The 71,062-nt window shown below is 38.1% G+C and overlaps 3 protein-coding genes across 13 annotated transcripts in view; 1 reads left to right on the forward strand and 2 right to left on the reverse strand.

Moving 5' to 3' along the window:
• Positions 1-7,981: 7,981 nt before the first annotated feature.
• Positions 7,982-48,322, forward strand: PCM1 (pericentriolar material 1). Of its 11 annotated transcripts, none has more exons than XM_054291373.1 (39): positions 7,982-7,999; positions 11,891-12,009; positions 12,657-12,899; positions 14,032-14,304; positions 14,824-14,994; positions 18,628-18,805; positions 19,782-19,891; positions 20,324-20,540; positions 21,771-21,969; positions 22,261-22,437; positions 23,163-23,320; positions 23,533-23,747; positions 25,288-25,439; positions 25,521-25,650; positions 26,317-26,451; positions 26,893-27,086; positions 28,224-28,421; positions 29,295-29,517; positions 29,638-29,783; positions 30,696-30,886; positions 31,747-31,930; positions 32,585-32,943; positions 33,468-33,626; positions 34,413-34,469; positions 35,637-35,809; positions 35,888-36,016; positions 36,598-36,718; positions 37,028-37,165; positions 37,404-37,537; positions 38,591-38,725; positions 39,258-39,455; positions 41,812-41,871; positions 43,077-43,215; positions 43,909-44,054; positions 44,936-45,005; positions 45,936-46,186; positions 46,371-46,463; positions 46,587-46,710; positions 47,995-48,322. In XM_054291373.1, exons 2-39 carry the CDS (start codon positions 11,914-11,916, stop codon positions 48,018-48,020), a joined length of 6,102 nt encoding a protein of 2,033 aa, XP_054147348.1. In that variant the 5' UTR covers positions 7,982-7,999; positions 11,891-11,913; the 3' UTR covers positions 48,021-48,322. The 11 variants fall into 11 exon arrangements, with proteins under 11 accessions (XP_054147348.1, XP_054147338.1, XP_054147356.1 ...); XM_054291363.1 differs by lacking the exon at positions 7,982-7,999 and adding an exon at positions 8,142-8,273; XM_054291381.1 differs by lacking the exon at positions 7,982-7,999 and adding an exon at positions 8,142-8,273 and having other exon boundaries at positions 32,588-32,943.
• Positions 48,323-51,261: 2,939 nt separating this feature from the next.
• On the reverse strand, positions 51,262-54,718 carry LOC128950838 (general transcription factor IIE subunit 1-like). The gene is made up of 4 exons (XM_054295828.1): positions 54,271-54,718; positions 52,807-53,008; positions 52,046-52,272; positions 51,262-51,656 (listed from the first exon to the last, which is right to left on the reverse strand). The coding sequence occupies exons 1-4, from the start codon at positions 54,716-54,718 to the stop codon at positions 51,262-51,264; spliced, it is 1,272 nt and encodes a 423-aa protein (XP_054151803.1).
• A 10,689-nt stretch (positions 54,719-65,407) lies between these two features.
• The window catches only part of ASAH1 (N-acylsphingosine amidohydrolase 1), a 15,829-nt gene continuing 10,174 nt past the window's right edge, over positions 65,408-71,062 (reverse strand). The window contains exons 8-14 of the mRNA XM_054295890.1: positions 70,020-70,164; positions 68,985-69,039; positions 68,701-68,782; positions 67,972-68,103; positions 67,612-67,735; positions 66,881-66,937; positions 65,408-66,216 (exon numbers count right to left, since the gene is read on the reverse strand). Of these exons, the coding sequence (XP_054151865.1) occupies positions 66,127-66,216; positions 66,881-66,937; positions 67,612-67,735; positions 67,972-68,103; positions 68,701-68,782; positions 68,985-69,039; positions 70,020-70,164 (685 nt within the window). The 3' untranslated portion in view covers positions 65,408-66,126. The remainder of the gene's footprint in view (positions 66,217-66,880; positions 66,938-67,611; positions 67,736-67,971; positions 68,104-68,700; positions 68,783-68,984; positions 69,040-70,019; positions 70,165-71,062) is intronic.

The following is a 71,062-nucleotide window of genomic DNA, read 5'->3' on the forward strand; positions in this document are numbered from 1 at the left end:
TGGTTGCCTGGCAGTATTTCTCTTTACTCTTACATTACACCTACTAATTAAATTCATATTATGAATTTCAAATCTTTATTAATTACTCCTGAGGAAGTTACAGTAAGAATCATTCAAAAATTCAAAATCATTGAGCAAATAATTTTTACTGAGAATCTTACTATGACTAATGACTGTTTCAAAGAGGGACATACCTGTTCATAGTCTGATTCCTAACCCATAGTTACTCAGTGGGTGGGCTCTGAATTTAGAAAGTGGAAAAAAGACATGGCATTTTACAGTTGGACTTTTTAACAATAAATAAAACTAAATAAAAAAAATAAAACAATTTATTGAGGGTTATAAGGAGATTGACCATCACTTGAGGGCTTTAAACAAAGACTAGATGGCTAAAATTTATGACTATGGTTCAGTCAAACAAGAATTATATACAGTGTCAAGTCAGAGATTTGTGTTATTCAAGAAGTCTATATGCTACCTCTCATCAGAATGGTTTGGTAAAAATAAACATACTAAATACAATATTTTCAAAGAATATACAAATGGATATCATCTAAGCACAAAAGGAAGAGAGAAATGTCTTTTTAGACCTGTTGAACACATTCAAAACTGGAAACTGGCAAATGTTTGTGAGAGACTGGAGGAGATGGCTGGCTTGAAACACTTCAGGCTCCTCTGTGGGGAAAGGGGCAGATGAAGTCTTGCCCTGGCAAGGCAACACTCTGCTCCACACACCCCATCCCTGGGGCCAGCACCCCAGCCCACACAGGAGCTGCCAATCCCTGGAACACCTGAGGCCATGCTCCACACCCTGCCGCTGGGGCCCCTAAGCCAGCTCCTGAGTGTGGACGCTTCATCCCTAGAAGTGTTCAAGAGCAGGTTGGGTGTGGCTTTGAGCAGCCTGGTCTGGAGGAAGGTACTCCTGCCTATGGGAGAGAGGTTGGAAGTAGATGTTATCTTCAAGGTCCTTCCAAGCCAAATCATTTAATGATTCCATGATTGTAAAATCAGCAAACGAAAGATAATGTATTTGTAATGTGATTCTTTGTCATTCAGACTCCAAAAGAATTGCAAGCCTACAATAAGCTTTAATAATACAAGGAACCATAGATTCTTCCCTTCTGAGTTGTTACACAGATGTTAGAAGTGAGGAAAAAAGTATACCTTTATAGATCATGTGTATGATTTTTATTCAGGAAAGTTTTAAATCACCTTTAGCTGTCATTGTAGAAATATGGAAGGGTCAAAGATTGTAGAACCACAACGTGGTAACTGTATTTGTCAAAATGGACTTTTATTCTATCTGTTATAAATTAATTTGTTTATGCTCTTCTCTGCATTGTTTACATTTGTGTAATGCTAAGGGCAAAACAGAGAACATGTAATGTATTTCATTCTAGGATTGGCTGAGATTATGTATTTGAAAATGTGCACCAACACTGTACATCTACCATAATGAAATGGTCTTTCACATATGCTAAACTGTTACAATAATAAATAGAAAATTTGAAATGGAATACAATAATTAGTTTCATAACTTAGATGCTAGGCATTTTTTCCTGAGGGGTAGAAGCAAGTAAACAAACAAACAAAACAACCCCAAAACCTATCCTGACCAGCTCTTATCAAAATCATTATATCTAAGTAAACTTGGCTTTGTGGGTTTATGTCTGCAAAACCAGCACATTATGAAATAGTAATGATGTGGGTACTCCCATACCAATATTTTGTTTCTGAAGCAGAACAAATCTTAAATAAAAGATAAGTCAAACTCAGCTTTATGACTAAAAGACTCTGCAGGTTAATGTTTTTAAAGGCAGCCTTCTTTCCAAAAGTGTGCATTTTTTATAGAAAACAAAAGCTTCATGATATTTTAAACTTTTTTGGTTTTTAGCATGTTGTCTTCAAAATGTTTGACACAATCCTAATGAAAAGCAGTGGTAGAAATAGGTTGCACCAAAATACAGCAATCCATCTATAAACTTATGAAGATTTTGCCATATTTATATATTCACCAAACATATTGCACATAGTGACTAGGTCCTATTAGTGCAACATGTATATGTGTTCTCTAAAGTATGTGATCTCTAAAAGTTACATAATCACATGATCAATTTGAAATATTACATCAATAAATGCAATTCCCTAATGAGACCAAGAGATAAGCAGAAAATAACTTCTTACCTATTCAGAAGAAACAGAATAAAGGCACCTTATTTTTTGACGTATGGATAAAATTTACAAAAATAAATTCCAGTTTTAAAATAATTTACCTCATTTTTGTGCAGTGTTCTTAGAAATAGGGGCATAATTCAGTGATTTCATAATCTATTATTGCATATACATAATACAAAAGTCAGCAATATATCATTATCATGAACAATAAGACCAGTAAATTCAATACATTTAGACATTATTTCATCACACACCAAATATGGGAAAAATCCCCAGTTCTTATTAGAAATACCAAATAAGCAGCTCCTCCTATATTTTTCAATAGGCAGTAGCAAAGACAGTGTAACTAGCATAGATACATAGGAACACCTCATGGAGTTGAAGACCTAGCAAACATCTAGGTCTGTACATGTCTTTGCAGAATATAGAAAAAACAGTGTACTCAGAGAAGGCCCAGAGTAATTCTAAAAAAAAAATATCACAGCAAGTTCCATTGCAGGTGTTTGTCTTCTATTCATCATCCCTCAAAATATTAACAAATATCAATTTAACTATGTTAAATGTTCATGTGAGGAAATGTATCTGGGAAAGTGACCTGCTCAAGATCTTAGTGTGAGTGCCAAGAAAAGAACATGGCCCATAATCTTCTGCCTTATTTAGAAGAACAGCTTACATATCCTGCCTTCTCCTGCCTTCTTTACACAGGAAGCTTCCTGCTGGCCTCAGTTTTCCTTTTGCCCTCTTCAAAGCCATCCTTCTCCTATATTCTGCTTGTTGAAAAGTATGGAATGTCTTTGGAAAGCTGCACCAACTAACCCTCTTCCTTGGTATTGATCAATTTAGTTCTGTTGTCCATCTGTACCAGCCCTAATCAACAGTACAACTGGAACCACATAGCACCAAATCTCTACCACTAGAAAAAGAAAGGAACCAGGAAAGTAATTAAATTACTAATGTGACAGAAAGATTTAGATTAGAAAGCTATTTAAAATCTTTCAAAATTACTCTAGTTTAAATCCTTGCATATACATAGGCATATGTGTATATAGTCATTGGACATGCAGGGCCATCATACTTGGTTGTTTCTATACTTGCAAAACCAGTAGCACAAAGGCAAGTATGTTTTTTAAGAGCATTATTGCCATAGGATAAAATGCAGAACATCATAAAATGAATCAACTCTGTGTAGCTACAGTGGAACTCCTTATAAAAGCTTTTTTTTTTAGAAGTCAGCACAATTCATTATGAACAAAAGGCCACATAATTTTTAGGATTTTTTTTCTTTTTGTGGATTGGATGTTCACTTGTAAACTGCTTAGTGGCTGTAAAATGTCCCACAACTTCAGCAGATTTCTTCCCATTTAAAGAAATATAAACACATATGATAAAAATATTAGGTGGCTTCGAAGAATTCAGTGTAGCATTTATAGACTAACTATTTTAATGCTGGTGAGTCTTCAACATAACTGAAGCCATACAGTGTAGGGAAAGCACTTATGAATATACAGGAGTGACTGATATCAGGTACATTGCAGATTGCCAGCTGCAAAGCAAAAAGAATAGTAAAAATCAACAACCTTTTCCTCTTAGAATTTGCAAATGAAAATTCTTGGTTCTGAGCATTTCTCTGTGTGTGGTGGGGTCACTTCTTTCCTATTCTTCTTCTTTGAATCAAATCAGAGCTAAAAATTTATGTGGTATTCTTAAGCTGTATCATAATTTTATCTTTTTCCTGCTCACTTTTTAATTTACTTATTTGTTCAGTGTAGCACATATTTATGTTATGACTCCAGAAATCGAAAAAATGTGGAAGTAGCTAGGCAATATCATTGTATAAAACAACCACCCACGATATTGTGAATTAAAGGTTGTTCTTACTCACTTTTCTGAAGAACCTGCAGATACACCTGGTTAAGTCAAATATGTAATTTCAGAGCAACAGAAATATTTTGTTTCTTCTTGGATTATCTTTGGTGGCCAAGGAATGAATTGAAGATGAGAATGGAGTACAAATAGGAAAAAAAAAGATTAGACTATGTAATTAAGAGTACAATGTATCAAATATAATGTTGAATTAAACAACATAGACAGACATACGGATTAAATCCCATATTTGTATGGTACTTGTAAAATTTTATTTAATTTCTAAAGAGTGAAATAATACTCATAACCTTGCCAACTTCTGCACTATATGGACCTCTTTAAAATAGTTTTAAAAATAGATTTCAGTGGAGTTTGACTTCAAAGAGGACAATGAGAAAAATATGGTCTTAGGGATTCTAGGCAGGGCAGCATTGGTGATCCCAGTGTGTGCTGGTTGTATTAAATAAGTGCATTTAATAAAACAAACATGGTTATGTCTTGTGGGTCCATCCATCACTTTATCCCTTGGTCTGACTCCAGTCACTAATATTTTACTAGAATGTAATACCTGGAGTGCACACAACAGCAAATGTTACAGATGGGTGAGGTAATGGCAGTACCAAGAGGATTACTTTCTGCACCCTTAAGGATGTGGAAAATGTTTACAATGGGGATCCCATCCATTCTCCATCTGAGATATTTCCTGGTCTCTGACTAAGTTAGTAAATAACTACTTTCCAATTATTCCTCTTTCCTTTATTGTTTCTGATGACTGTTTTGCTTGAGTGGATCATCAAAAATTGTTTCCTTTTTGTGCTAGTTTCTTCACTAGTATTAAATTGGTGAATCTTGACAAGCCTAAAGCTTGCCTTTGTGGTCTTAAATTCCTGTCTCTCCCCTTACATCTGCTTAGATTGTTATCAGACCTTATAGGGATAAGTGGACACTTCATCTGCCTAGACAAATCAACTTGAAACTCTTTGCCTTCAAAGATCTTTCCAATCTAAAGTTATGCAAACATAACAAAGAAAGAAAAAATACATTTAGTATAGTAGCTTGGTAGTCAGGGTGTAACCATATTATGACAGGCTGGTCATTTTTGGACAGTTTAAATTTTGCAGCAAAAACCTCTTTGTCATAAAATCAGGGAAAAAGTGGACAACTACTGCTTGAGTCAAATGCTCAATTAATTACTGTTTTAATTAATTACTGTTTTACTGTATATCTGTTTTAGGGGGTTTCAAAATGTCTCTTCCCAGATGCTTCTCACATCTCCTTTGTCTCAATAAAACATTAATCCTCCACTTCTTCTTGCCCCCAGCCCTTACATGCCTGTATTTTGTTTGCTTTCTTTCACTTTAGAATGATAAGGCGAAATTAACAAGATACAGCCAAAAGTTTTGTAAGAAAAATATAATTATGTCTCTGACATGGCTTTCAATCCTAACTAAATGGGGCTATCTCAAAGATAATCCATTCAGTTTCTGTGAGGATGCACTCATTAGCATGTTGCTGGGGGAAGTGCTTATAATAGAGATCTTTGTAGGGGGGGTTTAGTTGCTGTCTGTTTAGAGGCTCATTAGCATTGATATAGGATTTCCCTCCTCTTCTCCCCCCCCCAAATATTTATTTTATTTAATTAAAAAGAAGTTCTTTAAGCCATATGAGTTTTGCCTCATAATCATTCCCAAATCCTGAGATGTTATTTTACAACAGTAGTGGAGAACCCCCTACTGGAAATCATGCATCTTGCAGTGCAGTCCATGATTCCTTCGTGCCTGTTGAACCTTTTCTAATTCTCTGTCCCAAATGAAAAATGGCTCTGAGGAGCCATTTCTAAAATAAACAAACAAAAAGAAAAGAAAACACATGAACAAGTTTGCAGCCAATTCCAGAATAGGGGCAGAAAATAAGAAGAGAAAAATCATCCTCCAAATGACAAGCAGGAATCAGAGTAATGATGCTGTAAGCTCATACTGTGCAAAAGAAAACACACAGTTATGACACATAAGGGACTACACTAGAATATTAAAACAATCCATTGTTATTGAAACATACTACAGTCAATTTCGTTTTTTTCCCCCTTAAAAAGGTATTACATGTTTTATGTAAGTTTGTTTGGTTGGGTTTTTTTTTCTGCAGGAAACAATAGGAATGAGGGAGCTGTATTTTAAGAATAAGGCATAGCAAAAAAATAAATTGTAGTGAGTGTACTAAGGGCAGAATTTTCTCTTAAGTTCTGCCCCCACCTGCCATGCTGCAGGAGATTTGTCACTGAGACAATAGAAAGCATCTTGTCAACAGCAACACTGCCAATATTGTGATGACTATCCAGACATGATACCCGAGTTCAGAAAAATAGGACATTAGTTAAAAGTATAATAAAAATTACAATAAATTAACTTCTTTATTAGCTGCAGTACTGCAGTAGAGATTGATAATATATATTCATCACACAGAGAGCTTCTTTTAAACTGTTGCAGATTGTTTTCAAAGTAATTTCATTAGTGGCTATACAGTCAAGTAGTTTGTGGTAGAAATGGGAGAAAGATTCTGCTCTAATAGGCAATCTTACACTCACCTCTTTCACTCACTCAGTATTATCCAGAACTTTGGTATGGGGGAATGTGCTGGAGATAACAAAATTACTTTTATTGAAACATCTTTATTTTGACTCTTTTTCAGTTATTTAGTTCCTTTTCTAGATTACAGACAGATTAATGGATCATTGAAAAGGATTCATGTATCTTTTTTTCTTTAGCAAAGTACATTACTGTAAGTCCTAATATGGGAGAGATGAAGACTAACTACTTTCCATGTTGTGCCAGTAGTAGGTTTCTCTAACAGGATCAATTATGAGGCCTATGTGAATGCTAAATGCTTTTGCTTTAGAAACTTGGTGTAATGGAAATACTGAAAATGCTGGGGGTTTTGACAAGGGACCATCCCCACCAAGTGAAAGTCATATCTACAATACCAGCTTCACTGAAATAGAAATCCTGAGCGTGTTATCCAAGCCCAGTCCACTGAAGGACTACCTGCTTCCCTGTGAGGGGAAGGGGAGGGCCAGGCACTGACCTCTGCCCTGGGGTGACAGGGACAGGGCCTGAAGCTGCATCAGGGCAGGTTTAGGTTGGATATTAGGAAAAGTGTTTTATCCAGAGGGTGGTTGGAACAGGCTCCCAGGGAAGTGGTCACAGCACCAAGCCTGACAGAGCTCAAGAAGCGTTTGGAAAACACTCTCGGACACAGGGTGTGACCCTTGGGGTGTCCTGTGCAGGGCAAGAGCTGGATCTTAAAGAGTCGCTTCCTACTCAGCATATTCTGTGATTCTCTTTAACTTCAGTTAAATATCAAGCACAGCACACAGGCTTTTATGCACAACTATAGTTTTTTAAATGCCAAACCCTCTATTTATATTTTTTCCCCCCAAAGTAAAGTGTAAAGTATAAAGAACCTAGATGCGTGAACTCCATCTATCTGCCACAAGTTAAGGAGCAAAACACACCATAGGTTGACAGGAACAGAGCAGTCGAAACTGCTCCAAACGAGGGCAAGACTGATCCTCGTCCACGCTTAGGATTTCGACATGATTTTACTTGTCTTCCAATCAGGCAAAAGCATTTATAGCATCGCCGTTTTCGTATTTCATTTTGTAAGAAAAACATGCTCAGCGATTCCCCGCCAGCCACACAACAGCGCTGGACGCGCCCCAGTCCTGCCATGGGGCGGGGCCGTGCCCTGAGTGGAAAACTACCGCTCCCAGGAGGCACCGCCGTGGGCCCTGGGGCGCCGCGCCCCCCGCACAATGCACCTTGGGAGTTGGAGTTTCTTCGCCCACCGCTGTTTTCCCGACCGCCCCGGCGGTTGCGCGGGGGATCCTCGGGCGCTCCGCGGTGCGGGTCGGGCGGGGCGCGCGCAGTGCGGAAGGGCATGGGCGGGCGGAGGTTACCAGGTAACGGTGAGTGTCTGTCTGTCCGTCTGTGTCTGTATCCCTCCGCCTGGAACCGCCCCCCGCGCCCCCGGCGGAGTGGCGGCCAAGATGGCGGCGGTGGCTGAGGCAGCAGCGTCGTGAGCGCCTCGGCCAGCCCGGTCCCGCCGCTTCGGGCGAAGCGAGGCCGCGCCGCTCCTCCGCCGCCCGAAGGCGAAACGTTCGGCCGGGCAGCCCGGGCCCCGCGAGTGGCGGTCGGCGGTGGAGGAGGAGCCAGGCCGGGTGACCTCCCCTCCGGCGCGGGGTGAGCCGCCTTCTCCTGCCCCTGGCGCGGCGCGCTGCCCTTTCCCCGTTCCTTTCCCCTCTGGCGGCGGCCCGCCGGGGTCGGGGCTCGGGGCAGCCAGTGGGCTCGGAGGCAGGTGCGGGGCGGCGGGGAAACCGTGCGGGAGCGGCGGGCTGTGCGGGCCGCGCCCCTCGCACAGGGCAGGGCGCGTTATCCGCTCTCCAAGGAGACGCCGCCGCGTTCGCGGCAGCGGAGGCGCCTTGAGCAGAGCCCGCCTACCCACGCAGCCCGCGGCGCCCGGGCTTTGGCGCCGGGAAGGAGCGGGATCTCTGCCCGCCGCCCCCGGGCCGGGAGCGCCTGGCCCGCCTCAGGCAGTGAGCGGCGCGGCCGGCAGAGCCGCCGGGCCGTCGCTCGCTCCGGAGCCGGCCCCGCTGGCGGCGACGAGAGCCGGCGGGCCTGCGCTCGGCGCCTGCCGTTGGCATCGCAGCGGGTCGGGACGGCGGAGCCCGCGGGCGCTGCGGAGGCCCCGGCGCTGGAAGCTGTGAGTGCCGGACACACCGCCCAGAGCCGGCGTGTGTGTGTGCGGCTCCTGTGAGCGCTGGCCGCTGCGGCAGGAGAGGATTTGCTCTGTTGACTGCTCCTGTCTGATGATACTGTGTGGTTTGCTTTTAGGGAGTTAATGCCCAGTGAGGAGTGCACGTCTTAAAAAGCTAAACTTAAAAGGAAGTATTTGGCCCCATTTTCAGGCTTTATGGTGCTCAGATGGCTTTTTGTGATTTTCTGTTTTCCGCTTAATTTTTTTTGATTGTCAGAAGTTTCCTCTCCGCAGTATTGGGTGCTCTGGAGAGCTCCTGCATTCACATGAATGCTACGGGAAAAAATTCTCAAGAGCATCTTTACTGTAGGAAAAGCCTTTTGAAGTACATACCTTTGTTTTGCTTGTGTGTTAAGTAGTGTTTCTTGTGTGCAATCTACACGTCCCGATACATGTGCAGAATGTTTTGACTCTTGTCTTACGTGTTTTACCTATAATTCTGCATGTTATCTGAGGTTATAATTTCTGTAGAAGGTATAGTTGAAAGTCGTATTTTTTTCTCAAGTCCCTGGTAAATGTTGTAAGGCAGTAGGCACATGCTCAAAAGCTTTTGTACAGATCCTATGACTTGCAAGAACCTGAAATTAGGAATTGGTTGCTGTAGGCAGACAGGTAGATAGTGGGAAGATAGCAAAGTTTTTAGAAGAGGATTTTTTTGTAGAAATAGCTGGTAAAATGAAAACAAATAAAAAAATGTATATTGGTGAAATGTACATGTGGAGGTGGAAAGAACAGCTTCATGTGAAAGAAACAAAAACCTAGCTGAACCTCTCTGTGTTTTTCAACTGAGTTAAAGAGGTAATAGACCATCAGAACTCTCTGATCTTAAACTTGCTTGATTACAGTTCATTTGGAGGTGTCAAAGGCTATATAATAGGAATATTTAGAAACTTGCTTTTTGGTAAGGGGATGGTTCTGTTGGAACACTTTAAAATCCATTTGCTGGAAATAATGAAGATAATGTAGTTTTTGAGCCGTGTTTGTCAGGGCATGTTGGTGTATGCTGGGTCTCCTTGCTTGAGAATCCTGTAATTCACAATATTCCAGAGTCCTGTAATTCACAATATTCCATCTGGGGCTGTGAAATTACTTTGGAGGTAATGGAGTCTCCTGCAGCAAAGACAGTTGAGAACAGGTTTTGTGAAAGTTTTAGAAGAAATAAATGTGAGTAGTTACTTGTATTATGTAGAGATGAATACTGCCACTTCTTAGAGTGGAAGATAGGGAAAAACTACTTTTGCTATGGTTTTAGTAGAATTATATAACGTGATGATGAGGAAACAGCTTAGAGAATTGGACTGTAAACCCAGATGGCCTCTAATCTTCCTCATAATGCTCAGTGACATAGGTCAGGATACAGTGTCTGTTGAAATGTTGGGTCTTACACATCTGCAAAGCTGAGCAGTTTGTCTGTAACTGGAGATAGTTCATTAAAATCATGGCTGCTTTTGGACTGATAGCTATGCATTTGCTTTGGATGCTTGTAAGTTTTAGCATGAGCTTCCCTGTGCACTTTTCTAGGACGTACCCTGTGGTTGCATGGCCTAGTGGGCACCTCTGTTGGGATGAAGAAGGGAGTGTGAGTCCTTGTGCAGGGACAGTAGGGCAGAGTTGCCAAGGCAGAGGCCCCTGCACCTGTTCTCTGTGTGTTGTGGTTGAGAGCTGCAGAAGAGGAATGACTCCAAACTGTTACCATGGCCTAGGCTGGCACGCTGCCCAGTGGAGATGCGGTTATGGTGTGAGGAGCATGCCTGCTAGATCCCATTTCCTTTGTGATTTAGTAATTGGCTGTGTTTGCATGGGAATACTGCCTGGTGAGTGTGCCTCTGGAGAGGGCTGTACTCTGTGAGTTTGATTGAATCCTATACCTAAGCAAGATAGATGTGCTAGGACAGCTTTTAAATGTAGTTCAAGATTTCTGTTTTCCTTTCTGGAACTGATATTAAAAAAAACAACAAACTTCTTAAATACTTTGCATTCTTTAGTTTTGGGTGATTTCTTCACCTGCACTCTGTGAAAATTAGTAGATAGTTGCAGTAAAATGTTGAGAAAGTGGTTCCTATCAACTTCTATATTTATATTTTTTCAGTGAAGCTTAGGGTCACATCCTAACATCGTGGTGGAAACGAGCTGGAAAAAGTAAATCTCTGCAAGACTGCTTTTCTTCTGCATCTGTTACAGTTCTTAGTTAAATTTTGTACATTTCTGCAGTGCAGTTGTGCCAGCAGCACTTAGCAAATATAGTTAGTTACATGTTCTTCACCTTTTGGAACAGACTAATCTAATTGTGGTCTCATAAAGGAATACTTTTCTGATCTTTCAGCTTTAACAATTTTTTTTAGTTCTAATGTCAAAACAAGAAGTGAAAATGAAAACTTCAAACATTTAAGTTACTTTATATTGCACAGAGTGACCCTGATGGAGAGCAGCTAAGCTCTATGAAACTCATGGTTTTGTTTGGTTTCAGTAGAATCTGTAATGTTTGTGGCAGGTCATTCACTGCTAAAATAGCTTAATGTGTGGTAATGAAAGTAAAAATCCTTGTACTGACATCTGTCTTCCGTGTATTTTTGCAAGTGTGTCATTCAGTACTCTGTTTTCATTATCTCAGTATTAAAATGGATGTGAAAGTTTGACATTTTGGATCTCCAGAGTCACTTACTGTATCAAATAGACATCATCCTGGGTCTGCAAGTGTAGGCTTTATGAATTACAAAGCAGTCTTTCTGAGCACTCTACAGTTTGTGTTAAAGTAAGGACAATTGAAACCCTCAGAAAACCCCCAAATCTTTCTTTCATAGACCAGAGGTTAAAAAGCCCTGAACTCACAACTACTATTCCTTTATTTTTTTAATGCCAGTTTCTGTGTTCTTCTCATTGATACATTTCTAGTAACAGAGCGTAGTAAATGGGGAGTTTAGTTTCCTAAACAGCTTTTTGTTTTTATCATATAATGAATATGTAGTTGTCTCAGATCATGAATCTTGAAAATTTTCTATATAAACTGATTTTAATACAGCACATTTCTTTCAACTCCTTATAGATTGCTTTTATTGATCACTTGTCATGGCAGCAGGAGGTGGTCCCTTTGAAGAAGGCATGAATGACCAGGGCTTGCCCAGCTGGAGCAATGAGAGCCTTGACGACCGGCTGAACAACACAGTAAAATTCTTCTTTTCTTTTTGTTGCCATTTGGTGCTGGACATTAGAATTACCAGCTAGATTCTGTTAGTGGCAGGTAATGATGCAAACCCCTAAGCCTCATCATGCATGGCTTTGCATCCAGTGCAGCTTTACCTGGAAAACCTGAGGTACATGTAAGGGAGCAATGGGTATAATTCAGAGATTGTGAGGTCTAAGGGGTATTTATGGCAAGTGTTTGGGGTAAATAAAGTAGCTAGACACAAAAGCATTGTAGGTGACAGGAAAGTGAAAACTATTTAAAATAGCTTTCACTAAGAGTTTAAAATGTTCTGAACTCCTGAAAGTGAAGTCCCCAGCAAAGAAGAAAAATACAACTTGAGCTTCATTTGAAGTTAATTTAATGCATTTAGGATGAAATGGATTTAAAATTTCCTGATAAGCTATTTTTAATTATGCAGTAGAGAAAATTTTATTTTGTAAAGTGACGTTTGCTCTAGAAAACTTAGTGCTTACTTCAATGTCGCTTGCTATTTTTACTTCTTTGTAATGTGGCTTGCTATTTTTACTTCTAAAATGGAAGTAAACTCTATCACAGAATGCAAACATTTGCTTTTTGTCTGGGTGGATAACAAGTACTATTTTTTGTCTCTCTCCTACCCCTTAAGGACTGGGGAGGTCAACAGAAGAAAGCAAACAGATCTTCAGAGAAAAACAAGAAAAAGCTTAGTGGGGAAGGTGAAACAAGACTTACTAATGACATATCTCCAGAATCTTCCCCTGGAATGGAGCGACGGAAGACCAGAACTCACGGCTTTCCTCATGCTCGATACATGACTCAGATGTCTGTTCCAGAGCAGGCTGAACTAGAAAGGCTTAAACAAAGAATAAACTTCAGTGATCTGGATCAGGTTTGTGTGAATACTGGCTCCCACTGAAATGTGACTCCAAAATGTATTCAGTTATCGCTTAATAAAGTGACAGATGAGTACAGAATCCTTTCATAAGCAATGAAGGTAAAAAAAACCAAACCTATAGGCACCATGACAACCAAATCAAAATTTTGGTTTTGAACTTCAGGAAATAAGAGAAAGTTCAGGACTGTGGCTTTCCTCTGTTTATGTGGTAGCTGTCTTCACTTTCTTGCTCTCAGCCATTATAAAATTCATGTGTCCTCAGAGCAGTATTTCTTACTCATCATACTTGTGTGCTACCTGAAAATAGCTGTTACTGTATTTTGAAAATCTGTTCTCAAACTGCCGGTTTGTGATCCTGAACATTGTTGCCCTTGTGGATTAAGCAGAGGAGTATCATTAAAAAATGCTCCTCAGTAGAGCAGAGAATTTTATGGCACAAATTCTTGAGCCAAAACTACTTTTTTGGAAATACAGCACATTCATCCTTCCCTTTTCCAAAGCTAAGGAAAAATATGAGGGATTGAGTCTTTTGGAAGAAGGCATAAATTTGTGCTAACAATTTCAGAACAGAGGCTAGTTCATCATTACTAAAGGTTGTTGCTAACTTCTTTGGTTATGATGGTTCTTTCCAGTGTGATTTATTGTGCTGATTTACAGTTTAAAGGCTGGACAAAACTTCCTGCTCAAATGTATGTTATGGCAACATGTTGCTATTCACAAGGTTTTAAAGAAAAGCTGAAGTTTTGAGGTATTATGTTCTGCACAGGAATATGCTACTCTTTTATTACTCTTCTTTTCTCAAGTGTACCTGGAGAAGTAAACTGCCTTTTGCTACAGTAAAGGTCGAGTTCACAGCAAAATGAGGAACTAAATGCTGAGAAACTACAAAATGTTTTTGGTTCTCATTGTTCTGGGAGGATGGATTTGCTTTCTGAAGATTTTATGACAAAAAATTATTGGCACTGTCTTCAGCTAACTTTTGGCCAGTTGATGACTGATTAGGTAACTTTAAAATCAGTCTAATAATACTGTAGGAATAGCAATACAAGCAGTGAAAAAAAAACAGTGTTGAGAACATATTGGATGAAAAAATAAAGCAATTTTTCTTGCTTTTGTTTGTATATAGAGAAGCATTGGAAGTGATTCGCAAGGCAGGGCAACGGCTGCTAATAACAAACGTCAACTTAACGAGAACAAGAAACCATTCAACTTCCTGTCACTACAGATTAACACTAACAAAAGCAAAGATCCTGCCTCAGGTTCCCAAAAAAAGGAAGGTGGGGTATCAGCGCAATGTAAAGAGTTGTTTGGAGCTGCTCTAAGCAAGGATTTCTTGCAAAATTGTCAAACATCTGCTCAAGAAGATGGAAGGGGAGAACAAACGATGGATAGTAGCCAGGTATTTACACAACCTATAAAGTCTGCAAAATATTGACTCTTAATCCTCAGTGCTGCTTTCTAAACTTCTTTGAAGTATAAATTCTTATTGGAAATATTTAACTTCTGCTCTTCTGAAATGTGAAGAAAACATGAAACCAGACTTAATAATCTACTGTTCTTTAGAAATCTGCTTGTTGGTAACAGAAGTAATAATAATTTTCATTTTAGAGGTTGGTTCCCTTTTATGTGGCTCCAGAAAGTGCTCTCACAGTTGACTGTTTTCCTGCATTGATGAGCTCAGTTGTGTTTTCTGTGTTGACCAGAAGCCCTATGCTTCAGCCTTGCAACTTCCCGCATGCATAAATCTGTTCTTATAAAGGCTGTTGACTTTTAACCACTTGTGGAAGAGCGCTCAGAGGAGTGAAAGTACTAACCTGTCTCCCTTTCATTACTCCTTTGCTGTTGCTATCACTGTCTTGTGCATTGAATACATTGCAGTTGTAGCTGAATGCATTCAGTAACTTCGGTGTCTTTGCAGATTGTGAGCAGACTAGTTCAGATTCGCGACTATATTGCTAAGGCCAGCTCCATGCGGGATGATCTTGTAGAGAAAAATGAGAGATCGGCCAATGTTGAGCGTTTATCGCACCTTATAGATGACCTTAAAGAGCAGGAGAAATCCTATCTGAAATTTTTGCAAAAGATGCTTGTAAGTTTGAGAACATAATATGTTTGTTTCTGCACTGTAAGCTTTTTTTAGGAGTTGACCGTTTATGTTTTGATGGTGCTACTGAGGGTGTTGATTTTGGTATGTAGTGCCTTCCATAATTCATTTTTGCTGCCCCCTTATATAGCTTTTGATTTGTGCCAATGAAATATTTCAGGCTAGAGAAAATGAGGAGGATGATGTTCGGACTATAGATTCAGCTGTGGGATCTGGTTCTGTAGGTGAGAGCACATCGCTAAACATTGATGTGCAGTCTGAGGCTTCAGATACCACGGTAAGCTGCTTTTTAGCAATTAAGGTAGAAATTAAGGCTTTATTTTGGTTTTTTCATGGGTCTTATGATAGTGTCATAATCTGCAGTTCAATTTGAAAATAGTAAATCCCCAAGCGTTCCATTAAGGTGGTGTCCATGCATGTGTGGATTTATTTTCTTAATATGAAAAAAAAGTAATGATTCTGTCACAACAGCAATCTGAAGAATCTTTTAAATCTTTATTCTTTCCTCAAAGTACGATGAAGAGTTGAACATGTACTTTGTCAGAGAACTCACTTGTTGTAGGAAGAAATACCTTTATATACAATTTTTCATCTCTAGGTCTGTTTCTTTTAGTGGGGAAAGTTTGGGTATTGGGAATGGGGGGAGTTAGAAATGTATCAGTAATGGGCCATTGTCCAAGCATCTTTCTAGTGACAAGATAGAAGTATTGACCTAACACAGAAGTTTCTCTCATTTTTTGGGAAGATGGGCACCTCCTCAGAAAATGTGTTCTGAGTTTAGTGCTGAGATAAACAGCCCAATCTTCCTTTCTATTTATAAAAGCTTTTTTTTTAACGTGGTAAATATATCTTATAGTAGATACAAGGGCATTTTAATAGCTTAAGTTTTGTGTCTTCAATTCTATTGCACTGAGGAAATGTACCAGAGAGCAGGTACTCTTTTTGCCAGTTAGCACACTGAATCTCCTATGGATAAGGAGAATTTACCTGCTTGGAAATAAAACAGTTAAAACATTAAGAAGCTTTTGTAATTATTTTTAGCTTTATAAGAACCCTTTCTATGTCTGTAAGGAAATTTAATGATAGACATGGAAGATGCACTTTTAACTTCAAAAAAATTAAATTTGGAAAATGCAGAAAAAGACAGGTATGTTTTTTAAGAAGTGTCCATGTAAGCTTGCAGTTGTCTCAATATTTGCAAAATTTGCGCTGATTTTTTTATTTGGCTCTTAATTTTGCATCTAAGCTCTCTTTACATGCAGCTTGAATGTTTTCATGCAGAGTGCATAATTCTGGTCGTATAATGTTGATTGCTGTATGGAGCTTTATTGTTGTGCAAATTCTAAGAATGACTAAAATTGTCTTCACTCTTTAGTAGATGTTATTAGACACTAGTTTTCATTATTTGACAAGATAAAGTGGGTAGGTTTGTAACTTAAAAATGTATGCTAAGTTGGAGTGCGTTTTCACATTCTAACATACTAAACTATTCAATATAGGAGGTATCTTTTAGTTTGAGTTGTCGGCCCCGCATTGAGGACAAACTAGGGAATTCAACTGCAGGAGAACAGGTTACAGACATTGATGTTACACCAAGCCCCAAAGGGAAAAGACAGAGAGCTGCTCTGAATGGCAGGGAAATCTGGCCTTGTGGGATTAATAGCCAGGATCATGGATTGCTTTCAAAGGTACACTTCAAAATGTTACTTTAGCCTCAAATAGGATTTATACAGGCTAGTCTTCCCCATCCCCCTACCTCCCTTATTAATTGCTTCAAATGTACTTGTTACTTACAGTCAGTGTTCCCACTGGATTGCTTATCTGTATCCAGCTGTCTTTTCATTAATTGGTCTTCTTGGCCTCAAATATTTTTTCTTTGAATAGAAATGTTTCACAGTTTTTTCTTCTGAATTGTTAGCATTGAAAGTTAGAATTGATGTAACTCTGTACAGCAGGTTTTATGATTTTATGTAGATCATCCTTCTAAGTTTTGTTGTTCCCTTCTTGGGAAAACATATTGTAAATGTGACTTTCAGACACTTGTCATGGTTACACTAATGGTCTGCCAATGCACATTTAAACTAATACCAAATACAGAAGACAAATTAGAAATAAATAGCCTTAACTTGTTCCACAAGTGTTTTTCTGTAGCTGTTGATACCAATATTTAGTTGGAAGGAGGAAAACTTTCAAGATGTCTTGAAAACTTTCTAAAGCGTCTTTTTTTACCCATTATGAGCTTGTTTATGTTGTTGTCCTTCCTGTGATTTAATTTTTAAAAAAGTCTTCAATCATTTTTTCCCCAAAAATAAAAGACTTAAATGTTTTGTCAAGCTTACTAGTCTAAATGTAGAACTAAGTTTGAAAAATTTGTTAAATGAAGTTTTCATGAACTCAAGCAAATCTGGTACTTTAGATAAAGCCTGGATTATTTCATAGGTGAGTGAGGCTGAGACATACACCCTTGTTCCCTTTCTTCCCCTTGTTCCTTCCTGTGCTGATTTCAGTGTGTGATCTGTTTGGACTCTACTCTGCTGTTTATATGAAAGGTGAGGGTTAAACAGCAATCATCAGTGTTAGTTGCACTGCATCTTTTACTGACACTTTGAGTTTAGAATTCTGGATGTTTTCAGCTTTCTCTGCTGGAAAGTTGAGCATTCCCTAGAACCCAGAACTAGTTCATAAGATTCCTGCTTCTAATCTGACATTTGATGCAGAATATTTGGACTGAATTTTCTACTTTAGAAACTTAATACTATATGGATAGAAGATTATGCTTTCAATTTAGTAGTGTTCTTTTTAGATGCTTGTTATTTTCCATTATTTCATGTGCAAAGTGCCATAAGGCAACTTCAGACAGGATAAGGATATTAACTAATGTCTCATTGTTAAAATACTTAATTTGAGTAAAAGTTTTGATGCAAATCTCCAGGTCCTAATTAGCATTGGATGAGGAAAATGTCTGAGTTTTAATATATTTTAACTGCTCAGCATGCTTTCATTCTTTCAGAACTATTTCAAAATATTGTTTGAAAACAATGTAGACAGGGTTCTATGCCTGTTTTTGTTATGAAATTGATTTACCCAAATCTGATGTATTCTAGTATCAATGCCATAAGTACAGCACACAGAACTAAAGACATTATAGGTTAGAAATGAGATAGTGCCCAAAACATGATTCTGAAAATTGTAGAGATTTTAGGCCAGTAAATCAATTGATACCTTGTGTTTTTTATAGCTCCATGATGCAATGCCTTACCTTGCTTACCTTCAACAGTCTTAAGGTTAATACCCTCTGTTATGATTTAAAAGACAGAGGCAGGCTTTGGTTAGCCTTTGGGTCACATTAGGGCAGCTGACTGGCTTTGTAAAGAAAAAGAAAACTTAAACCCTCTGGAGCTATAAGCACCTTTTGGTGGTACAGGTTTCTTCCTGTTGGATGTCTGAGGTTTTTTTTAAATAAAGAACTATCAGAAAGGTGGAGCTGTTTCATTTTTACTTTTTCCATTAATCAGGCTGTTAATTTATGTGCAAGTTGTTCTTCCTTTGGCACTTCGTTTACTTGTTCTCAGCAGATAAATGGTTGTAGCTATGGTAATGTTGCTCCATCTCTTGCAGGCCAGAGATCCTCAGCAGGAAGCTAAAGAAGAGTTGGAGAACTTGAAGAAACAGCATGATTTATTGAAAAGGATGCTACAACAGCAGGAGGAATTAAAGGCTCTTCAAGGAAGACAGGCAGCTCTTCTTGCTTTGCAGCATAAAGCAGAACAAGCCATTGCTGTCCTGGATGATTCTGGTATGTGGAATGATGATGCCTCTTATAGCATGTTAGCATGCTGACTGAATGATTAAAGCTGGAATTGTGAAATACACATTAAAAAGGCTTTTTTATTTCAAAGCCTCTGTTTCTGAAGAGTTGACAATGTAAAATGACGTGTTATTTAAAAACCCGGCACTGATTATTGTGGTTTACCTGTAAAATCTTAAAACCATGAGTTTTTCTCCTAAGAATTGGTCTACTCAATGATAAGATTCAAATTCAACTTATGGCAAAATAAATGTTTTTGAAATTTGAAAACAGTGAAACTTTACTATGTGTGTAATGGAGTCATAATCTCTGGGGAAAATAAGTAATATTTGTATTTGACTTTCTTACGAGCTGTTGGTTTGTATTTGGGGGGAAAATAGAATAATTTGGATCTTTCAACTGCTGCTAGCATATTTAGTGTTGTTTGAATATGAACTTTGAGGCAAAGGCAAAAAGCTTTCTTTTAAATTTAATTCTCTCTTAAAGCTTCTTGAAGAACAAGCTTCCAAGGCACCATTTGCAGCTGTAAATATTGCAACTTACACCAATGTGAAAGCTTGGTGTACTGTTAATTTATTATTTTGAGAAAGTGAAATTACCTGCACTGTTGTTACTTTAGCTATATTAAATAATTGCAGTTTTATTTCTAATAAGTTTCTGTCAGCCTTGGACTAATGGGTGTTGTCATTTTGCTCTGACCTTTTTAGCAAAACACAGAGCAAGGCTAAAGTCGTTTTGTATGGTCCCTTACAAAGCAGCTCTGAGTTGTCATGTTAGTATTTTTGTAGCATAAGTCATCTTTCAAGAGTAAAGCTGGTGGAAAGGACACAAAATTAAAAATATATGCTGTATTTTTAGAGAGTCAGTATGTTGATGTTGCTAAACCACACATTTTTATTCAAATAGCCTTTATTTTATTTCTGTGGAAAAATATTTATATTTTCCCCTTTTTCTGTATGCCCAGTTGTAACAGAAACTACAGGTAGTGTTTCAGGAGTAAGTCTTACATCAGAACTGAATGAAGAATTGAATGACTTAATTCAACGCTTTCACAACCAACTTCATGATTCTCAGGTTAGTCCTGAGATTGTACTGTATAGATTTTGCCATTATCAGTTTTTATTCTGTTTAACAGTGCAGTTCCATGTTTGTCTTGCTCATCTGTGTGTATTTGCTACTGAAGTTATCAGAACTCCCCCCAAACTTGAAAACTCAGCAAACTTGAAAATTCCTAATGGTTATTAGCTGACGGATCTATGCTTTGTGTCTCATGGGTTTCCATTAAAGTCTAGAGAAGTAGTTTCTTTATTGCAATGTAATTATTAACTCACTATATTATTGGGATGTCATTAGAGTGTTTTCAGTATATTTCCCTTTATAATAGTCTTTGTTTTGGTGTTGATTCTGGTGTTGCATATAGAAGGCCCATGGAAAGCTTTTTGTTTCTTACAGTTTATTGACCTTTTTTTTGTAGTACTCTGAATAAAATGGAATTACTCTTTTTAGACACAGTCTGTGCCTGACAATAGAAGGCAAGCAGAAAGCCTTTCACTTACCAGAGAGATTTCACAAAGCAGAAACTCTTCAATGTCTGAACACCAGTCAGATGAGAAGGCACAGCTTTTTAACAAGATGCGAATGTTGCAGGGTAAAAAGCAAAAGATGGACAAACTCCTAGGAGAACTTCATACACTTCGTGATCAACATCTAAACAACTCTTCCTGTAAGTCATTATAGACAGAACTATATTTTTTCATGAATACCATGTTTTAAATGTGCATGTTTTGTAATGTGTTTGAGATTGCAATTGGTCAGTGAAATGCTGGTGATGAAAACTGTGCTAGGGCACTATTAATATAAATGGTTTTTAATGCTGTATAAGTTTCTGTCTTAACAAAAAAACTCTACAAGTAATGATGATAGTGTCTTAGCACTTAATGATTATGACTCTGTTAGCACTTTCGTTTATAACACTGAAGTTGACTAATGTGAGGTTGTGATGCTTGTGTGTGACACTTCTGGCTTGTGAAAAAAAGAGCCCCATGAACTTGAGCTTTGTGTTTTTATCACAATATGTTTGCATTTGTGTACTCAGCACTTCATGTGTTGGTGGCTTTATGGCAATATGGCAATATCTGTCAAAAGGCTTTCATGTGCTCTCATGGCAGGGGCTTCAATCACAGACCATTCTAGAGGGCCTTACCTGTCTGACTGGAGTAGAGCTTTGGCTTTTTCTTTTAATGGCTTTGTGCTCTGCTTATTCATGCAGACCTGTGCACTTGCTGCTCTCGCTCTCTGTTTCTAACAATGCATTTGTACTGGTGACATTTGTCCTGTGGCTGAAAACCTCTGAGGGGTGATCACAGCATATTCTGGTTAGCATTGAGAAATGAGGCCTTGAAGCATGCAATTGGAGAAGGACATGCTGATTTAATAGTTATGTTACTGTAGCCCAATTTTTCTGTATGTATTTAGTGCATATAATATGAACATATTTGGATATGATTTCATGTAGCCAGAAGAAGCAAACATCCAGTTTGTTGTACAGCAAATGGACAAAAGAACTTAGCAGAGGTGAAAAATTTGCTAGGATTTTTCTTTTGATCAAATTTCTAAAATGTTAAATTTTTATAAAAAAGCAATGTAGCCCTAAGTAAAACCTTGAAAAATCTCTATGGGCAGATTCACAGCATGAAAGTTTCTACTTCTGACATTTGATAAAGCTAAAAGGGAATAACTGAAATCTTGTTTACACAAGCCACCTTATTACTCACTGCCTATTGACATTGCATGCAACGAAACTTAGGAAAAAAGTTTTTGTTTTGCCAAGGAAAGAAGTTATTAACTGCTCTTTCGTTTATTGATAATATTTTCTGTTGTTATTTTAATATAATTCAGTTAAGCAGATTCCTTATTACAAATTGTTCACATAAGCGGTATTTCTTTTCTGTAGTTTTTCCTGCTTCAGGTTCTCCTCAAAGGAGTGTTGATCAAAGAAGTACAACTTCAGCTGCTTCTGGTCCTGTAGGCATAGTAACTGTCGTCAATGGTGAACCAAATAGTCTGGCACCTGCTCCCTATCCTCCTGATTCCCTGGTTTCTCAGAATGAGAGTGAAGAGGACGAAAATCTAAATCCAACAGAAAAGCTTCAGTAAAAGTTCTTTAATTTTTTTTCAGTGTTGCTTTAGTAATTTGGAGTATTACTTTTTTAATAAGTTTTGTGTTAAGTAACTATTTCCATTCTTTCATCTACCTAATTTAGTAATACAGATTACTTAGTAAACAATTTAATACAGTTAACTGAATTCAGAGCTTCAAGTGTAAAGTTCTTGAAATCTGACACTAACTTCTAAGAACTTTAGAGTATATATATTCTTTTTAACTCTACGTTGATTAGCATAATACAGCAAAACAGATTAAATACTCTTTTTTTCCTCCTCAGGAAGCTAAATGAGGTTCGTAAGAGACTGAATGAGTTACGTGAATTAGTTCACTACTATGAGCAGACATCTGATATGATGACAGATGCTGTGAATGAAAACACTAAGGAGGAGGAAGAAACAGAAGAATCAGAAAGTGATTCTGAACATGAGCATCCACAGCCTGTTACAAATATTAGGTTGTTGTATTTTTTGTTATCCAAAGTCTTTGTAGCTGAGTTGTTGCTTCGTGAAACCTGCAATACTTTATTTGAGTCAACAGAAGTAACTTAAATCTGTGCTTATTACATCAACAAAAGTACAGATTTTTTTAAATTCAAGGTGACTGTTACACAGATGTTTAATAATTATCTAATCCTTGGTGTCTTATTTATTTAGATTAGCATGAACATCTAGAAAATCACTATAAGACTTCAAAAGTCTGAAATTCCTTTGGGTTTAAGTACTGAATTATGTGTATGGAATTTCACTAGAAGATTACAGTCTTAGACCAGAGAATTGGGGGAAAAAACCCTACAGTTTACCTGTGTGCATTGAGGATCTTCACCTGGTAGAAATGAACAGTCACTCAGCTATGCATCATATAAAGCTTTTATAATGTAGACATATACCTGTAAGACCTAATGTATTGTTGCAGATCTAGCAGGGGATAATTTAAAGCTGCTTTGATTACTTTTTTTTTAAACAATCTGTTGGAGAGATGAATATGGAAAACCTCCCAGTGTCTGGATGGATTTTATATGGGGTTGGAGTTTGTTTGTTCATTTGGGGGTTTTGTTGGGTTTTTTTAGGAGGAGTGGTCAGAACACCTATTTATAAAAAAGATAGGTAGAAAAAGACTGAAGGAAAATTGTATCTATACCAGTTTTTAAAAAGTTAACATGAGTAATTTATTTCACCCTAGAAACCCTCAAGGAATCAGTAGTTGGAGTGAAATAAATAGCAACTCAAATGTACAGTGTGGAACTAATAACAGAGATGGAAGACATCTTAATACAGACTGTGAAATAAACAACAGATCTGCTGCTAATATAAGGACTCTAAAAATGTCTTCTGCTTTAGGTATGTTCTAAAATCTTCCAATAATTTTACTTCTTAGTGCAAATAACTCTGATAGCTGCACAGCATTTGGGAGACCCTTGTTTGATAAGCAGAGTATTCAAGAGCCTTATCAGTAAGCTAATATTTTTCTAATATCCAGTAATTACAGTGGACTTCAGAAGTTCAGTAATGTGTCTTTGGTATTGTTTTGTTTCCTCCTCTCCCTATTCCAGACTGTCATAATAGGGAGAATGACAAACACCTCGATCTACCCCAAGGTGAAGATGATGAAGTGGAAGAAGATCGAGTTAGTGAAGATTCCATGTCTAGTCACAGAAGCAGCCTGGGTGATGTGGCTGGAGATGCCGAGTTTGAGCAGAAGATCAATAGACTTATAGCTGCAAAACAGAAGCTTAGACAGTTACAAAACCTTGCTGCTATGGTGCAGGTATGTTATAAATACAAACTTGTGCACAAAAATTTAGCTTTCATTGTTTCGTGTTATCTGTACCTTCTGATAGGGAAAAACTGCGGAATGGAACATTTAAAATGCTTATTTGTAGTCTAGGGAAAAAGAGATACAGTTGGATTTTTCTGATTTCAAAGGTGCCACTTCTGAGGTTCAATTCAGGGATTTTCTTGGAGGATGCCGGCCTAAGAAACAGTGGTCTTTAACTTTAGCACTGGATTACGAAATACAAACCAAGAAGTAGATCAGTATTATTTTTTTAAATATTAGACATTTTTAAGATTATACAGAACATTCAACACGTTTAGGTTTTTGAGCCCTAGATTTTATGACATTGTTCAATCAACGAGGAACATTTTTCATTAAAATCTTTGGATGTTGCAATATATTTGACTTGCAGTATTTTGGATTGGAGGCAGTGGTTTTATTTATTTTAAGAATTTTGAGGGCCAGCTGTAAGTTGGGAGTGTTTTTAATTTAGAATATCTCATGCTTATCTAGTGATGTTAGCAGCACAATGTCATGGATCTAATGTCCCTTCAGAATGCGCACATTTGATCACCATCTGCTGTAATGTCTGCATACTGAATACACAGAGGTGTATCAGAAATGAAAAGGCTTAAAATCAAGCTCAGTTGGAACCTATGTTTGACAATAGAACAGTATAAACACAATATTGTTATTTCAATATCATACTCCTGTATTATTTCTCAGCATCTAGATCAGTGTTGTTTTTTATCATCACTATAGAGATGCTAACTGTGCAGTGGTATGAATCAGAATTAGAGATGATTCAGCAGCTTCCTTGATAAGTAGCCTAATTAATGGCATATCTTCAATCATATTTTCAAGGCTTGTTATGTGTATGTAATGTCCAAGATACAGTAGGCCCGTGAGCTGTGCCATTCTTGGTCACCAGTGGTCTCTCCTGTTCAGCAGAGTCTTCATGGAGCATGATTACATTGGAAAACCAAAGCAGCAGTGGGTACAGCTTTCACATTTTCAGTTTAAGAACTGAAAATACAGAAATTATGAAAAAAATAAAAGCAGAATAGAAAACCAATAAGACTTTCTCCAAAGTATTTCAGATTTAGTTTTCAAGAGTAGTTATTGTTAATATTAAGGTTCACTGATTGAAGTAAATAGGCAGTGTTGTTCACCTCAGTCTCCTTCTGTTCCTCCTTATTCTTTCTTCATATGCTTGTATGTTTCTGTCCACTGAGTCACAGGCAAGTGTTTCATGCTTCAAGAATTGGACAAATTATTTACATTTAGAGTGGAAGTTTCAGTAGTTCAGGTTGAGTCAAATAACTTTAAATTCTCTCATTAACTCAATATATCTTCAAGTCATGATGCCATAGTGATAATGACTTCTCAGTTCTTGGTTTGTGCTGAAGATAAAGCTCTTCAGACTGATTAGTTTTGAAAAAATCAAACCAGACAAACTTGACAAACTAGATATGTTACTTTTTTTTTTTAATCATCTTGAAAATAGTCTGCCTTTCTGACATCCTTTTAGTGTGATGATCCAGAACCTCAAGGAGCAATTGCAAATGAATCTAATATTGGTGACTTGTTGGGTGAGGGGGAAGAGACAAAGCAGCAGCCAAACAATGTCCGAGCAAGTTCCAACAAGTTAAAAAAAGATGTGCGACTGAATGAGAAAGCAAGGTATGCCTTTGTCAGAGGATGGGAGAGCTGTGCTTTAGGCAACTTCTTGCCAAGTAACACGTGGGTAACTTATTTACACAGAGAGAAGTTCTATGAAGCTAAACTTCAGCAGCAGCAACGGGAGCTTAAGCAGTTACAAGAAGAAAGAAGAAAGCTGTTTGAAATCCAGGAAAAAATTCAAGTGTTACAGAAAGCTTGTCCTGACCTTCAAGTAGGTAGAATGTATTTCTTTACTGTCTTAAGGTGTTGAGCAAAGAAACAAAAAATACCTTGCTCACCCTTTTCCCCCTATGAAAATTGGAAAAAAACTTAAATTGGTAATGCTTGTATACTGTAAGCAGGTGTTCTAGAGTTCTGCTTATGTCATTCACTTTTCAATGATTCTAGTTCGGTGGTTGATTTCACTGTGATTTGTCTTCAAAAGCCTTGACAGTGTCTTCAAAGATACAGAACCTTCTGTCTTATTTTTAGCCTGAAATTTGTCTGTCCATACTGGTCAGTCACTGCTTCTTTACTTCTCTTAGTAGTCATTTGCTGATATTTTGGAGCGATGCTGTGTCTTGAGTGCATGATCAACAATTCATTGCATTTTAACTTAACTCTACAGGCTTTACTGTTTTTCATGCTCTTAACTTCCTTCTGTGAAGTGAGCAGTAAATTATCAATACTGTGCATCCTAGAGCATTATATAATAATACATCAGTTTTATTGATTGCTAGGTAACTTTTGAAATAAATGTTAAACCTTGATTCAAAAATCCTTTTCCTGGGATACTGACTTTCTAGCCTCATAAAGCCTTAACTGTGTTGAGTTTTAACTGCAGGTAAGTTTTAGAAAGCTCTTAAATTCTATTTTGCCATTTGCTTTTCTCTTTCAGTTGTCAGGTGGGCTGGGTAACTGCCCAGCAGATAGACAATCTTCACAAGCAACATCAACTCCAGCCATGACTGAGTGTAACACAGCTGGCAAGCCTTTATTTGAATGTGATGAATCATTACCAGTAGGCAATGAGGTATTCCATACTTGATATGCTGTGACTTTAAAAGGGTTTAGAAAGAAGTTACAGGTTGCTTGGACATATTTTAAGTGGCCTGGGGAGTGGAGTAGTAGCTATTTTAACAAAACATATATAACTCCTTTATTTTGTTTCTGGAAAAAAGGAGATACTGACTTGAACTGGCAAGACATTCTACCCCAAATATAGCAATTGTTACTAAATATTAATGTGATAGTTGAATTAATTTTTAATTTTTACCATGAAAATTTGATACTATATACTGTAGACGGGTCATCTTTCGAGAAAATGGTGAAAGTATTTGTTGAAACCTGATTTATCTTTGCGTCTTTCTTCACCTTTCCCCCTAAAATTGTCTTTGATATTGATCTGGATATTACTTATTCTTTCCTGAAATTATGCTGGCATTATGTTCTAATTCTTCCATTTTACTGCAAGCAGTTATGGTCTGAGATGAGAAGACATGAGATTTTAAGAGAAGAATTGCGACAGAGAAGAAAGCAACTTGAAGCTTTAATGGCTGAAGATCAGAGAAGGAGAGAGCTTGCAGAAACAATATCTACTGTTGCTGCATCTGTTAAAAGTGAAGGGTCAGAAGCTCGGTGTACTCCACAGCAGAGCAGGACTGAGAAGTAAGAGCACAAGTTATTCTGTATTCATCAATGGGTGCTTCCATTGTTCAGTAGGATGTCAGTGTTGGGGGCAGTTTCCTGTGTTCATCTGACCACTGAATCTGATGATTTAACAGAGCAGGAAATTAATTTCTTGGCTTGTGAAGTGACTGTCATTTAGCAGCTTGCCAGTTCTATGGGTTTTCCCAGCATATTAAGTCTCTTTTCTGCTACTAGTGGGGAAAAGAAACACCTAAGAAGAAGAAATTGCATGGAAAATGCCAAATGATCAGAGTAGGTTTTTTTTCATCTTTAGCCATTTTATAGCATAGTAAAGTAATACAGTTCCAATACAGATAGTAATTTCATTTGTCTGTCCCAGTATTAGAAGCAGAATGCAGTTTGCATTGGTGAGAATCACAGAATCAACTGGGTTGGAAAAGACCTTGAAGATTGAGTCCAACCTATGGCCTGAAACCATCTTGCTGATGAGACCATGGCACTGAGTGCCACATCCAGTCTTTTCCTTAAATGTCACCAGGGACTCCACCATGTCCCTGGACTGCCCATTCCAATGCCCAGTCAATCACTAATGTCCAGCCTAAACCCCCCCGACTCAGCATAAGATTGTCCTCATGTCCTGTCACTGATTGCCTTGGAGATGAGGCTGACTCCCCATCTGGCTACACCTTCCTTTCAGTCAGTTGTAGAGAGCAATATGGTCTCCCCTAAAACTCCTCCAGGCTCCCTCAGCTACTTCTCACAGGAGTTGTGTTCCAGTCTCTCCACCAGCCTTGTTGCCCTTCTCTGAAAATGGTCCAGCATCTCAAAGTCCTTCCTAAATTGCAGGACCCGGAACTGGACACAGCACTCAAGGTGTGGCTTAACCTGTGGCTGTTGCAGGGGAAGAATGACCTCACTGGTCTCGCTGGCCACACTGTTCCTGATAGAGGCAAGGTTGCCAATGGCCTTCTTGGCCATGTGGGCACACTACTGGCTCATCTTTAGAACAGTTCAATTCTTTTTGGTGCAACTTGATTAATTGCAGATAGACTTGAAATTGTCAACAGATTGTTTTAATAATTTGTCATAAAATTGAAAAGCAAATACTCATTTTCCAAACACCCCTTTTCTCCCTGACCCTGCAATGTTCCCTAGGACAATGGCTACCTGGGGAGGTTCTACCCAGTGTGCCCTAGAGGAAGAAAATGGAGATGAAGATGGTTATCTCTCTGATGGAGCTGGTCAGGCAGAAGAAGAGGAAGAAGATGCATCAAGTTTGAATGACAGTTTTTCTGTTTATCCCAATAACAACATACCAGAAAATGCCTATTTTGGTAAAGGAAACAAAGATAGGTTAGTAACCTTATTTGTTGATCTGATGCTTGTCTGAGTATTTGGAAGATGGTGGAAGAAGCATTGCATTAACTACAGGACATCCTCACAGCAAAGGAAAATTCTTTCTTATTAGTGGCAGTTTCTTCTCTGAGTCTTTGCAGCTGCAATGTATATAACTGACTTGGTGATTTCTTTTGTTTTCAGTCTTACTAAAAATCTGCCATTGAGCTCTCCAGTTGTGTGGTAGTGGCTTCTGATGCTCCCATTTTTTTTTTAATCAGCTTAAAAGATAATCACATGTGTGAAATTTTTGCTATGATCAGTCTCTTCAAAAATAGTAATTCAGAGAATTAAACTAACTCTAAATTTTTTCCTTCTAAATTGCTGGCTTCTGTAGTTGTGGGAACTATTTCTTAATTATTGTGAATAGTTTTAACTCCTGTTTACCTGATTGACTTCCTTCATAACATTTGTGTGATTAAGTGAAAATACCATGTTAAAAAGAATGTATATATCTGAATGTATTATTTCTTCTGGTTTGGATACCAAAATGATTTTAGTAGACTGTGGGCTCATCAGAGGCTGGACTTGTCAACGTATTATGTTGGTGGTTTCTGTTTTCATTGAGTACATGTTAGCAGTAATGGAAAATACTAAAAACAAGACACAGGCACATTGATAGCCATTCCTTTTTTCACAGTCGTAGTCAGGTGGGGAGCTCCTGTTTTTTGTTCAGGATAATTTTGGATTGACAGAATGGCATGTGTAATTAGGTGGCCTGTGCCATGTGAGTTTTTGATGCACAACTTATTATGTTTGTCAATATGGAAGTATCATTAGTTGTTTGAATTATCTGATTTTGTCCTCATTTTTCAAATTTTCCCACCCCAGGTGGAAAAACTGCCGTCCCCTTTCAGCAGATGGAAATTACCGTCCCGTGTCTAAGGCCAGGCAACAGCAAAACATAAATATGCGGCGTCAGGAAAATTTTCGGTGGATGTCTGAGCTCTCCTATGTGGAAGAAAAGGAGCGATGGCAAGAGCAGATCAATCAGTTGAAGAAACAGCATGAATTTAGTGTCAGCATTTGTCAGACTTTGATGCAGGATCAGCAGGTAGATATGAAGAGCTGTTATTTTGCTGTTCTTATTTGCCTTTTATTCTCTTTCTAATTCCTTCTAGCACTAACTTCTGGTTTTTGTGATTGGTCACTGTTACATATTTTCTTTCCACAGACCCTCTCTTGCCTTCTGCAGACTTTGCTCACAGGCCCCTACAGCATGATGCCCAATAATGTTGCATCTTCACAAATACATCTTATTATGCATCAGTTAAACCAGTGTTACACTCAGCTGACTTGGCAGCAGAATAATGTCCAAAGGTTTGTTGACTGTATTAGTGTTTAACTGTGGAGTTTGAAATGCTTCAGTAACAGGAACATGGTTATGTGAATAAAAGATTACAGATAGTGGTTAAATATGAGACTCTTGAACTTCTAAGTTGATAATGAGCTTTTGAAATTGTGTGTAGCATTTCTGGTTGTCATCTTTTTCCCCCATGACCTCTTTAGTACTTTTAAAAGTACTTTCCTAGTAATCTTCATTGAAGAGAACCAATAGTTGGCAAAAATCTGTTGCAGTAGTTATTTTCTAATATGCTTTTGTGTCTGTAGTCTTCACTAGACTACCTGGCAAGATTCTGGATTCTAATGGTAATATACAGCAAAAAAGCTTTTTGTCCTTTCTTAGTGTTTTCAGTTACAATTTGTGCTTCTTACATTCTGTTCAGATGATGGAATGTAAGATTCCATGTTCCAAATTATCTTTTTTCAAAAAACATGTAATAGTCATTTTAATTCATTGCATGAAAGTTGAAGCTCTTCATCTCTGTTTTGTATTTGGTAAGTGATATATATGTGCTGTCCTCTTACACAGTTTTAAAATCAGTTTTAACCTCAGTTCTGTAAATACTTTGTATACTTGATTGTTTCTGTTGAAGTTTTCAGCTTGCTTATTTCTTTAGTATGTAGTCAGGTTTTTTTGTTCTTACAAGGAGGTTTAAACTGTGCATGCATGACCACTAGTACAGAGCAGTTGATTTTAAACCAACTCAGGATTAAATGTAAGTAATTTTTGTCTTGAGGTTTTTTAATAAGCTAAATAGAGTACTTCTTTACACACATTACATGGTGTAGGTGAGATAATATGAAGCTCGAATTACTTGAGTATAAATTTACAGTTTTCCCATAATATTCTTCTTTTTCCCCAAGTTGTTATTTTTTCTTATTTTCAAGGTTGAAACAAATGTTAAGTGATCTTATGCAACAGCAAGAACAACAGTGTCAAGAGAAACCATCAAGAAAGGAGAGAGGCAGTAGTGCACCACCGCCTCCATCTCCTGTTTTCTGTCCATTCAACTACCCCCCACAACCTGTGAACCTCTTTAGTGTTCCAGGATTTACTAATTTTTCCTCCTTTGCTCCAGGTAAGTATTACTGTAGGTATGAGAAGCAACATGAATTTCAAAAATGGACATTTTCTCATTTAATTGAAATTGTAATGTGAACTTAATGAAACTCAGTCACTTTTCCTTTATATTGAAACGGTCTTAAGCAGAAGTTTACTGTTTATTGCTGAATAATTAAATATTTTTACTTCAGTATGAAGAGCAAGACTCTCTCAGTATGAAGTTAATTATACTTGAAAAGACTCACTCCATGTAAGGTTTCAAATCCAACATACAAAAAGCAGTGTTTGAAGCTTTTTACATACCTTCAGCAATCATTTCACAGTTGAAATCAAGTTCTGAGTGAACCATGTAATTGGAAGGTGGCAGTTGGTAATTATTTCTGTTTTTCTTAGAGCTTCAAGCACTCATGTTTGTTATAAGTGCTTGTAAATGGAGCATGTTAACTCATTTTTGTTCCCATCAGAGTTACACAGTAACTGTTGATTTGCATACAGCATTTCTAATCTCTTTCTCTAATCTACTTTTGCTGTTGGATTTGGAGGAAAGGAGTGTAGGTATTTTACTGTATAACTCAAAAGTAAACAAAACTGTCTTCATATATTTCAGTCTTATTAGGAAACCAGGAAACAGGCATAGTTTCTTGAAGGACCTTGATCTCCATTGATGGGATTGTAGTATCCAGTAGTGTTCAAAACCTGCACTAAAGATAAATTCTGATTGTTTACAGTGCTTTCAGGATGAAAACAGTTCTTGCTTACTTCCTCAATGTATATTTGCTCATAATTCCATGCTGCCACATAGTATGTCTCAAATTTGAATTTTACTGCACAAGTAAATGATGTAGTTATCTTTTGACTCTCTTGTTTACTTTGTAGGTATTAACTGTAATCCAGTGTTTCCATCTGGTTTTGGAGATTTTGCACATAATGTTTCTCCACGCAGCAGTGAGCAGCAGGAGCAGCAGCATCCTCTAGATCATAATACTTCTGGGAAAACTGAGTATATGGCATTCCCCAAACCCTTTGAAAGCAGTTCCTCTAATGGAGCAGAAAAACAAAGGTATTGAATGTCAAAGTGCAGCTCTCCCTTAATAATTTCTCCTCCCTTTTCTGGGGCTTAGGGAAATTCGTCATTCTTTAAGGGAATTTATTGTCATAGAATTACTATATGAGCTTGACTTTTGTAACTTCTAGTTTAATTTTTTTCATTTTTTCCAGTAGTGTTCTGCTTTTCTATATATTAATTAATGTATCATTTCGTGAAAATTTTAAAATCAAATGCAGTCTTGGAGTGGTTTTCTAACACTTTCTGTAGGTGGAGTAAGATTTTGTTTCTGTGGGATTGTTTTGATACTGAGTTGTTTGAATAACTAGAGGATGTACTTTCAGCGAATGCTATTTTTTTTGTGTTGCTGTAGATTGTACTGAATGTTGCTTTAAGAAATGTTTTGACCTGTGGTACTATTTGAGCACAGCAGTAGCTGCATTAATATATTCGTATTGAAACCAGTGATAGATAAATGGGAAGTTCCATTCTCCATTTGAAGGGTTCTCTGGAGTTACTTATTTTTCAATATTCATTTGATGTCTAAGTAACAAGGGCAGATAATATGCATTACAGTTAAACTGTTTGCTGGTAATACATGATGTTTCTATCTGAGAGATCAAGTTATGGTATGTTGAAATTGATCTGTGGGTCTTTCTTTTCTGACAGAAGGAATCATAGACAACCTGAAGAGGAAATGGAGAAAAGATCAACTTGGCTTGATGATAGCCAAGAAATGAAGAAAGATGATCAGTCTCAGCTGAATGCTGGTTTTGCAGTTTCAGTACAAAATACTGCTTCTGGTCATAAAAATCAGTGTGATATGAGCCGGAGAAGAGAGTTTGATGAAGAGTCTTTGGAGAGTTTCAGTAGCATGCCTGATCCAATAGACCCAACTACTGTGACAAAGACATTTAGATCTAGAAAAGCATCGGCACAAGCAAGCCTGGCATCCAAAGATAAAACGCCCAAATCAAAGAATAAGAGGAAGAGTTCTTCTCAGCTAAAAGGCAGAATTAAAAATGCTGGTAGGTTGTAAAGTAATCTTGGATACTGTGGCAAACTTGGCTTGGATTATAATCATTACATACCAGAGAATTTACTCTCAATAAATAGTATAGTAATGGCAATAAGTTATTGAAGTTACTTAATTTTATGTAATACAACTGCATCCAGTTTTTTAGGATTTCAGTCAATAGAAAATAAATAACCAATTGAGAGGATCGTGGATGCAGATACGTGCAGATTTAAAATAACAAGGAGAATCTTCTTCATTTTCTTCTCGTTCAAACTGGATTATTTGCTGAAAAAAATAAAAGCTTCATTAAAATTGTGAGAAGAGTGGGACAGTACTAGTTAGTATAGAAGTACTGTTGGAGTTGCTGAGGATTTAGTACTACTGTATGGCTTCAGTATACAGAGAAAGATTTTAGTATAGGAAACATCATTAGTATTTTGCATCTCTAAGAGTGCCCTTGAACAAATTTTCTGAAGTAATAAAACATTTTGTAAGCTGTTTCTTTATTTCTTCCCTTTCATTTCCTCCCATTAGGTTATGAAAGTGCAAGTGCTTCTAGTGTGTGTGAGCCCTGCAAGAACAATAAAAGCAGACACTCTGATGATGTGGTTCATGCAAAGGTGTTCAGCAAAAGGAATCAGGAGCAATTGGAAAAAATAATTAAATACAGTAGATCTACAGAAATGTCTTCAGGTACTCTTTTCAAAATGTTTAATTATTTTGTTAACTTATGTGAGTAAGGGACCTTAGTTGCTAGTGTGTTATTTAAATGCAGTGTGTTTTGGCAGGAAGACAGGACTATATATTTAGTGTGTGAATTTTGCATTTTAATTTCTAAGGATGCTGTAAATGTAAATGTGTAAAAAGTTTGATATTAATTGCTTTTGGGCATTTTCTGTATATTAAATACTTGGTTAAAGTAATTTAGAAACCTTTTACCGTACAAAAAGCAAAAATGTAGCCAATCTCACCTATTGTTGGTGATTTTATGGAAAGTAACTGTTAAACTGATAAAACTTTGCTTAATGTTTAAACTACATCCTATACTGCATACATGTCTTCTTCCTATTTGTGCTTAAATGAGCCCCATCAAATACCATTCAAATTCAGTCTTTTAACATCACATAAACCCTTACATTTTTGCCATCTGCACTGCTTTTCTTGTATCTAGATCATAAAAATTCTCGCTCCTGTGCCTTTTTTGGTTCTGCCATTATTTCTGGTTTTTTTAAGAGATGCAGAAATTGTAGTCATTGTAGCACAATGTAAAGCTTTGCCAGTGTAGCTATGTCCACACTAAGAGCTGTTTATTAGTGTACGTAATAAACTTCACTGCTCAAGTTCTCATTCTCACAATAAGCAGCTCTGATGTGGTTTGGATGACTAAGCAGTCTTCCTCCTGCTGTTTTGTATAGACCCTGTCTTTATTTCTGGTGCACATTTTTGTGTTTATCACTGTCTATCCCCACTTTCCTACAGCGCATGCTAGGAGAATTCTGCAGCAGTCTAACAGAAATGCATGCATTGAAGCGCCAGGTAATGCATTCACTGCTTAGCTTCAACAATATGCTATTACTTTTTTTTTTTTCTTCTCTTACCTTTGGTCCTGTAACTCACTGTTTAGCAGATGTTCAAGGTTAGTGCTATTGCAGCACCTTCCCTATAACCAAGACAAGAGAAGTAACCTTGCATGAAGTGCAGTGTTACCAACTGCTTTGAATTACAGTTGTGGAGAACGTGGTTACCCTGTTCTTGATTAGTAACACAAATAGAAAATATGGAGGTAGATACTGCATCAAAAAATTTATTTCAGTAGGCATTTTTAGTATGTTTAAAAGCTGCTATTACCTGTTAGTAATGGGAGAGGGATGCAATTTGCGGTAACTTTTCAAAGGTTGAAAAAGCTTGCCTGTGCTTAAAAAATTGGTCAACTATTTGCAGATAATCAAATTGCACAGTAATGTTTGCTGTATTGCTAATAACTTCATTAACTTGAATACTAACAATTACACATCTGTTAAACTGAGTTTTCCAAATTTAGCTATGTTTCCATTCAGCACTTCCCAAATAATGCATGTAATAATTTGATTGTTGTGATGCAAGGATAATCCTTAATTGTCAAATGAATGGGAGATTTGTTAGGCAACACATCGTCTTATATGTAATAGGGTTTAAGGGTAGGAGGTTTTTTGTGAACTTGGGAGTGATACTAAACATGTATGAGAGTGTAGCATTTATGTTGGCAAAGAGTGGCTTTCTAGAGTTCAGCCTAAAGCTTTCTTAATGCTGCTTGTGTTGCAGAAGTGTGGACTGCCTGTACTATATAAACCTGAGACCATTCACTATCTTTCTTGAAATGTCTTGAAACTCCATTTTCAGTGTTTAATACTTATTCTGAAAGCATCATTGTGCTGTGTGCAGTATTCTCTTTTATAAACAATACTTTCAAAAGGTATTGTTCAGAAGTGTAAAGAAAATTATTTTTACAATTGCTCTATATTGTATTTTATATATTGGAGATTGCATAAAGTATAATTTAAGAATGTTTGCCCTTCAGGAAATTAATAAGCTTTATGAAAGCAGCTATATTGGGAATCTGCAATGACTGGGACATAATTTGTAAACTCATAAGTTGCATACCTGATAGCCTGTTAAGTGGATGCCTGTCAAGGACTTAACAAGTTCCTTTATTTTTTTCTACAGAAACTGGTAGTGATCTTTCTATGTTTGAAGCTTTGCGAGACACAATTTATTCTGAAGTGGCAACTCTTATTTCTCAAAATGAGTCTCGTCCCCACTTTCTTATTGAACTTTTCCATGAGCTTCAGCTGCTAAATACAGATTATCTGAGGCAAAGGGCTCTATATGCTTTGCAGGTATGCACAGATTTTTGATTTTATTTATGAATCAAGCAAACCTTAGATCTTTTTACAGCATAGATTATCTTTTTCTAGGATATCGTGACTAGACATTTATGTGAGAAAAATGAAAAAGGGAAGTGTGGAAAATCACTGAATTCTTCAACATGGGTAGCATCAAATTCTGAACTCACTCCTAGTGAAAGTCTTGCTTCTACAGATGATGTAAGTGTTGAAATTCAGAAGCTACTGGCAGCTTTTCCTGTATTTCAGTTTGCACACATATATGCTTGTCTAGTGAAATATACTAGGGAATGAATTTTGTTAAAATTAGTATCGACTTACACAGACTTTTCTAAACAACTAGTGGCAAAAGAATCAATGCAAAAGTGATAAAATATGGTAGGATTCTTGGTACTGCAAATGAGTGATGTGTCAGGAGTGAATGAAATGTGGAGAGGGATGTAAATAGGAAACTGATACATTCAGAGCCAAAATCCTCTCCTGAGTAAGGTCAGGACAAGTACTGATCACATGATTCTCCAAAATTTTTTGCTTGTATTTAAGAAATCAATTACACCTCTGTACAGTTTCTTACATGTTTTGCACTTGAAGTATTTGAAGTAAGCATGGTAGATTAATCTGATGGATTTATAACCTGAAAGTAGGGTTGTTCTCCAGTCAGGCAGTCTTATGACAAACCCTGATACCACAACAAGTCACTGAAAAGAATTGCAGGCTTGTTCACACATCTGTGAGAGTATGGTGTGTTCCTTCTTTGTATTCACTTGTCTGGTATTTTTTAGGAAACTTTTGGTAAGAACTTTTCTACAGAAGCATGTCGAGATTGTGAACAACCTGATGCAGACAATGGCAGTACTATGTCTACTTCTTCAAATTTTGAACCCTTTGCCACCGATGACCTTGGTGAGAATGATGTGACTTAGTGTTTAAGTGTTACTCCCTCCCTCCCTCCCTAAGTGCCTGCAGTTGTCTGCACTTTAGTACACTGTTATTTGATTTTTAGTGTGTAATTACATGTTTTGTAAGACAAAACATAAATAAATTAGCTAATTGTGAAACACAGAGTTCATCAAAGTGTGTAATAAAATATTACAACTAGTTATATATGGATTTCAACATTTGGGGCCTTAAAGTCATTTTAATAATTGTTTATTTGTCTATCAATTGAAAACTTTTTATTTAGATTAAAAAGTGTTTTTATTCTAAATATAGGCAACACAGTGATTCACTTAGATAAAGCTTTGTCTTGGATGAGGGAATATGAGCGTATGAAAGTTGAAGCTGAAAGTACCCTTGACTCTGAGGGCTGCTCTAGTAATTTTCAGGGTGCTTCTGCTGCTAAATTAGAAGGTATGCATATATATGTATATTTTGCTTAGTTTTAGAAAATAATTATAGTAACTATCAAGCTAAATTGCTTTTCTCTTTATTTATATTGAAAACTTAGCAAAGTTTGAAAGGATATTTGCATACTTAAGGAAATAAGATATATTTTTTAAAATAAATTTTTGAAAGTGATATTTCTTTAATATCTGTTGAATGTATTAAATGTACTGCCTTTTTTAAAAATTATTTTTATTAAAACAAGGTCCAGGAACCGGTGAAAGTCAGTCTGTGCCACAGTCAGGTGATGTTTCTGCAGTTCCGTGTCCTCGCATAGATACTCAGCAGCTTGACCGGCAGATTAAAGCAATTATGAAAGAGGTCATTCCTTTTCTGAAGGTAAGGGGTCTTTATAATATGGCATGAATTAGAAGAGTAAGAAAAACACTTGTGTAATTGCACAGAACAGCATTATTTAAAATCTAAAACTTGCCTCTTAGAAGCAGCTGCCAATAAATATGTGTTCAGTTGCAGACTCTGCTGAAGATGAAGTAAGAATTAGATTTTCCACAGAAAGATTCTGTGTAGTTATTAATAGGAGAAATAAATGGTGAAGTTTCTAGATTTTATAGGGCAGGTGGACTTGACATCACAAAGAATAGAGGTTGCTTGCTCTAGAGCTGAAAAAATTAAATATAAAAATGTTTGAGAATGTACTTCTGAAATATTTGGTGCCTTTTAGCAGACAGAACTGAGATCACTAATTAAAACTGCTGCATGTACAGTAATAGGATATTTTTGAAGAATATCTCCGAGTAGTTTTTTTAACATTATTTTCTTCTGTTTACAAATATCTTTAAAGTTGTTAAGAACTTTTTAACTATTGTGACTACAAAGAAGAAATGTTCTTCTTGAAAGAAGGAGAACTAGTCACAGTTCTTCTTTGCAAGGTTGGAGAGCAGAGAAGATGGAGTTGCTTAAGGCATCTCCCTGTTCTCTTTTATAGAATGCACAGTGTATAAGCTTAGGTTTGTCTAATGAGGTATTTGGTGATACTAAGTTTAAAAACTATATTGTTGGCATGCCAGAGTCAGAGTGCCTGAAGACTTGTTCTTTTTTTGCAATTTTAAGGCTGCATATAAGAGTAGATGTCTTAATATGCACTTCAATACACTTGTGTACACAGCCACAATATATGAAGCTCCTTAGTTTGGCCAAACGTTATAAAATACCAAGTACTCATGTACTGGAAAACTGACATAAATCTCTGTGTGTTGTGGCCAAGCAGTCATTTATCAAGTATGGTGTTTTTGAGATTGACTGGGAATTTTTGTGGTGTGCTGTTCCTTCAGTGGACAAGTGGGTTTTTTATAAATTAATTTCTGTACTTGAGTTGATGGCTAGTTTTTCTTTTGAAGTGGTAACAAAGCTCATTCTGTGGTACTTGTGTAGGAGCACATGGATGAAGTATGCTCTTCTCAGTTACTGACATCAGTAAGACGTATGGTCTTGACTCTTACGCAACAAAATGATGAAAGTAAAGAGTTTGTGAAGTTCTTTCATAAGCAGCTTGGCAGTATACTTCAGGTTAGTAGTTTTTCAGTTCTGTTTTGCAGCACTCAAGTTGGCTAATGAGCAGACTTCTCTGAAGTTGTATTTTACACCTTGAATAGCACAGCTGCCATTCTCCCTCACCTTAGATACAGTGATGAAGTATTACCTTTGTTCCTACACAAATTATTTATGCACATAGAACATCTTTTCTGTCAGAGCCAGGTAGTGAGAGATGTATCTCTAGCCTGTGCCTGTCTTCAGAGAGAGCTCTGGTGATGCTTTTCATGGACATCTTGTGTAAATTCCTGAAAATCTGTAGTTTGCACTTTTTTATTCTTCTTTTTTTTTTTTCTACAAGCATGGAATTTAAATCATGAGCTTATTAAGTTCTTTGTTATGTGACTAGAGATTCCATGTAAAATCTATTTAGGGCACTAAAACTTTTTTAAAAAATATGAGCTTATATATACATAACTAATTCCAAGTTATTAGAAATACAAAAACTGCTTAATCTTTAAAGCTTGAAAGCCTATTTCAGAAACTGAAGAATTATTTCTCTTCACAGGATTCACTGGCAAAATTTGCTGGTAGAAAATTAAAAGATTGTGGGGAGGATCTTCTTGTGGAGATCTCTGAAGTGTTATTCAATGAATTAGCCTTTTTTAAACTTATGCAAGACTTGGACAACAACAGTATTTCTGTAAAGCAGAGATGTAAACGAAAAATAGAAACCACTGAAGTAATGCAGTCTTATGCTAAAGAGGTTTGTTTTATTTTATTTTTGAAAAATCTAGCATTTGTGAGATTGCTAAATATGTGTATTTTCTAAACTAGTTTGATTGCCTTATTTTTTGCATTATTTGCCTTATATTCATTATTATATACATGTTTATTTATTTATTTTACAAGTTGCTGTGTAATCACAGTATTGCTTGTGTAGGAGTGTGAACTGGTTTTCCTCAGTAAGGGCAAATCCTGTGTTACAGATGACTATCTGTTACAGATGTCTAATTGTATAGACTTTGTTTATAATTCAGAGGAAATGTCTTAATGGTTTTGTGTGAACATATGAAGGAATTAATAAGTATTAAAATAGTTTTAACACCTGGGGCCATTGAGTAGTTTAACTCCAGCAGGCAGCTGAGCCTCTCACAGCCACTCAGTCCCGTCTGAGGGATGGGGAGACAAGCAGCAGGGTAAAACAGAGAACACTTGTGGGCTGAGATAAAGACACTTGAATTGGTAAAGCAAAAGCTGCACATGCAAGCAGAGCAGAACAAGGAATTCATTCACCACTTCCCATAGGCAGGCAGGTGTTCAGCCTCCTCGAGGAGAGCAGGTCTCCATCACATGTAATGGTGACATAGGAAGTCAAGCACCATCACTTGGATCTCCCCCCCTCCCTCACTCTTCACCCAGCTTTATATGCTGAGCATGATGCTGTGTGATGTGGGACATCCCTTGGGTTAGTGAGGGTCATCTTCCTTGGCTGTGTCCTCTTCCAAGTGCTGTGCACTCTGACCTCTTGCTTTTGGAGTGGGGTAAGGAGCAGGGAAGGTCTTGACTCTGTGGAATGCAGTTTGGGAGTAATGAAAATATCCCTGCGCTGTCGACCCTGTGTTGAACACAAATCGAGAACACAGCCTCATGCTATCTGCTGTGAAGAAGTTTAACTCTATCCCAGTGTATTGGTTTTGCATGGCCCTACTACACCCTACTAAGTATTTTGACATATTGGAAGTCCCAGTTCATTATCTCTTTAGTTTGCCTGCTGGTTTCCTTGCATCATCTTTAAAAAAATAAGAGTAAATCCTCTGAAGTTGTCATGTAGTTGGTTTGTTGGCATATGCAGAAAGAATTAGTTTCTGGATTTGGTATGTAAAATATATATAATATTTTCAGAAATATTTGAGACTGTAGGACATATTCTTGCTCTAAAAAGCAAGCTTTGGCTAGGTTTCACACCATTTACATTATTAAGTTTAGTATTGCTTTTATTGGGAGCATAGCTGCGTTTTTTTAAGTTGCATGATCTGTTTACAAAGCAAACAATGAACCAGATCATGTTCATGTATTTATGATTTCAGTGTCACTTCAGCTTTCTTCTAGAAACACAAATACCAAAACATACCCTTAATTAATTTTTAAATGCCAGCAAAAGATTTTTTTTTGAACCTGGTATGAAGTCCTACAAGTATTTTTAGGTGTACCGCCAGCTATACTTCAAGATAATAAATTCAGATATTTCAATAGTATGGCTGGTATGAGGGAGACTGTGGAGTGCCTTGTAAAGAGGCCAAAGGAACACTGAATCCAGAAATATTTAGACATGACTTCCTGTTTTATCTGAAGTTGTCCATTGGCAACTCAGAGCAGGTATAAACTCAGTCTCATAGCAGGTATAAACCAACTCTTTATGTATCTTTGTTACATAAAGAGTTAGTTTGTACCTGCTATGAGAAAGCATGGAGCTAGCTTAGATCCAGTATTTCTTCTCTCCTGGAAGACAAAATTAGGGTTAAAGTAAATGTTTGCCTCATTGCTGTGGCGGAGGCTCAGATTCAACAAAGCCACAGATGAGCCAGAAGTCATAGGCCCTGGTTACTTTGTACAGCCCTGTGCGATTATCTCTGTATGGTCTTTACAGCCCTCAACTCTGGAATCCTGATGCAGACATACTTGGTCTTGCTCGATTTTCTGACTCTCTTGAGTCCAGCAAAGTAACTGCTGAACACACAGCTCTTTGTCTTGATCAGAGTTGGAATCATGAAGTGGTTTGAGTTGAAAAGGACCTTAAAGATCATCTAGTTTCAAACCCCCCTGCCATGATGTATCTAATTCTGTGTGCTAGATATGATTCAACCACAGACTGTAGGATTAGCCCAATATAAACATAATTGTTTACGTAAGAAGGGTTAGCACAGATTTTTTTAATGCTTCCAACTCGGAAATTTTGAAGACATGTGTGTGTACAAAAGTCCCTGTGGCTTCCTGCTGTTTTAAGATAGCAATTCTTAGTAAGATTAGCATTTCAGCCTGGCTTTCATGAAGCCTTAGTTTGATTCAGTATTTCCAAGTTATATCAGTTTAAAATTGAAGACAGTTTGTGTTTCTTCTAGGCAAAAAAAGGTCTCCAGGTGGATGTTTGTTCTTCTGTTGAAGATGTCGATGAGGACAAAGTATGTGTATGCCTTTCAACTGTCTTTATTCCTCAGATAATTTCATAGGTCACTCAGTCTTACTGTTGTCTGTCATAGGAATCAAGTGTCTGTAAGCAGCCCATTTTCCAGTCTTTAGAAATTTATTAATCTCTTTCTGTTATTTTCAGTCATTTATTTTATCAAAGGTACAAAGTAAATTATAATTTGCATTTCTAAGGACAGCTTAACTATTTATAGCAGTTAACATTTTCTTTGTTAATGGTATGGAATAAGTTAATTTACTTTCCATCTTCAGGAGAAGGTAGATGTTCTGAATTGGGACATCTGGTATTGAAGTTCTCAGAGTCCCAGCCTGACTGTGCTCTGAAATGTTAGTGCTCAGATTTTGTCCCTTTTCTTTTCACGTTTCTTTTGAAAATCACTGATATCACTGGGGAGATGTGTTGTGTATGAAGTTTCAAATGGTCAGCTGGAATGTTCAGCTTTCTCCAGTGAAGGGAATGATACAAGTATATATACCAAGCAGAATGTTGATTGCTATCCTAAATGGATATAGGTATAGGCATAGGCATGTGTGGGAGTGGAGCCAGTGCTTTCTTCTAGGGCTTAGAGCTTCTGTCACACTGCTTTGGAAGTTAAAGCAGGTAGTTAGTTGTACATCACTTGTTACAGTTGCTCTAGTGTAGAAAAGTCCTTTCAAGATTTGGAGCCAAACTCAGGGCTTTACTTTGAGGTTCATAGAGGAATGCAGAATTTTCTCATTCAGCATATTTAGCAAATTATTCAGCAGGGAGACTGCTGAGGAGATATTGCTAGAGAAATGAGAAGCTGCAGTTAGGAATATTCTTACTCCTCATTGAGGAAGAGCAGGGAAGTTGCTGCAAGGTAATAAGGCAGGTGTGTCTGTCTTCTTGATAATGAGAAATCTAATTGAAAGGGTTTTTTAACCTAGCATGCTGATCAGTGTCAACCTTTGCAGATTTGAGACAAACTCAATAGTTACAAGGCCCTTGAAAGCTGTGTCTGAATAGGGCCATGTTCTGATGCTCTTTAATGGGTATTGTTCTGCTGTAGTAATTTCAAGGCTGTAAGGACCACTTAAACTACTTAGATTTTTAGTAGATACTTTTTAACTTCTGAGAAACAGAAGTTTCATTTATGCAGAAACCTTAGTGTAGTCTTTATATAAACATGAAATTGTACAGTATTCCATGTTTTCCTAGGACAAGGACGAGACTGAAACTGCTAAACAAGTGCCGGACTCAGAAGCGGGTGCTGGTAACAGAGTGCCTGAAAATACTAGATCTGATGCATCTGATCAAGAGGAAGATGAGGAAAGTGAAAGTGGTCCAGTGGCAATAAGTAAGGAACTTTCATATAGTTGATTACTCAGTGCTTCCACTGTAGTTTTGACCAGCTAATCTTACAACAGGATTTGCATGAGGTAGTGCTATGTTACACCTTCTCTCACAGATTTTATAGTCAGTCGTTTGTCAGTGAAAGTTTTGCAGTACTGTATTTCCTAGTGTTATGTCAAGGGTTAAATATTCCAATTAGAGGAAGTAATCTTTTTCATAATCAGTAGATTTGTAAAAATATATTAGAAGTGGATTCATTAGGTTATATATCCTGTCTTAGTTGAACTCCAAGTTTCTCAGACTTTACCCTGAATGATGTGAAAGCTGTTCAAATTTTATGCAGTTTTTAATTTAAACAATATGGCTTTTTAAAATGTGCTTTTACTTTAAAGTAAAGCTTGCATTTATTTGTTTATTTATTTATTGTCTTGATTTTTGTCTTACATCAACTACTTCTGGCTGGGATTCCTTTATCATTTACATTCTTTGCACCAACTTGTTTAATAACTTTGACATTTCACACCAATGTGGGTGTTTGTTCATAGTATAGCTGATGTGAAACATAGAGATCTTTGCAAGTTGAGTTGTTACTGTATCTTAATCTTAAAGAATGTTTTGAAGTAAGGGATATCATTGCATTAAATTCCCCAACAGGATTTGGCAATTCAAAGGTGGTTTTACATTGATTTGCCTTTAGGTTTATCAAAAGCAGAAACCCAGGCTCTGACTAACTATGGCAGTGGAGAAGATGAGAATGAAGATGAAGAAATAGAATTTGAGGAAGGACCTGTTGATGTGCAAACATCACTACAAGCCAGCAGTGAAACAACTGAAAATGAACAGGTACAGACAAAATTGTAAAAGCAGAACAAACATGTGCCAGTGCACACCTTTTCAGTACATATATCTGTGTGCCTTATTTTTCTTCTTGCACTTTTTTCATACTATTGAAAGTAAAAGAATAATACAAGAAATTGTATGATGCCAGTAGGTGCTACATGCAAAATGCATTCCTCACTTGAGTTTATTACAGCTGATGCTAAAGTAGATGGATGGACAGAGACTAAACTAGTGTTTACATCTGCTATGAGAGAGGAAAAACTGTTAAGCTGCAAGTGAGAAGTTAAACTTTCAAGAAAACATCATTTTAAACCTTTAAGTAGTTCTTTTTCTGTGTTTGCTGAGATCAAGTTCTAATTGGGGGTAATTCACTCTTGTATTCTAGCATGTCTTTTGTTTGTGTTTCATCCCTTTTGTGATAATTATTTCTGGAACAATGGTGAAATGTTATTGGGTATGATTGTCATTTCGCTGTTAGTTAAAATTTTAATATGTGTGACCTTGTTTTGGAGAATTGTCAGTTCTTTATGTATTAAATAAGACTGACAATCTATTGAAACTTTGGTTTGCTCAACATTAGGCAAGGATGTAACTGGAACATTTTACTTTAAAACAGTAGATCTTTTAAGTGGAACCAGAGTTTTCCTGGGAACTGCTGCAGTGAAAAGAAAATGTTCAGATAAAACATGCCTATTAATGTTAGTAGTTTTGTAAACTGTTACTGACCAGCTGGCAAGTAGGACCTGCGATCTTTATTTCAAACTAGTGAAAAGACAAATTCATGGAGCAAGTGAACAGTGTGTTTCTAGTTAGTAAATTAGCCAATAAGCTGTGAAGCTGATCGGTAAAATTTTGTCCTAACTCATTTTTACCTTCCCCAATAGACTTCTAACCAAGAGTTGAGTAAGCCAAAAAGTAGTGAAATTTCATCATCAGAACAAGAGCCTGCTAAAGGTAAGCCCTGTATGCAGTAATACTTTCATATGAATTTGCATATGGTGAGAATTGTCTTGGACAATTCTGTGATGCATGTAACTAAGAGAAAGATGATCAAATTTACTGGACTGTGTTTCATGGAACTGTATCAGTTGCCTGGATGTACCTGTGTTGATACTGACACAGTAAACCTTTTAAAGAGGAAACATGGAACAATCTTACTTAGGTAGATGTGGTTTTTGATGCTTGACATGAGCAAGAATTTTAGCTGCTTGTTGCAGCTCTTGGCACACAATTGTATCAGAATTAATGTGTTAAAATGTTTTGATGTTTAGATTTGTCTTGTACTTGTTTTTTCTGCTAGTACTGTTTTACTAGTTATTGAATTGTCTATTTTAAATTTTTTTTCTATGAGTAATGTTGTAACTGATTAAGAGCAAAGAAATGCTTTCCATCAAAAGAAGGGAACCATTACTGGGCTGTATGAATGTTATTTCTAGTGTAACTGTTATTACCACCTTCCCTGTGCTTTTCTGTTGCAAACATTAGTTTTGTTCTTGGCCTTTTTTTGTAGGCTAAAAATCAATATTAGAGTGGCAAAATATTAAGGTATTTACTGTTCTGTTATATCTCCTCATACCTAGAATGAATATTTTGTAGTAGGTCACTTAGTTCTGGAAGTTGTTTATTGTGGGTTTTAAAAAAACTTTTTTCAGTCAGAAATCAAGTCACATACTCTCATGGGATAAATTGCTTATACTTAAGTGTGTAAGGGTACAAATAACTGATGTTTTACTTCAATCAGCTTTGGGTTGTCTAAGAGACTATAATTTACTTTCATTGCTCATTTGTAGCTTTGGATTATAATTTTTAAAAGAATAATAATTTTTGTACATTCAGAGTATTTTACTGTCTGTCCCTAGTTAAAATGTAATTCTGTGGTTTTAGGTGAACAAGATATGGCTGCAGCTGTGCATCATTACCTCAGTGTCATGGAGAATACACCAGCTTTAACAGCCAATACCCCAGAATCCTTTGTAACAGCCACTGTGAAAACTGAAGGATCAAGCTCATCTTTGGCAGTGAATGAAACTCAAACACCAGATACCACACGTGCAGAAAACAAATCTGGTGCAAGTTCTGAAAGCTCCATGGCTGGCAGCCCTGATACAGAGTCACCTGTGCTAGTGAACGAATATGTGTGTATATTTCAGTTAAGATCCATCCAAGAGAAATTATAAGCTTTTCTTATTTCAGTGTTATTTCTGGTTTGCAGTCTTGTTTTGTTCCCATCTGCAAATTTGATTTTAGTATACTTCAATAGTTTTGGAGTGAAAAGAAAACAAAGTAGCACTTCCTAAATACCACAATTTTTATTAACAGGAACCTGGTTCTGGAAATGTAAGTCAAAAATCTGATGAGGATGACTTTGTGAAAGTTGAAGACTTGCCCCTCAAACTTGCTGTGTATTCAGAGGTATTTTGCTAGTATTTGTGCAATTGTTGTTTAGAAGTGCATGTGTAACTGTAAATGTCTGTGTTACCCAGACAGCAGCAAGAATTATCCAGAATTTTCAGATTTGCTTTTTCTGTTACAAAGGCAGATATAATGAAGAAAATGGAAACAGAGGCCCAAACCAAGAGTTTGTCTGATGAATTACTGGATGGAGGTGGAGCTCAAGATCAAGAATTAATTGGAGATGCCCAAACATTGAAAGAACCTGGTAATTTTTTTCTATATTCTGTACACATATTGGGAAAACACTCAGGAGTGCTAGAATTTAAATATTGCTGATTGAAGTAAGCAGTTACAGTAGTGCAGTAAAAACACTGGGTTTTGTTATCATGCATTTGAAAGTGTTGTATTGATATGAAGGGATTTTATCTTGCTGTCCATCTCCCTTCTATATAATTTTTTAGATTCTGTAGCTGATAAAGTCATAAAAGTTAATATATTTAAAGTGGATGTCACAATATAATGGTTTTGAAACTTATTCAAATGGAGTGGTATTTTTGTTTCTTGTTACACAAGCTTGGGTTTAATAATACTGTAAATTATAATTGCTCTTATCTGATTTAATAACACTCAGTATAAGTTCCTGACAGACTGCTCAGTGCTTTTGTGAACATTCAAGAGTCTTTTCAGAACAGTAAAACTTCTCCTCAGGGAGAAATAAATTTTTTTCATGCGAAGTATACCATGTGGTAGAAAAAAGTTCCAGTGTGTATGATAGCAATAAAATGTTTCACTTCCATGAAATATTATTTATGCAGATACATTGATAATGCAAGTGAGAGAAAATGGTTTTTGTGGGCTTTTTAAAAACTTTTTTCAGTCAGAAATCAAGTCACATACTCTCATGGGATAAATTGCTTACACTTAAGTGTGTAAGGGTACAAATAACTGATGTTTTACTTCAACATTTTGAAGTAAATTGGGGTTTTTCTATAATATTGTCACAGAATTACAGTATTCAAGACTTCTGTTTTATTGATAGACTTGTGATTCTCCAGTGGAGTATACAGTAATGGCATATATAAAGGGCATGAACTGGGGATTCTGATAGTAGCAGTTTTCTGCTAATGTGCTTCCTTCCAATTCCTCAAATAGTATAAGCTGATGAACCTGCTTTTCATTTAATGCATATGCAGTTGTAGCACAGGTTTTTTTCCAGAACAAAGAGTGAGAAAAGGTGCATCTTTCCTTCTGTTTTGGTCACTGCCTGTTCAGCCTTCTGCTTGTCACAACTCTGGCAGCACAGGCCTGTTGTGCCCATTTGGTGGCTGCTGATGCCCAGGGCTGCTGTGGGAGCAGTCTGACCAAGAATGCCTTGCCACACCTAAGTTGTAGCTAGCTCTAAGCCATTCTTAAGCTCTGCAATGGCTGTAGCTGTTCAAGTAAGCTGTGGCTCAAAATGCTTGTGAGGATGAAATAGCAGTTGAAATGTGGTAATGAGCTGTTTGATACCTTGTAGATATTAGACAATGATTTTATTCTTATTTTACAGAAACTTTTGGAGCTCAGATTGCATAAGAATTACCTGAAGATGTCTGCACTAATAAACTCTATGTATACAAATGCATAAAGATCAGTACTAATTTCCCAGAATTCTGGAAGTGTATAAAAATGTAAAATTTTTAACATGCTGCCTCTTAGGATAGGTATGTGATCTTCTGCCTGTGGCAGTTTAAACAGCTGGAACTGAATCCACTTCTATTCAGTTTTGCTGCACTGTTCTTTTTCTGTCTTAATTTTTTATTTTTATTGTGACTTGTTTGGTAATTTTAAAATTGTTCACAATGGTAGTTTTAAATAAAGTTTGGACTTGTCTGTAAGTTTTCTCTTTTGAAAAATTTTCTTTGGCTTACAAACTGGTACGCTGAGTTTGTTGCCGGAAGTTGATTGACTTGTTGGCATGCTTGTAGCAGTTTGCTCTTCTCTTACAAGGAACACTGCTCATTTTCCTGGGACAAGAAATTCTCCAAGTTTCTTGCCCCTTCTCAAATACAAGGTATAGACACAGTACATACCTACATGTTGTCTTTATAGCCTAGAGTATAGCTTGTCTGTAACAAAAAAGTTCCTGCTCATGGCTTGTGGAATTCCTTTCTATCAGCACATTTATCTGAGATGAAGTTGAATACCCCAGGTTTGTAATTTACTGCAGAAACCAGCTGTATTTTTCTGCATTTGCTGAATCCTTTTGATGTTCACAGGATTAAACTTGTCTGAAAATGTTAATATCTTTTCATAGCTAACTTAAAATTGCTGCAATTCACGGTCTGGAGAATCTGTTCTAAAGTGTTTGACTTTAATTGTAGTTTCCTAAATTTCCTTACAACGTCAATGTTTTAAAATGCAGTTGAAGTCAGCACCTCCTGGAGTCTCAAGGTAAAGTAGAATTACAGAAGAGTAGATTGGAAAACTTTGTTCAGTTTTTCAGGTCAGAGTTGCTAATAACATTTAAGTCATAAAATTGAGCTAGAAGAAGCTTATTCAGCACACCTGCTACATTATAAAGATCCTGTTTACCTTAAACACAAGGCTTTTATGAAAGTAGTTAAAAAGCACTGGTTATTTTTAATTCAGGATTGTGTTGCTTTTGAGGCTAGTATGATAATATGGTTATATACTGTGAGAGACAGTATAGTGATGGTGAAGCCTAAATATGCTTGAAGTTTAAATAAAATGAGATTGTAATACTTTTGTGATTTTTTTTTTCTAGTTTGTTTGGAGTGTTTCTAGGTTTTATGAACAAATTTTGAATTGGCAGATTATGGTCACATGCCTCTCATGTGCAAGAATGAAAGTAGATTAGCAAAATGTTTTATGAAGTTTAGTTACTCTGCAGGCTTTACACTGGTGGTACTACTGTAGGCAGAAAAAAGTTAACCATTTTGAGGGCCAAGGAAATATGTTGTGACAAAGGCAAAGCTGCAACACGGAAACAATCAAACTTCTAATTACTAATTAAGCACAAGAATCACTCGGACCTAAAAGAGGACCTTTGCTATAAAGTAGAGTGAGATTTTGTGCAGCTTTGAAATAAGGTCAGTTTATATGTTGAATCAATAAATTCTAAGCTTAAGAAAGAACCTAAGCACCTCCCATTCCTGAATTCTTGTGGTGGAATGATGGATTTAACCCCAGCCAGCAACTGAGCAGCAGGCAGCTGGTTGCTCAGTCCCCTACCAGTGGGCTCAGAGAGAGAAGTAGAAGAGTGAAAACAAGTTCATAGTTGAAAGAAGGATTAATAGGTAAAGCAAAAGCTACACATGCAAACAAAGCAAAATAGCAAGCAGGCATTAAGCCACTTCCAGGAAAACAGGGCTCCGTGATGCATAACAAGGACTTGGGAAGACAAATGCCATTACTCCAACTGTCCCCTGTTCCTTCTTCTTTGGGCTCTATATGCTCATGATGCCCTGTGGTGTGGGATAGCCCTTTGGTCAGTGTGGGGAAGCTGTCCTGGTGCTGTCCCCTCCTAACTGTGCATCCCCAGCCTCCTTGCTGTGGGCATAGGGTCATAAGCAGTCTGGGCTCTGTGCAAGTGCTGCTCAGCGATAAGGGAAACAACTCTAAGGTGTCAACACTTACTTTCCGCAGATTCAAAACAGCCCCACACCAGCTACTGAACAGAAAATTACCTGTCAGAACCAACACTGTGGATACATGAAAAATGCATTGAAATGGTATTTCTTTGGTCATACCTACTCTCTACTGTTTCATCACGGAATGGTCAGCAGGGACCTCTCAAGGTCATCTTGTGCCAGCAGGGCCACTCAGAGCTGTTTGCCCAGGTGGCTTTTGAGTATCTTCCTTCTGGGAGACTACCACCTCTCTGGGCAACTTGTGCCAGTGTTTGTCATCCTTACAGTGAAGTGTTTCCTAACTTTCAGAGAGAACTTCCTGTGTTTTACTTTGTGCCCTTCTAGTCTACTTTCATTATCGCTTGCTCAAGTAGTAGAACTCCTGATGAAGTTGAACTATCACTTATGCCTAATGTCAGCCCTACTTCTGTAATTCATTTCAAGCAGAATTTATTTCTTGCTTAAAAAGAACACTGGGGAGTATGGGAGTGAGATGGGAGAAACAAAGTCTTGTGCCTGATACATTCCTTGCTCCCTTACTGATCTGGACCAAAGTGAAATGCTACATTTTACTGTCCAGTGCCCCTTGCACAGTTCACCATTCCAGACAGTTCTGTAGTGCCCTGAGTAAAAAGAATTGGAAAAATTATTCCTAGGATAAAAGTTCAGATGCCAGAGTTGCTTCTCATCCGTTGCTAATGCAATTTAGTAACAGCTCTTCCCTTGCAAGGAGGTTGCTGTGTGACACCTGCCCTTCACTGTTGTACTGTGAGTGACCTAACCAGTGGAACACACATATGGAATGAAACCAACTCATACTGGATTTGGACTCATTTTCACTACTGGAAGTAACTGTTACTTCTGGGAGAGAGGTGGAATAATTTACTTCTTATTATAGATTGCATCACTACTTTTCAAATGTTATTTTAATCAGATCCAAATGTATCCTGAAATGATTCATGCTCCAAAACTAATTACATCATGCACAAAGTCTAAGCATTACAACAACAAACAATACTTGCTGTGGCTGCAGTGATAATATTTGAACTGTAGTTGCCTACTACAGGATTACCATCTTGCTTAAGAGCAAGTTCAAACAAAACCCTTCAGTGGTAAACTTTGAAAAACATAGGTCAGAAGACTTCATCCATTCTGTACAAGGTTGGATATTCTTACAGTAGTAGTTACTCAAAGACAGACTGGAACATTTCCTGTCCTATTTTTATGTAAGTGTCTCTCTCTTCATTTGTCATGAGAGACACAAGCTCTGGGTTTTCACTAACTTGGCCATATGAGTAGGGCTGGCCAGCTACCATTAAAATAGGATCCAGAGTTTCCTGTTCCTCCTCTTGTTCAAAGTTGCTGCCTGCTACTTTCATTCCTGCTCCTCTTGAGTGCTTGGCATCCTCTTCAAACTCACTGCTATCACTGTGTGATCCATGTAGTTTGCTTTTGACAATAGGAGGCTGATCTGTGCTAGATGATGACTTGGATTCATGGATCAGAAGAGTCTTGATGATTTCATTATCAGGGACAGTTTCTTTAACATTTTCTTCAGTTTCTTCAGAAGCATTTACTCCTAATAAACAACACTTAGTGTTAGAGGGATCAAGTGTTTACAGTTACCACATAAGCATCCTACATAGATTATTTTTTTCTACTCTGGATCTTTTTTACCCACACTAGAATTCTCTTGAAAATAACAGACATTTCTAAGAGCTTTCCTCTGTAAAAATTACCACTTAATTACTGTGTGGCTAAAGCCAGAAGTTTTAGGACACATCTGATCTCTGGCTTTAGGAATATAATGTCAGTCAGTCTTAAAACTAGATTTTGGAAACTAAGGTCTGATAACCACTAACACAGAATTGAAACAGTATCTTCTAAACCAAGCTCACTAGATTTTCAGTGGGAAAGCTGTATTTACACTAAGGCTGCAGAATTAATTGGTGAATTCACTAAACTTACCAACACTATTGATGGTGCCTGTTGCTGCTCCTTCCACAGTGCTCTGTGACAACCAGATAGGTTGCTTTTGAGTTGCTTTTTCTCTTCTTTTCTTCTCTTGCTTTGAGTCTTGGACATCAATAGTTAGATTTTGGGTGTATGCAAGGCCAAAAGCAGAACTTCTGTGTGCCCATTTTTCAGGGCGGCTGCAGGATTCCAGCACACTTGAGCCCAGCTTTGGATCAAAGCTGAATGAGGTGTCACATTTTGAAGAGATAGAATTGAGGCAACAACCCCTTCCCCCCCACCCCAGTTCCCATTTAAAAAAACCTGATCAACAATCACAAACAAGCAATCCTCAAAACCATGTTTTGTTAGCAGGCTAACTTTAACAAGTGCTCTAATAATTTACATTCCCTTTTGCCTCTCAGAGGTAAATGGTTCTGAACCGTTGATTTTTACAAGGTCTCTTCAGTAGTGCATCTCTGGATGAAGCACACTGATAGAGAAATATTACTTCCTTATAGGAAGGGCTATGAACATTAGCTGAAGGAGTAACCTGGTGAATAAATGACTTTAAAAAATGCATCAAAGATTTAAAAAGGTATAGCAATAATTTAGGGTGCCTTAAATATTACAGATTTCTTCATTAAACAGCTGACTGTACTGAACAAAGCAGAATGGAGTACATAGGCTGCAAGTTCAGTATTTCAAAGATTTTACAACTGGTAAGTTGTTGGGGGGATTTGCATTGATCAGAAGTTCTAGGGTGGTGTTCATACCTTTCTGATAATTCTGGTATTTCTGTTGGCTGAGGCTCCAGCAAGTCATAGGGCAGCACAATCTCTTCGGTCTCACGCAGCAGCACAAAGAGAGGCTCGATCTGCTCGTTGAACTTGGCCAGCAGCGCTCGAGCGTCATGCTTCGGAAACGCCGAGCCATCTTCCTCTACCTCGGTGTTGCAGTAAGTGCACCGAAAAGTCTCTGCAACATTTTCCAAAGTGGGAATTCTCATGTTCATAGAATGCAAAAAGATCAGCATGATGTTGGTAAGCAGCCTGGACATCTATGCAGACATTCTGGCTTTATCCATTTGTTCACATTAACTAGGGGAATGTGATTCTACAGGCAAAGTTGAGACAGACTGGTATGATACACTTGTTATGCAAGTGAGAAATGTCTTGGGAGAGAAATTTAAGCTGGATAGACATGTACTATCATCAGTTTATTTTTTTCTTCTCTAGCCTCATTTTAGTTCTTAATGTAACAGAAGGCATTTTCAAGCAAAAGTAGTATTTGGTTTTAGTTGTGTCGTAGTCAAGGCATATGCTAAAACCCATATTTATGTCTTCAGGAAAACAAACAAAACTTCAAGCTTATTCTGTGAAAATATATCACCAGCTTCAATATTTGCATTTCAGTAACTTGACAGAGCCCCTCCATTTAGAAAGAAAGGGATGATTTTGCGAAGTGGCAGGACACAAATTTCACTGTTGGCATTTCAGGTTAGTCATATATAAGGCTCATTGTGCCTGGCTCTGGCATCCATCGCAGATCCCATGACCCAGATGTCAGCACAGTACTGTACTCTGAGTAATGTATTGCACTTGATGCCATATTGACTCATTTTGAAATAATATTCTATTTAGTTTTTTTGATTTTAGAGAAGCAAAATCCACAAGCTCTGACACCACTTCTGCTGTGGGTGGATATGTCATGTTGACCTGTGAGGAGCCTGAACTTTCCAGCCCAGGAGAATAACTCTGCTCTGGTGCCACTGAGCTGCAAGATGCTTATTACAGTAGGCGACTGCAAACGGGTTTACCCATCTTGTCCAACTTGTCAGTCAGAAGGACTGACCACACAAATGGATTAACTAAGAGATTCAAAGCAGAGTATAGACAGTGCTGTGTTCATATTTCCAAATGAGGAAGTGAGACTCACAAGACATGGATTAGTTAAGATTACTCAACCAGGTTCAAAGCAAAGCTGAGGCCTGGAATCTGATTCTCAACCCCAGCTCGTATATTCAAGATTATTCTTCCTTTTTTTGGCATGTTCTACAGAGGCAGTATTTCTCTTTCCCTCACCTCCCAGCATCCCCTGTTTCAGGCCCTCATCCACCAGCAAACAAGAAGCACATTCTAACAAATGTGCTTTTATTGCAAAGTTCACTTAGGAAACAGTTTTGTGCTATCAGGGTTATTCTTTAAGATAACAGCAAATAAGCAATATAAGTAACACACCTGTAAATGCATCAAAGAGCTGATTGACTTCAAGGTCTGTGTACGTGCTAGAGCAAGATGGACATTTAAAAGAGGATCTGGTCGTTGAATCCCGCTCTTCTGCTTCTATTTTGCGGCGTACATGATCCAGTTTGTATTTTACCACATCCACCAGCACCTTGTAGTTGATGTAGTAGTAGTTGTGCCTGGTGCTCTTGCCGTTGGGCCCCGTTTCAGCTCGCACCCACAGCTTCACCAGCTTGTCCGCCCTGAGCGCGTTGAGGGCCGTGCGCAGCTGCTTGCGCTCGTACTTGAGCAGCTGTAACAGGTCCTCCTCCTTCACACAGGGGTAGCGGATCAGCACGTCCAGGGCCAGGGAGCACTCCACACCATAGAAACCCCGCACTGTGCACTTGGCCAGGCGCTTCAGGGCTGCCGGCACCTCGCTGGGAGTGCTGTGCTCCTCCATCAGGAGCTGAGCCACTGCCAGTGGAGAAATGCTGTACAACAAAGAGAAGGGAGGTGAGCTGCAGCAAACCCTTCGTAGCCCTCACAGCCAGGCATAAAACATGTCATTTGCTGTGCTGCACTTTGGCAAGTCTTCACTGAACAGAGGAATATAAAATCCTTAACCTGCATTGGGGATAGGGAAGATATTGATAGGTATCAGAAATTATCTAATCTTAAAATAAAATGCTTACCGCTGAAATATTTATGTCCCCTTGTGTAAAAATCATCTTTGTGTAAAAAAATGTGTAAAAAGAAGATATCTAGAAAAATGTGTTACAGAAAGTTCATAATCCTCCCAGAAGACAGCACATTTAAATTGCATGTCTAGGTCTGCCTGTTTGTATTCACAGCCAGCCAGAGCAGAAGTGAAAGTAAAGCCTTCAAAAATAAAGCTCAGGACAAGAAATCTTAGTTGAAACTGTATCTGCGTTAGTGGCAAAGCCACAGCAGGTATTTGAGCACCTGTTCACATGCTCCTTGTGATATTTTTTTCTTTTGAAAAGATTTTGCAAAGCTGGGGCACAGGATGCTCCAAGTTATCTGGCCCTCAGCACAGGGTAGTCAGCACATTTTATCCCTTAGTGCTCTTCTCATCTAGAAGTAGGACTTCTGGCCATATTCCTAATCTCATTAAGGAGAATGCAACTGATTTTAATCAGTCCAACTGTCGTAATGGTTTCTTATTTGTAAGGAGAGAGAAGAAAAAAATTAAGATGTGTTTCAACAAAGCCAAATGCCAATTCCCTTCTTTGAGGCATGTTAAAATCCTACAGTAGTGTTTGACACTGCTGCCTCTACCAGCTGGTTTTGCAGGGAGCCATGCAATGCACAGCCAGAGTGCTGGTGTAGCCGCTGGGTTAGGAGCTGGGAGGGTGGAGGATGGCACATTATGGCAAAATACATCCAGCCCTGGCACCCACTGCAGAGGGTGGTAAAGCTGCAGCCCAGGTAACTGCATATTGCTATCAGAGCTTCCAGGGAACCTTTATCAGAAATCCTAGTTAAACAAATGCAACCACTTGCACTAGACTAGTACTTGGGCTGTGATTAAACTTGCACTTCACAGGGAACACGTTATGGAAAGCAAAGACAATGGAAACCTGCTGGTCTGAGTCTAGAAAGCCTGAAGGTGATAGCACCACGTTGACCTACATTTCCTACAGGAAAAGTGAGGGAACACTGGAATGGGCTGCCCAGGAAAGAGGTTGAGTCTCTGTACTCCATCAGGACAAGCAGACTGACTTGGCTTTGAGAGTAATTTTGCCATGAGGAAGGGACCAAGTGGCCTCCAGATCCTCCTCCTAACCTAAATTCTTCTGTTCCAAGAGAGTTAAAGTTAACAGCAGTAAGGAGTGAAGCTTTGGCAACATCAGTCTGTTCCTTGGCAATCTTCCTCAGACTAAGAGAAGCATTTCTGTGCTTTTTGACAAAAGCCTTCATGAATAAGCACTTAAAATGTTGTTCTTTTTGTTGTTATTATTACTTTTGTGTTACTCTTTCACTTCTCCTTTGCCCTCATCCTCAAAATGGGCTTAACCTATTTAATCCACAGAAAAATACGATAATTTATGTTTCTGTTTCTTCCTCTTTCTGGCCTAATTTTGAATTTATTTTCTGTGCAGTGCTTTATAGTTAGCAGTAAGGAAAGGATAGACAGTGTCCTCAGGCAGTTCCAGAGAAGAGTAGCATGGCTTTGAGTTTCCTCAGGGAAGTGCTCTGGAGAGCACTGAGCCCTGTCCTTCCACACTGGGCAGAGTCCACAGAATGGTGGCACTGTAGACTCCAGTACAGACCCAAAGGAAAGCAGCCATGGAATTCTGTAACCCAGCCCAGCCCTGCTGAGGAGCACCAGGGGCAGCCCCAGCATCTGTATTGGGATGTTACTGCTCACATGCATTGGTCTGGGATGCATCTCAGAAAGGGCAGGGTGCCCTCTATGTGGGTTTGTGTCATATGACCTCCAGTTGGATTGTGGCAGTATTAAACAAAAAGAACAAAACTGTTTCTTCATCTAGTTCTTGGCTAGTATGTCAGCAGAATGCTGGCACTTAAAGGACTTGTATTAGGTACAGCTCTCCTGACTCCTTTTTCTTACCCTAAGTCAAATACAGAATGAAATTATTTCAAAGGGAGTGTGATGAGTAGGTAACATCACTAGGGAAGAAGTAGGACCTGAACTGTAAGCAGGAGTTTTGCTGACCTAGCAACTCTCTGGATGACTCCTTAGCTCAGGCTGGCTCTGTGTACTTGCATCTCTAAAGCAAGCACTACTCTGAAGAGTTTCTTAGCACTTTGATGTTGAAAGCTTGTCAGGTACAGTCTTACAACCATGTAAAATAGTCATGGGAAAAAATACCAACTAAACACACAGAAACTCCACCATCTCCAGGAAACCCCACCACACTCATACAACAGAGCCTAACCTTGCCCCCTGCCATACCTAAATACATACTTTCAATATCATGAACACAATCTGGGATACAAGTGAGCAGCTTTTTTCAAAAACAAATCGATAGGACCCACTGTCCATTTGCAGGGAAATTTTAAATATGCAAGCCTTTGGTTCAATAGAAAAGGAAATGGCTTTCCTTTACAAAAATGACTGAACTTGACCTGAATAAGAGACATTCATGGAAAAAAACCAACCCCCTCAAGAAATCTTTCTTTTAGGCTACAAAATAATCAAATTTGTGTGTATTTTATAATAAAAATTACTTCAAATAAAAACAGGGGGAAGCTTTTTCTACTGTGCTCTATTTGATGTTTTGTTTCTCCAATCCACTCTGAAAAACCTCTCAATCATTTAATCACCCAATTTGCAATCTCACAGTTCATGAAAACTACTTATTTAAAAAAGTTATTATGTAGTTTTCAGTTGACAGGCAGCAGTTCTCTTTTGAGAGGAGCTGGAGACCACCCTTACCAAGGAAAGGAGTAGGAAGTGTGTAGCCCTCTGAAGTCAGAAGGGCTTTAAACAGAATTCTGCTCTGCAGCTGAGCTACAGTCTATGTTAAGGAGACAGGTATTCTACAACTCACATAGATTTTTCCCTCCTTTTTTACCCTAGCTGATATCACATATAGAGAAGATATTCTAGAAGTCAGAGTTTCAATTTGAACTTCCTCTGCTTTTAAAGTATTAATTTTTATGAGGGTAGGAGCTATCTTCTTAAAATATTTATTTTAAAAAATATTCAGTAACTTAGATGTTTGAGTGACCCAGCTGTTTATAGTTTATATGGAGCCATTCCCATCATCAGAAACTACATTTAGGATGCTCTTTGTGCTGTGGGAAACTTATGCAGAGTTGCTTGTTGTGCCAGCAGGCAACTATTAAAAGCAGAATTTCAAGTCAAGAGGCATCATATAGAGCAAGTTTTGCAAGGTTTCTCTGAAGCCAGTTGCTTAATTAACATTTTTTTGAGCTGTCTGAGAAGACAAAGTACCCATCTCACAACTTAAAAGGCACTAAGCCAGAAAGATTTGATAGGATTTTGCCAGACTTCATATAATCCTACTACTTGCAAATCAGTTAAAAACATTATCATTACCTCTCTTGTATGGGCAGAAAACCTCAGGCTGATGTTGTAGAGAAATTGCTCCTTTCCTAAGAGCTCAAAGCAACTTCAAAACAAGCTTAAGTATTTCCCAGCCTTTTCCTAGACCTATCTGTGATAAGCCCTAATCATCACCCAGCTGGTGCAAGAGTCCCCAAATCACATTTCATTAGCAACTGAGTGAGTTCAGCCTTATATATGTTGTGTCATGATGAAGCTATAAATCTTATTACTCCATGCAATCCACCTACAACAGGCAAGGACTGAAAATGTGACTGCAATTTTTGATTAGTGTTTTCATTAGCATAACTTTAGAAGACTAAAAGTAACATAATCATTAACTCCTTTTGTTGTTGTTGTGAACCAAGTACTTAGGATAGGTAATTTACATAATTTGTTTAGAAGCTTTCAGAACCAAACCCAACTAGAAATTTTAGTATGTTAAAGGAAAAACTGGAATGGTTACTAGTTCCCATATTTTTACTTATTAATCCTTCTAGGTGGATTATGTCTTCAAAAGGAAAGAAAGAGCAATTTTTCACTGTACCTTTCTACAAGACAAAGTTGTGGATACCATTTTATGGATTAGATATCTTTGTTTAAAAACAATGTTGAAATAAGGTTGCTAGACCTTGTACAGTACAGAGTTAAAATACTGATTTCTATTAGGATTGCAAACATCACATTTCATCTCAAATCTGTGCCTCTTTCAGAACTTTTTTTTACACACACAGTGGAGGCTGGTGTTTTGTAGTGACTTACAGCTCCACTCTACGTGTTGCAGCATGTATTGTGCTTTTGTTACTGCTGTTTGTTGCTGCATTTCTGACTCTCTGACTTGCCAGCCACGTGGGTCCACTGAGGACTCAAGGTGTGGGTGTTTGTCTGCATAGGACAGACTGTGGGACTGGCATCTGTAAATGTCACTACAGAAGGTAGTGCCTCTGAGAACTGGTGGATACCAGAAAAAAAAATCCCTCATATTTAGTGTTGTAACCAGGAATTTAGATTCAAAAACTTTAAAGGTTTGAGAGTGCTTCTTAAAAACTGCAAGAAGAAGTGACTATTAAAAAAAAATCCCTGATACTAGCTCTGGTCTTGCTTTGTAATTTATAGTAACAGAGATTGGTTTCATCCCATATGCTGAGAAAAATTCTGCTAGTGCTCTTTGTTTTCCCATTTTTAAGAATCCACTTGGCAGGTACTCAGAGCTGAGAAGTATATTTGGCATGAATCTTCAACTGCAGACATAGAATGTCCACAAGGTAACATTGAACCTCATTCCATATAGTGGTTCTTGAGCATGCTCCTTTGTTGTCATGTTACAGCAGAAAATGCAGGGGAGCAGGACTGCTTGCTGCTACCTGTTGGGTTTAGTCTGTGGGAAATGTTTACAATAAACAATTCCTGTGGGTGTCGTGTAACCTCAGTGCTGTTATTCCTGTTGCAGCCCTCAGCCTGCATGTGGAAGCGTAGAACCAGATGACAACAAAACAGCTTTCTAAATTAAGGAGAGGGATGGTGTGGCTGGTAACACTGCTTTCAGAAACAGGAAACAGCTGTCGCCTGTCATGCTGTGGCTGGCAACTCCTTTGGCAAGGATAGCTAACCCCCATGTAGCAGACAGAGGTGCTGGAACAGCTCTGCAGTCTCAGAGCCAAGCCAAAAAAAAAAAAAAAAAAACCCAAAAAAATAAAGTGTGGCATTTATTAAAAAACCAAGAAGGTGTTTCAGACTGCAGGTAGCCCTGGCACCTGGGCCGTGGGAAGCAGGATTTTTGCTGGTATGTTGTTGTGATATTGTGTAACACAGACATTATTGAAAGTGGGAGCTTGAGACGGGGATAGGCAAAGTCACTTGGCTTTCTTTCAAACCCATTTGAGTGGCTGGGATGTTTATCTGGAATGATATGGGCATGCACTGCACTTGCAGGCTACTTAGGAAGGAGGCAGATAATCAACAGAGCAGCCTCAGGAGGAAGAAATAAATATAGAGTCTGATGAGAGTTGGAGGAGAAAATTAGTGGGTTGCTGCTTTGGAGGGCAAAGGTGTAGGGAAGATCTTCACAAAGCAAATGTGGTATGCTTGACCCATTGGCAGAGCAGAGGCTGGTGCACATGGCATGGTGGGAGGTTGTGGTGCACACGTGGAGTAAATGGGATCTGTGTCAAGTTCTTTTATTGTCTCTCTCTCACAGACACATGGAAGCCCCAGTCTGCTGTGTCTTTCATTCTCATCAATTAAAATCTTGACCTGTCTAGCTCAGACAATTACAAAATAAGAAAACACCAGAATCATAGTAAGTGCTTGTATGTAACCTGCTGCCCTGTGCTTACAGGGCTCTTAATCACACAGTCACATCTCCTGTTTTTCCCTGTGCTGGCCCTTTCACAAAGTCAATGCCTCAGCCAACATGGGGGTGTCTATGTTCAGCATGCTCTGACCCCTGCTTATTTTGTGAACCAAACAAACCTTGCATTGAAGCGATGCATTTTTTTATCAGTTTCCCTATGGTGCTTTCCCTTCCATGATCCTTGAAGACTTGCTGGGATCAAACTAAATCAACTTTCTTTGACAGCTTTAGACTTTTTGCATTAGTTTATCTTCCTGATAATGAGAAAAGTAAGGGAATATTTTGCCTGTGTTACATATGGAGCTCTGATGTACAGAGTTTGAAATCAAGGCTGCTGGATAGTTTTGAGAGACTTAAGTGAGATGTAAAAAAATTAGGATTCACTTTACAGTACTTTATATAGCTCCCACTGTCTTAATTGCCTTTGTGATCAGTACTTCCAAAATACAACCCCTGGTATCACAGACTGGGTACCAGCTAGACACCACAACCTACTGGCTGGGCAGCACCTGGCAGAGCTGGGTGAGAGTTTAGTGGACCCAGTGTGTACTGAGATGTGTCTGGTCTGTAACATCATCCCTTCTCTTGTAAGAGAGATGTCTTGAAAACTGGAACAGGTTTCTCCTTTGTTATGTTGTTCTCATTCTTCACAGGAATGCAGCCCATCGTGTGCAGTGAGCAAAAGAAGGGATCTCTGCAAAGGGAATTTTGGGATCATACAAAGAGAGTGTATCTGATTCAAAAAAAAAAGGGGAATGAATGGCTTCTATGCTTCTGGCCACTTCACAGCCTGAGTATACTTCCAATGTAACTTATCTTGATTTTAAATCTGAAGAACAGTTGCTTGAGATAATAGGTATTTTTGATTTCAATATTCTTTTCTTAAAGAATTAATTTAGATCTACTGTCTCTCAGCATAATTTGAAAATATATGGTAACAGCAGTTCCTGCAGATGAGGAGGCACATTTTAGTTGGGGATTCAGCTGACAGCAAAGGAAGGGTCAGTAGAGGAGCATACTGCAGTTGCTAGATCTTCATAGCCTGCCACTATTGTCTGTCTTCTTGTGCTGTTTTACTTCTCTTTCCTCTGACATTTCCTGACTAGCTCCTGCTCCTTTCACTTTTTTTCCCACTTCCCTGTTTTCTCCTTTCCATCCAGTCACATGTACTTCTTTTTCCCACCTGGTTCTGACAGAAGGCATGAAGGTTCATGGAGCTGGATATGGCTGTCTTAAGAGAACTGTTTCCAGCTCTCAGGGGATGGTGCATGTACACCTCCTGCAGAAATGTATATATAGCATTTTGGAAACTAAGCAGATGCAAATGATATGTAACTACTCAAAGGTTTAAATACTGGTGCAATTCAGATGGTAGGTGTAGCCTGAGAAAAGACTGTCTAATCCACATACCTGAATTGAAGTTCCACTTTAAAAACAAGATGGCAACGCTTTGCTACAACTCAGTGCTTGTGATCTAATCTTTTTTAGTGCAGACAAAAAAAAATTTTTACTGAGATGACCCATTTTCACTGAAATATAAAGAGGAAAAAACTTAGGAATGTTTGTTTTTTTTTTTTTTCTACACTGTGTATCTGCCAAATAGAGAAAACTTAGCAAGTTTAAAAGTCAAGACTAATAGTACAAAACATTAAGCAAAGACTGGAGTTACCTTAAATGCAGAATCTCCAGCATAGGCAGTCTCACTACTGGGATCCTTCTATTGCTCATGTGTAACCCTTGAGCTAGGAGAACAAACTTTGCAAAACAGATTAGACCGAGATTGTCCCATATACAATTAATGTAATTCTGATTCACTGTAGATCAGAAATGTCCTAAGTATAGTGCTTCTTGGTATGTAAACAGGCTAGCTCCTTTTTAATTATTGTCCTCTCCTGTATGGAACTGTGTGGGAGCAGACATAGTTACAAAGGACCTTTAAAATCTTTGATTCTGCCATGTTACAATGGTCTGAAAAACTGGTAGGCAGAACTCAAGGGAAAAACCACATGGTCTGCTTGGTTCTAGATCACAGCCTTTGGCCAACTGGTAGGCTCACTCTTATTTGTCAAAGCCAGCCTCCTACAAAATGCATTATAAATATCTGCAGTTTTCTTCCCAAGGCAAACTGTGGCTTGTGCCAGTTCTTTGATTGAGCATTACTCCTGGCTCATCTTGTTCTTCTGGTCCAAAGGATGAGAGGTTTTTACTGCTCAGAGAGCTTGGGTGTGCCCTTCTCACTAACAGTGCTGGCCCTCCAAAAGCAGAAGAGTTCATCTGATGATCCATGCCATAAGCAGGATCTTGCCATAAGGTGCTGCTGCCAGCCACTGAGGTGAAATCCAGCTTTTTCTTTGCATTTTTCTCCTTGCACCTGTAGCCCAAGGAGCTGCTGTGTGAAAGCAGGACACGAGCTTGTGCTGGGAGGAAGGAGTATTTAATTGTTAGTTGTGGAGCCTTGCCTGAATCTCTCACCTGCTGCTTGTCCATCCACTCTCCATCATGCCTGCTCACTCCACTGAGAATCTTTTATTTACTCTTGCTGCTTTCCTTGCAGGTATTTGCCAGGACATCTATGGGCCCTGCTCTGGAGTTTTGCTTCTAAGCAAAGCCTTGACTTGTAATTGACTCTAAAGCAAATTCACTTGCATGTGTGTCCCAGAACTACTGCTTGATTTTGATTAAGATTCAAATTCCTGCCTTCTCCTGTCCTCATTAACTGCCAAAATTTTGCTTTTTAACATGGGAGATGACATTCTTTTTTCTTCTGAAATGGTATGGGACTTCACTGCATGGTTTCCTAAAACAGTAAAGGTGAAAAATTTTCTTTTCAAACTGACTTTTTATTTTTTTTTTCCATTTAAACAACAGCATCCAAACAGCTTGGTCTCTTCTGCAACACCTTATTTAATTCAGTTTATAGTAAACTGGATTAACTCTTTGCATTTACATAAACAGTAAATCTGCTAGAAGCCAAGACTGAAGGTTGTTTTTCTAGAACTAGGCTATGCAATAATAGTCAAAAATTAAGCATAATTTTCTTGTTGCTCACATATTGACCTTTTTTGCAACAAATTTGTTTTTCACAACTGAATGAGGAAAGCTACATAAATCTCTTACGTAAACTTGAAGAGAAAAATATATATGGATGGTTACTTGACCTGGGAAAAAAACAAACCTAAGGAAAAGTAATCAGACCACTCCCTCAGTGTTTGTGAGGGATCTCAACTATGTGTGCTGCAAATTAATATGAAAAACCACACCCACTGCCATTATATCTTTCTACGTAAAATAAAAGGTAGCTAAACAAAATCCCAACATTGAAGTAGCTGCAAACATTTCTTCAGTGAAATGGTCACTGTGCCTAGAGCAGGAGCAGCAGGGGGAAGGCAATAAACTGATATTAAAAATAGGTATGTCTATCTGTAACAAAAGCAAGTTACACTTGTTGTCTGGCTTGAGAAAACTTTCAGACTTGATAGGTGAAGATTAAATCAATAAACAATCACAATCACTTTTTGTATATTAGGGCAGACACAGTAAGAGTTGTTGGGGGTTTTGCTTTTAAATATCTTTGTTTATTTTAGACAATAGCAGCACAGGCATTCAGGCTCTGGACAGACATCTATGGAATTTAGCTGTCCTTTTGCAATTGTAAAGCAATTTCCAGTGTGGAAATGTGGATTGTCTTGCACAAGGGACATTACTTAACTGTTACTAGTCTACACTGCCTTGTTCTACATATGCTAAAGTGGGACAAGACTAATTAAGCAAGTAAACTGATTTTTAAATTAGGCAGTAATTTGATTATGGACGTTACACAACTTCATGCCACATAAATCCTAACAATCCCCTGGCAGGTTGAGGTGTGCACTCAGAAACAGATGACAGGTTCCTTACAGTACAGACTGTAACATCTGACTTGGTTCAATTGTCTTTTATGAATCAAATGGCCCAGGAGCTGCATTTCACACATGCATTTTTCACTGATTTAAATTGTGTTGTTATATTTGGTTTCAATAGATTCACTATTGGTTTCAACAGATTTCAATATTCATAGTTGAGATTAAAAATGGACCCTGGTAGTACAATCATGCTAACACACTTCTGCTTGCATGCTTCAGTTAAAAAAAGAAATTAGATCTACAACTAGACTGGCCCTTGTTTAATCAGTGGGACATTGATTTCTGTGTGCTCTCAATTTGTCAGTGTTACATCCCCTTAACTGCTTCTGGCTGTGCTACTACAGGCATTGTTCTAAGGCCTAGAGTATCAGTGCTTCATTTTCTTCAACCAGAAGCCATGTTTATTATTCAGCTGCCAAAATTATTTGGTAAATAGCATCCCTGTGTAGAAAACACAGGAGTTGGAACTGTAAGCTAGTCCCAGCAATGCAGCCAGTGGCACAGATAGAATTACTGCCTCTGACATGATCTGCTTCCTAGGATATTAGGGTGCTACTACTTCTCTCTAAACAACTTTCTTTCTTAACTTGAATTGCAGAAAATGGTGTAATCTGACTTGGCTTCTTTTCCCCACCTTCAAAAAAAAACCAACCAAAACAACCCAACTGCCTTATGATAATACTTTTAACTACCAGTTTACAAAATCAGAAGAAATCAGTTTTGCAGACACAGTCTATTTGGAAATGAAAGCACTGTGGTATCTAACATGCATGATGTCTCAGACTGAAGTATGAAATGAGTACACCTTTTGCTTTGGTGACAGAAAGTCAATTTCTTTATTGAATTAGTATTTTTTTGAGACAACAGAAAAATCTGTATTAAAAAACCACATTTGTTAACAGGCCAAGAAAGAGCTTCAGCAAAAGAGTTATAAATCAGCAGCAAGACATTCTTGGCTCAGATCTTGTTTCAGATATTTCCCCAAAACCTTGTTTTTGTGACTATATATGACACTTGATAGGTTATTTTATAAAAGGGCATATCAGACATATCCTCACATTATACCAGAACAATAGCAATTAATTTTAAGTGCTTATGAAAAAATAACAGAATTGTATTGTCCCAGACAGTCTTCTTACACCCAATTCTTTTTGATGCTTGGTAGGTGCCATTATAACTTGTGTTCCTTGGGATTTTAATCTAAATAAACCAAACCAAAAAAACCCAAAAATTAACAAACCCCCAACAAACAACACACCAAGAATACTGCAGGGACTGAAGAGATCTAGAGCTAAGTGCTGAACTCATTTGGCAGAAACAGCTGAAATCACACCAGACCCTTGTGAGGATACATTTCTGGTCAGCAGAACTGCTGGTTACAAAGCAAGAAAGTCTGCTGTGAGACAGGGTCCTTCACTGTTAGCAACACTGCCATTTCTATAGAGCCATTAGATTTCTGAAGAAAGGAGTCAGACTGAGTAATCTCTTCCCAGAAGCATTTTCTCAAGGAGGACACCAATTGGGACAAGCAGCTTCCAGCACGGGGAGGAGCAGGGCTACCAAGGGCTGCAGGGATCTGGGCACTCCCGCAGGTAAGTCTCTGTGTGGCCGTCGTACACCTCCATCAGCGTGGTGCACACCGTCAGCTAATGGGCACAGGGGGGGAGAGGAAAAAAGAAAATCAACCACATTACAGGAATTAGTGAAAAACTCTCTCTGATGCAACTGAACAGTTCTACTAAAACAAGCATTTACCTTCTTCAGTCAGCAACATGCAAGTATGAATTGTCTGTGTTCTCAGTCAAGAATGCTGCTTCTACTTAACACAGGAACTAAACTTCATCATTCAAGAACTCTTAAAAACTATTTCCTTCAGATTTTTTTTCCTAAACGCCAAAATTTCAATTCCAGACTAAAACCTCTTGTGTTGCAAGAGTAATGTGACTCTAGTATGCCTAAATCATGAGGTATATTAACTTGTTTTATGTGAATTACAGAGACATAGATCACACATTAATTCTGGTCAGAAGGGTGCTCAAGATGTCTGCAGAGCAGCTGCTGCCTCAAACCAGGAGCAGCTATTATGAGGAAAGGGCTCAGGCTACTGAGAATTTTAAAGCTGTACAGCCTTTGGAAAATAGCTATTCCAGCAATTACATTTTGCTTTCACAAAGTTATATGAAATTTGTTTTTACACACATATTTTCACCTAAAACCCCCTGAATGTACCAGTGAAGCGTCCTACTTATATGTACAGTAGTTAGTGGTCTACTCCCCACTCTAAACTTCCTGCAAAAATAGAAGCATTACCTTATTGAGCACAGGCTTTGTGGAGAGAACATCATAAATTGCAGGTAGGGAGAGATTCTGAAAGAAAATAATACACTGATATTAAGGGGCATTACCTGTTAATGTAAATGCTGAGAACTAACTTTTTTGCACTTCACTTAAATAACACAATGCAGTTTTAAGAGTACAAGATACCCATAACACTTTGATATCAGAAGAATGTGGGCTGCAAAAATTTGACCAGACCAGATCTTAATAGAGCATGGCACACTTAAGTGTGTTTGCTGCCCCAGAGTGTGTATTTGAATTTCACTGGTAAAACTACCCTAAAAACACCAAAAGTCTTTCTCAAGGTATCCCTGGGTGTACCCTCCTGCATATGCAGCTGCTGGAGATATTTTCAGAAAACCCACCTAGATGAAATGAAAGCCCAAAACAAACCAACCAACCAACCAAACCAAAAAGAATCCCGAAAACCAAATCCCCACTAAAACCACAACTAAAACTCAAACCAAAAAACAATACCCCAAAAAACCCCAAACAAATAAACAAAAACCCCACAAACTTTCCCCATGTAAAGAGGCAGCTTCTTCTAACCCAGAAGCAGAGACAAGTTACCACAAAATCATCAACCACTTGTGTCATTACAGCTGAGCTTGAAAATAACCGGAATGCTCCTGGCTGTGTCAGGTCAGTAGTGCAAGCTGGGAGTTTCAGACCAGCAGGATGTGAGGTATTTGGAGGATGATTACCTCTTGTGTTGTCTGGTTCAGGCATTTCATGGCAGGACCTCTACGATTATCCAGCACCAGTGGAGGCTTCCAGCGATCGTAGTTGGTTTCTACCACATACCATGTGCCCTTCTTGATATCAAGGCTGGAAAAGAGGTCTAAGTTGGTGTTTTGCTTCTCTAAGTATATAGCAAGTACACATATACAATATATACTATATACAGATACATTATATTTTTAGGCTTGCTGTGGTATTTTTCAATGATGTTAAAGAAGTGAGTTCTTCCACAACAGAAGTCACAAGAAAGAGAGCACACAATTATTGGTGCAACTTGTTCTCTTCTGGAAGGCTGAGCCAGGTATCAGGTCAAGCATACTCACTCCCAGATATCCAGAGTGGCTGTCCTGGATCGAGTTATCACACACCCTTCTCCAGAATTTTTTCCTCCCAGAATAAAGTAAGCTGGAGCCAGCAATCTTGTTTTTGCCAGTCTGTCTTTTGCATCCTGGTAACTGCGGGTAAGATAATGTTGGACTATTAAATCCTATAAATGGTTCAAGTACTGAAGAGCAAGTTCCACAGAGCCAGGACAAGTTTGGGTAGTTAAGCCTTTCTTCCCTTTTCACGCACACATAAGGAAACAGGATCATGATAAAGGAACGCATTTAAGCAAAGCTTCTTGTCTCATTTCATACTTAAAGTAAGACTGTTTAGAGGTATTCTCTGCACTTTTTTTACACTTTAAATATGAGTAAAATGATGACATACTGTGTCATATTGAATTGATTTATTGCATACCAGCTTTGTTTCTGCTTACTTCCTACAATGTACTAGTACCTGTTGGATGTGCTTTGATGCAGAATGCTGTTACCCATTTTGATTACCAACAGGCTCATCAGGAAAAAAAGAAGTTTGAGGAAAAATATTTGAGGGATCACGTGTGATGCTTTGCCTCCTGGTCCAGAGTATCAGCAATACCAGAACTATTTAAAGTTAAGGCCACTAGGAAGGTATCTATATCTGGATATTAAGCATACATCTACAGTATTCATGCTCATTGAATGCAAAGCAGACTAAAGAAGCATAATATTTAAAAGGAGAGGGAATACCTTGTAGCATTCTCTAATACAGTTCTTGTAAGAAAGCCCATCCACATACCATCTCTTCTACCAAGAAACCATTCAAAGATTCCTGCAAAATATCAGAATAATTTGTTTTCAGACAGTTCACTCATGCTACTCTAACTTCCACAGCTGGTTTTAAAATAAGCTATGTTTTATCTAACTCATCTGCAATCTTTTCACCATTTGTGTGCCTGTTTATTAAGGTAACTGGTTTGCCCAAGGTCTGGAAAACTTGTGCAGAAATAATGAAAGAAATGAGCATTACTCACCCACATAACCACCATCAAGACTGAAACGCTCATTCATTGTCAGAGTGAACAAGTTCTGAAAAGCATTAAACAAACAAGCCAACCTTCAGCCATTGCCAGCCCACGAGTACCAGTAATAAACAAGAGGCAGCATTGCAATTTAGATGTCAATTGAGCTGCTTGTTAGACTTTTCCCCTTCAAGAAACAGACTGCAAGATCAAGCTCATGTAGAAAAGAACCTAATTTATCAGGGCTTGAATAAGTAGAAATTAGTTTTCTGACCTGGCAGACAATCAGCAAGGCATGCTTTTATGCTGAGCAAGACAAGCCTGTGGCCATTTTTTCCTCTTGGTCTGTGTTATATTGCTGAATTAGCAGTTTTCCTTTCCCTGCTGTATGTCACCTTCTTCTCAGACCTCTGAGTACTATTCTAGTTTGAAGGCAGATTGTTAAGTCCCAGCGCTAAGCACACCCTGCTATATTACTGCTATTTGCATGGGGGCATGCAGCTGCACACGCTGCAGTCCGTGCTAACTGAACACACAATTCAAACTCAAATCTCAGCCTCCTGCAACTAATGTTTCAGACAAAAACTGAATTCAGCTACCCCAGATTTCAGGTGCCTATTAAATGAAAACCCAAGAAAAAAAATCTTAAAATGCAGGACTGCCTTTTCCAAGAAGGATTGGAGAAAGAATTAAATAGCACAAGTGTGCTGTTCCCCCTGTGGGATCACAGCATTAGCTATTAGCCAGCAAGAAACTCTAACCACTTCAGCACTTCGCATTCACTCTTGTTCATATTCAAAATTCAATGCTGTTTTTAAGAACTGTCCAAACAGAAACATTTCATTTAGGCAATCTCCTTTCACAAGGAGGGGTGCAGCATTTTTTTTTTAATCTGTCTTCAAGTAGCTATGCTATGCACCAGAACAACTTAAAGATCATTTACTGGAAAACATCCCAAGGCACAGCATGAAAACAGAAAAATTTAAATATTAAAGGAAAGTCTGAAGCATTTGTAACAAACTGACAAGGCTCCATTCCCATACTTACTGGTTTGACTCCAGACACCATGCCTATGTACCCTGCAAAATTTGTTGACTTGAACACTGTTTTGTTGTTTCTCTGAAAGTCCAAGAGTACCACTAAAGGCTTCAGTTCCCGAGTTAACGTCCAGGAATTATTTTTAACATCCCACCTGCAGGAGACAGTACAGCACTTGAAACTTCCCTCAGTAGTTTTCAAAGCTTCCCTTCACAGCATGCATTCATCCTGTGTATGATGCCTGTCCTCTGATCTAACTCACATCAGCCAAGATCACTGCTCTGTAGTTACCTGAGCAGCACCAGCAAGGAACAACTAAGAAGTCTAAATGCAGAGGCTGGCAGTGAAAAGAACTAAGTTTTGTTTGAACCAGCAGCATATATATTGCTCAGGATTAAACAGCACCACCATCACAGCTGGTTTGTTTTGAACACATAACTTTGTTCTCTACCTGCTGGCAAAGGCAGCTACAGCTCCTGCCTGTGACACCAAACCTCAAATTCTTACTTTTCAAAGGCAGAAGAGAAACCATGTACTATTGGATTTGCTCTACATGAAGGGAAGTACCAATTCTAGTTTGTAAAATTAGCCAGACCAATTTGGAGGCAAAAGGTTGATACAGAGCACTCAGCAGACTGTTAAATTCTCTGGAAATAATCCAGACTCTGGGAGCAGCTTTGAAAGTTTGCGTAATTTTCAGGAAGCATGTTCACAGTATTTCTGGCAAGTCAGAGAAGTCCAACACAAGCTAAACCAAGGGACAGGTGGAGTCACAGTAGACAATGGGTGAGCTTTTAATAGGTAGGTAAGAATTTTAATAAAGATGAGCATTTAAGTTCCAATTGTGCATTGAGCAGCATCAGGATGAATGATGTCACAAACTATACTGGGGTAATAAAAGCAAATGCTGAACTACCTGATCAGGGGCATGAAAGGAGAACTAATGAGTGCTGGGCAACAAACTACAGAGTTTGTGTGGAAATGAAGAATGAGGGGAAGTGTCAGTGGAGCACAGTACAATAACTGGGGGGGAGGAAGCATTAAAGTGCCAT

The sequence above is a fragment of the Melozone crissalis genome, unplaced genomic scaffold, assembly GCF_028551555.1.
Source record: "Melozone crissalis strain CALT ecotype California unplaced genomic scaffold, PUWL_Pcris_2 ptg000006l_1, whole genome shotgun sequence".
Lineage (NCBI taxonomy): Eukaryota > Metazoa > Chordata > Aves > Passeriformes > Passerellidae > Melozone > Melozone crissalis.

Excerpts from the sequence above, each read along its gene's own strand:
- PCM1 (XM_054291373.1), top strand. The coding sequence starts at position 11,914 with ATGGCAGCAGGAGGTGGTCCCTTTGAAGAAGGCATGAATGACCAGGGC. Across the intron at positions 25,651-26,316 it reads AAGCTTGTCCTGACCTTCAA|TTGTCAGGTGGGCTGGGTAA; the intron begins GTAGGTAGAATG and ends TTTCTCTTTCAG. Across the intron at positions 37,166-37,403 it reads TTCTGCTGCTAAATTAGAAG|GTCCAGGAACCGGTGAAAGT; the intron begins GTATGCATATAT and ends TATTAAAACAAG.
- LOC128950838 (XM_054295828.1), bottom strand. The coding sequence starts at position 54,718 with ATGGAGGAGCACAGCACTCCCAGCGAGGTGCCGGCAGCCCTGAAGCGC. Across the intron at positions 53,009-54,270 it reads GCTCTTTGATGCATTTACAG|AGACTTTTCGGTGCACTTAC; the intron begins GTGTGTTACTTA and ends AAAATGTTGCAG. Across the intron at positions 52,273-52,806 it reads ATACCAGAATTATCAGAAAG|CTTTGATCCAAAGCTGGGCT; the intron begins GTATGAACACCA and ends CACCTCATTCAG.